At 34.3% G+C, this 68,576-nt stretch overlaps 2 protein-coding genes and 3 long non-coding RNA genes across 11 annotated transcripts; 2 read left to right on the top strand and 3 right to left on the bottom strand.

Annotated features, from left to right (window-relative positions):
• Positions 1–16,296: 16,296 nt before the first annotated feature.
• On the bottom strand, positions 16,297–16,908 carry LOC150034156 (uncharacterized). The gene is made up of 2 exons (XR_016532475.1): positions 16,596–16,908; positions 16,297–16,493 (listed from the first exon to the last, which is right to left on the bottom strand). It is a non-coding gene; the product is annotated as an uncharacterized LOC150034156 (long non-coding RNA).
• A 4,284-nt stretch (positions 16,909–21,192) lies between these two features.
• LOC120085462 (uncharacterized) lies at positions 21,193–26,346 on the top strand. Of its 6 annotated transcripts, none has more exons than XR_016531894.1 (7): positions 21,193–22,971; positions 23,055–24,145; positions 24,230–24,357; positions 24,742–24,817; positions 24,918–25,018; positions 25,097–25,147; positions 26,019–26,346. It is a non-coding gene; the product is annotated as an uncharacterized LOC120085462 (long non-coding RNA). The 6 variants fall into 6 exon arrangements; XR_016531897.1 differs by having other exon boundaries at positions 21,193–23,418; positions 23,500–24,145; XR_016531895.1 differs by having other exon boundaries at positions 21,193–24,126.
• A 6,829-nt stretch (positions 26,347–33,175) lies between these two features.
• On the bottom strand, positions 33,176–35,246 carry LOC120084436 (uncharacterized). 2 transcript variants are annotated; one of them, XR_005483722.2, is made up of 3 exons: positions 34,701–34,900; positions 34,555–34,609; positions 33,176–33,958 (listed from the first exon to the last, which is right to left on the bottom strand). It is a non-coding gene; the product is annotated as an uncharacterized LOC120084436 (long non-coding RNA). The 2 variants fall into 2 exon arrangements; XR_016531747.1 differs by lacking the exon at positions 34,701–34,900 and adding an exon at positions 35,043–35,246 and having other exon boundaries at positions 33,562–33,958.
• Positions 35,230–37,716, top strand: CYP711A1 (cytochrome P450, family 711, subfamily A, polypeptide 1). The gene is made up of 5 exons (XM_039040213.2): positions 35,230–35,471; positions 35,916–36,068; positions 36,141–36,921; positions 37,013–37,108; positions 37,208–37,716. Exons 1-5 carry the CDS (start codon positions 35,230–35,232, stop codon positions 37,535–37,537), a joined length of 1,602 nt encoding a protein of 533 aa, XP_038896141.1. The 3' UTR covers positions 37,538–37,716.
• Positions 37,717–37,813: 97 nt separating this feature from the next.
• IQD6 (IQ-domain 6) lies at positions 37,814–40,036 on the bottom strand. The gene is made up of 5 exons (XM_039040214.2): positions 39,813–40,036; positions 39,463–39,711; positions 39,076–39,303; positions 38,890–39,003; positions 37,814–38,790 (listed from the first exon to the last, which is right to left on the bottom strand). The coding sequence occupies exons 1-5, from the start codon at positions 39,876–39,878 to the stop codon at positions 38,110–38,112; spliced, it is 1,338 nt and encodes a 445-aa protein (XP_038896142.1). The 5' UTR covers positions 39,879–40,036; the 3' UTR covers positions 37,814–38,109.
• Between the last annotated feature and the right edge of the window lie 28,540 nt (positions 40,037–68,576).

The raw sequence follows: 68,576 nt of genomic DNA, 5'->3' as shown, positions 1-68,576 counted from the left end.
TCCATTTCTGATATTTGAGGGCGTAGATGGCAGGTGACTTCATTGATCGTGTCGCTTTTCCACATTTTTGTCCGTCTCCACTTCGTATTCCCCCTTTAAAATACAACTAATATTTATAATTCCTTCATCTTCTTCACATTTTCTCCCCAACATCCGACAGGCCCCCTTTTCTTTTACCATCTCCTTCATATTTTCTCCCCCAAACAACCATCTTTTTATCATTTTCTTCATATTTCTCCCCTCATATTCGACATTCATCTCAAGTTTCACCATCTTTTTCATCTTTTTCATACTACTCTGTTTTAGTCACTAAAAAATTTCGGTGCAAACATTTTTCTTTTGGTAAGTTAAATTTTTTTGTTATTTAATGGAAGATTAAGTTTCTTATGATTTTGTACTTATTTTTTAATTATTATTTTGTTTACAATGGATATTAAAATATTGCTTGGTTGTGAAAAGCTTTGGGGATTATTTTGTTAGAATAAGTTGTAGATCTAACTAGAAGTTTAACTAAAGTTGTACTATTCATCATAATACTTAAAATTTTATAATGATTAAGAAACGAAGTTGCATGTCTATATAAGAGAATCCTTATCCATGATTTTTAGAAATATTGAAGGTTTGAATATCAAGTTCATTTTGGATTTTTTTATAACATTTACTTTGTGCTATATGCACTCTTATATTAGAATAAGTTGTAAATATAACTAAAAGTTTAACTAAAATTGTGCTATTCATCATAATATTTAAAATTTTATGATGATTAAAAAATGAAGTTGCATATCTATATAAGAGAATACCTATCATTGATTTTTAGAAATATTGAATGTTTGAATATCAAATTTATTTTGAATTTTTTGATAAGATTTACTTCATGTTATATACACTCTTATGTTAGAATAAGTTGTAAATATATTCATAATTTTAATGAAGGACTAAGTTTAATTTTTTTTAAGTAATAAAACAATATTTTAATATTTCATTTATGTTTTAAAAAGTATAAAATAAAAAATAATCACATAATCCCAAACTTTTTTCATTTGGAAATTTTACATCTTGTAAAAATTTAATTATGAAACGTGATTTGTTTTAAAAAAGTAATTTTAGTTTACGTACAAAAATTCGACATATATGAAATAATAAGGGATGAAAAATATTTTAACACTTAAATAAAATAACTAAGATTTTTTTTTTTTTTTGAGTATGCAACAAAAATGAAATAAGATTCAAGCTATACGTAATAAAATAAGATTTTAACGATGACGAGAGGTTGTTTGTGAAGACGAGCATATTGATATTATACATTATTGACGATGAAAGGTTGTTATTCGAAGATAGAAAGACCCAAACCCTCGTATCTTGAATTATCTATGAGCCGCATGATTTTATGGATTCTCATGTATGAAATTTATACAATTAGTTTGGTATCATATAACAGTATTAGTAGAACGATGATGACAGGAGACACACACTTTCTATATATTGCATAGAGAGTGTATGATTACACTACGGGATGTAGCCATCCAATTTGGATTTCTAATTAATGGAAGACCATTGATGGGGTCACTAAACTACAATTGGAAACAGGTATGTGTTGTCCTCTCAAGCGTAACAACGAATGACATCGTTCTTTGGGGATGTTGTCTTAGCCTGCCATGGCTAGGTGGTCAATTCAGTAATTTCACCCATCTACCAAATAATACAAATGAAGATTAACTCCAACATTCTGCTCGAGCATATATTTTCACATTGATTGGAGGATTTCTATTTCTCGATAAATCAAACAACATAGTGCACCTAATGTATCTTTCCCCGTTAGTAGATTTTTATGTTGTTTGGATGTATAGTTAGGGGGCTATATGTCTTGCATGGTTATATAAATAACTACGCAAGGGTGCAATTATAGATGATAAAGATATTATAGGCTCACTTTTATTGTTGTAGATTTGGTCTTCTGACCAATTTTCTCTTTTAGCATCTCGACGACTACACCGATACGAGAACAACTTGGGTGACAGACTACTTACAGTATGGTAAGCATTTTTACCTCATTACTGTTTCGTCTCCATTATGAAATACTAATAATTAATATTCAACTTGTGATTGTTGTGAATAGAATGACAATTTTTCTGTCATTGGAGCACCGACACATGTTCTACTGCAGTATATATATATATATATATATCTTGGATACGCTTATGTTTAACCAAGAAATATTGTATTCATTTATGTATTATATATTAATAATGTTTCAATCTTTTGGTTCACTCATATTTTGACGCATATATATGCAGATTACTCGGGAGTCATATAATCATCTCATCCAATTATTACCGCCATATTGTCTCGATGGTAGTGAGATATGGACATGTAGATGTCCATTCATATGCTCTCTTGTTGTGGAGTGGCATCGTGTTGAGGTAAATCAAAATGCTCCTATCTCCAAGCTCAGCCCACCCTCCTGTCAAAGACAAAACAAACAAAATCCACAGTTAGAAACGGTTAAGAGCTACAACAAAGTAGCTTCAACTGAACATCTTGTTATTTCTGTTACTGCAATAAACTAGTACAAATAACTAAAGCCCTATGTGATAAATGTGTGTAACAACAGAAAATATAACACTATAGAGGAAGTAAAGTTTGAGATGAAGTTTGAAATATATACTCATCTTTGTAGTCTGAAACTTGTAATCTTGAAGAGTTGAATGAAGTCTTGAAGATCCTTTCACAGTGGATGTAGGTGGATTATAAACATCGAACCACTTAATTCTCTGGGTGTATTCTTTCTTCCTCTTCATCATTTCAGGTGTGCATGCTTAAATCTTCTTGTTTCTAGCCATGAATCTTCACTGATTTACCTGCAAAACGAAAGAGACAGAGAGAGGGTAAAGAGAATTCGTATAACCCTATTTTTCTTTTTTGTTGAATGAGAAAGAAATGATAAACAACAAAAAGTTTTCTTACCATCTGGTTCACATTTCTTGAAACGTGGCACAACAATGTCATTTAAGAACAACTAGTTCTTATCTTCTCTTTTGGGTTGATCAGAAAGGTAAAGAAGATAGAAGACTTTTGAGCCTTGTTTTGTTGTTTTGTTGCTAGGCCCAATTAATAATATTTCTCAGCTTTATGATACAGATGCTTGAATCCATTCAAACGATCTACGAGGCAGGCATAAGCATGACTGGATTGCATATTTGGCTTCTCAAATTTCAATTTGAAAAAATCGACAAAAATTGGTTATTAATGGACCTCTTATTAACCAGGTGTATGGATGAATGAAATATCATGCAACGGAAGACTACAAAGTCAATAAGCACTTAAACTACATTTAATTTGAGTTTTGAGCATGCTTTACATATGATATTCAAAAGAGGGCTTGAAACACATATTACCTTTGAAGATTCCTCCACAAAATCAGCTGAAAAACACCAAGGTCTCGCTTAAATCACCGAAAAGACTACCACCGAGACCTTCTCTATTATGCTCAAGCTGGAATGTGTGGTGGAACACTTGAACATTTTCAGTTGATGAGGAACGAGAGTAGGATTATCAATTCAGAACTTTTCTATTTTTCAATCTCTCGCTGGTCTTCATGCATGAAGCTTCTATATATAGGTAAAAACCATGCAAATGTATCAGGTTGCATGTTGGACATCCCCAGCTTGAAGACTAGTAATGGATCTTTGTGATATTCCATAATACATGTTAGTGAATTTTTCCTAAAATTGGAAAACCCCATTAACATAAAATGATTTCATAAAACCATTTTATTTAAAATAATTTTATAAAATTAATTAAAAACAATTAATTCAAATAAAACTAATTTTAATTGATTTTTAAATAATATTAATTTAATATCTCAATATTAAATTAATAAAATATTAATATCACCAATAAATCAATTTTATATTAAAATCAAAATTTAAATATTGATTGATTTTCCAATTTCGTTTAATTTCAATTAAAATAAACGTTTATAATTGTATCATATACAATCAATTGAAAACCTTAAATTCATACATCTATACTCAATTTGTTATTCCAATTTAATGAGATAATAGAGGGACCTCATGGACCTACAGATCATGAGCTCCAATAATTTATAATTACTCGTTAATCGAAATAATTATTATTCGTTAATTATCAAGACGCAACACTATAACTCGATAATTGCACTCTTCTCACTGTTATATATTTCTGTTCATATAAACCATAATCAGTAAGTCGATCATTCACAAATCGTTCGTAATCACAGCTAAGTCAAGATTACCGTTTTACCACTATGAATATATTTTGTTCCTTAAGTTTTCATTGACCCTCTAATGAACAATTTGATTCATAATACTTATGAATCAAGTCCTTTCTCTATCATGAGAAGGCGGGGCCCCGATTGTTCAAGACCTGGAATTGATACTGAAGAGAACAACCTATCTGCTAACCCTAAAACGAGTAGGAGTGAATTCCCATCTTGCAGGGCTATGTCCCCAGCTATTCATCTGGTCTTATCCCAAAATGGAAGGCTTATTGAGCAGTGTTGTTGGACTACTCTCACCCATGCAGATCAAAAGATAATCCCGAATAAATAGGAGTTCATAGTTAGCTCAGGATTAAGATCGAGTTATCCTAGGTTACTTAAGTATGAAATAGTCAGTTTTAACAGTAAACAGTTGTTGTAAAGAAAAGTGACTATTTCGTGGTCCAGTTTATATGCAAACTCATTGCATAGGATGCTCCCACTCACATGTCTCTACATGAATGATCTATGTATCACATCATTTGTATTACCTATACAAAATGGGCCGCATCCAATAGTGTTACCAGGATGAGATACTCAATTTCATCTATATACTAATAGACCATTTAGGTTATATACTATTAAATTGATCTTGTTTATGTCACTATATAAAGTTAAAGTATTCATACTATATCCATGGATATGTTTATTGGATTTTCATAATAGAATGCAAAATCAACAACTTTATTGAATAAAATACTCAATAATATTTTATTGATAAATATAATGTTTAACACGAATTGCGAGTTCTAGGACATTCCCAATAGTGTAAATATTGAGCTTGGATATATTGAATGATATTCAACTATGAGTAGGCAATATACAACGAATGTAGAAGCATCATATCACTTGTTGGTATGAGTTTATTATTTACTAGGAATGTTTAATTTCATTGCTTAATTGCATATCAACATAATTTTGTAAGTAATTAACTTGTTTTTCCTTTATTTTTCAGTCTAATTTATCAAATATGACATTATCTGCTACAAGGGCCTTATGTAGATTCACCTTTATATATTGAGTGCAATACTCGATGGTAATGTTCCAATTGAAGAACAAGATGATCCAGCAAGACATCGGGATGTTCCCAATCGGCCTAATGTTTAGAATGAATATCCAACAATCATACTCGATCATTCTATATATAGTTCCATGATATCATCCCCCTCGACATTTTAATTTTTTCCAACAACCCTTAGTACGTTGAGTATGGAAGAAGGGTAAACTTCACATGTTTGTCAAGACCGATTTAGGCGTAATAGAGGATCTTCTTCTGGTCATGAATAAGAACATTGTACTTGTAATCAAATTTAGATATTACTATGTGTCTCAACAAGATCAATTTAGGCGTAATAAATGATTTTCTTCTGGTCATTAATAAGAATATTGTAGTTGTAATCAAATTTATTGATCAAATTTAGGTATAAAAAATGTAATTTTAGTCTACAACTCAAGCACCTCAGCATCCTAAAGAACTTTGAAAAAAAATTATTAATAAACTGTTGAAAGTTAATATCCATGTTTTACATAAGTTCCCAACCATTAAAAAAATGTTGGTGAATGTATCTTTGATATATATATATATATATATGATTGATATAAAGGTATTAATGGAGATTTTAAAATTTTTAAGATTTTTTTTTGGAACAAAGTAGAATTTCATAGATGGTGTACGTATATGGAAAATATATTTTTAAAACAAAGTATAACTTTGTAAATATTGAACATTATTTTTCATATATATAAAACACAATAACAATAGTTTGGAATTAAACGAATTTAACATTATTAAGATTAATATAGAGTATATCAAATTAATAAAAAAATAATTTTTTTTAATCAAAATAAAATTATTGTGTATATCAAATTAAATTGTAACATTATTACCGCTATAAAAAGCGAGAGTTGATTAATTTTATGTTAAAAAAATTAAAAATCCTATTATTAATTTTAAGGTTGAAAGAATTAAAAAAAATTATTTAAAAAAAGGAAAAAAGAAAAGTCCCGTCTTATCAATTTTCTTTTCTTTTTATAATAAATGCATGCATTCATGTCGTTTTTTTAAAAGAGACGTATGTAGTTTAATCGGTAAAAAAAAATCTTTAAAAAAAAAATACATTCTAATAAAAACAAAAAATTCACATTTTTTTAAAATACTTCGAAATCCACCCTTTTCCATAATTAGCTTAAAAACAAACGACTTTATTACTCCAGTAAACCCGTTTAGAAAGCTTAAGGAGTAAAGGGGTAGTTTTAAGGTAATACAATATTGCGATTAGAGGATGAGCGTGAATAACACGAGGGGAGGAGGAGCGTGGAAGATTTGGGGTATACAACGGTGGTTTGGAAGCAGCAGATATTTGCCCGTGCATTAGCGTGGGGAAGAAGGATCACATGGCAGTAAATGACCATGACGTCACTTTGACTTAGACGTCGAACGGTAAAGATTGCACCTTGACGTAACCAAAACATGAAACCCGCCCCAGAACTGCCACTCCAGTAATTTTTTTAAATTATAAAATTATAATTTTTTTTTAAAAAAATATTGATAATTAAAAAAAGAAAAAAGTCATCTGACGTGGACTACATGCGAACCAGTGGCACCGGGTCCCACCCCCACTCTCTCATGACATAATCATCGGAGAGAAGCTTCACTTTCTTCGTCACCATGACGTTACTTCTCTTACACGTGGCCTCCCCCATTTACTTCCCTCTCCTCATGGAGCAATCGTGGGGCTGACCGCAGACCCTCACGCGCTCACCATGAAATTCAATTATTTTAATAATCCCCATTCCCATCTATCCGCGCCCACGTGGATTCCCAGCATGGTAAGTAAAATGTTTTAATGAGGCTGGCGTGGGCCCTACCCATAATCTCCACCCTTCAAAATCCACCGTCCATGGTGGCAACTAGTGTGTCTGCCATATGTCCATCTGATGATCGATCCATTACGTCATTTTGGGCCCCCACCCCCAATCAAAAACTTCTTCAGTTTTTCCTTTTCCTTTTTTTAAATTCCATTTTTTTTAATTCCTAAATAATTCGATACATTGCATACTATATATATCTTTCTCAATTCCATTAAATTATCTCATTTTAATTTATTTACTACAACATTTTTTTCTTAACTCTGTGTCACGAGAGTGATATGAACGAAGTATTACTCTTTTTTAATTCTCGCTTAGATTTAATTTTTTTTAAATTGGCTTTTTTTTTTAACACATTTTGTAAATAATAATTACAAAATTGTAATAAAATATATAGAAAATGGTACAAATCAACCATCAATTATGCAGTATGATACAATTACACTTTCTAGATTTTAATTTGATCAATTAGATAAAAGATGTCATTTGTTACACTTACATTCATTAACTTTTGATTCGATAAATTAACTCCATGTAAGTTGTTATTTGTTGTAGGCAATTTTTGTGTTAAAATTGATAGTTATATATTTATAAAATTAAAATTTTAATATAATAACAACATCATTATTTTAATGACTGATCTCAAATGCTGCTAGTAATAGTTAACATTTAACAAAAGGTTGAAGAAAAGGAAAGAAACAGAGGAAGCAGAGACTGCAGAAGGAGGCAATTGATAGACCTTCCGTCTAGCGGCTGTTGTATTATGAAAGGCAATATATCTTCACATTATTCAGTGGCTATTCACTAACATCCTATTTAATATACAAACCCTAGAATCAAAAGGCAAAATAATAAATTGAATACATGGATAATAGAGTTCAAATGTCATAAAGTTATAGGTGAATTAATCTATTCACATAACAGAAATGGTTGGCCAAATCATCTGTTGAATGTCCTTCCAAGTAGGTTGATTTCTCCATCTATTTTGCTGACGTGTACATTTCTATCTTTGTCCTCAATATCCCCCCTCAAACGAGGCAGTAGTTCAACTACTCCGAGTTTGCGTTGTAGAGTAAAGAATTGACTACGTGTAAGAGTTTTAGTAAGGCAGTAAGCTATTTGATCTATAGAAAGAACATACCGAACATCTAGGAGACCTTGGAGAACTCTATCACATACAAAGTGGATGTCAATCTCAATATGCTTCGTTCTGGCGTGGAAAACAGGATTAACCGCTAGAGCACCTGCACTCAAGTTATCACACCACAATATTGGTTTGCTACGTTGGAGAATTCCAGTCTCCCCAAGAAGTTGTTGAATCCATATTATCTTCGCTGAAGCATGAGCAAGTGCCCTATACTCCGATTCAGTGTTAGAATGGGCCACAACTGACTGCTTTTTCGACGACCAAGATACGAGTGTGCCGCTACACAGTAAGCAGTGATGGACTTTCGGTCGTCTATGTTTGCTGCCCAATCAGCATAAAAAAAGGCTGAAATGGACAGATCAGAGGTTGGTTGTATACAAATGCCATTGTGCTTGGTGCCGCTAAGATACCGAAGAATCGTTTAATAGCAGTCCAATGGGTGTCAGTAGGACATTTCAGAAATTGACTAAGTTGGTTTACCATGAATGTGATGTTTGGCCGAGTGTTTGTGAGATATTGAAAGGCCTCGATGGTACTACGGTATAAGAAAGGATCGGTAAGGGGAGTGCCACTGCTGAGAGACAATTGTTTGTTCATTATGCTTGGTGAAGGGGCAGCCTTGAGGTCGAACATGTTAAGCTTGTGTAAAAGATCTCTAACATATTTTTCTTGGCTAAGTATGATTCCTTGTTCTAAATACTTAATCTGTACACCAAGGAAATAGTGAAGAGGACTGAGGTCTTTAAGAGCAAAACGACTATCGAGCAGAGTGACCAGCCGGTGTATAAGAGCAGTATCATTTCCAGTTAGAATCACATCATCCATATATACTAACAATAAAATGACGGTAGGTCCTTGGTTAAAAATAAAAAGGGAAGTATCTGACCTTGCATTCTTGAAGCCCCAAGGCAAGAGCTCGTCTTTAAGAGTGTTGTTCCAAGCCCTAGGGGCTTGTTTGAGGCCATAAATAGCCCTATTTAGTTTGCACACATGTTGAGGATATTGAGGGTCAATATACCCGGGTGGTTAGCTCATGTATACATCCTTTTGTAACTTGCCATTTAGAAAAGCGTTGTTGAAATCAAGATGTCTCATTTTCCATCCATAAGCAATCACAAGAGTGAGCACTACATGAATGGTTGAAGGTTTGACAACTGGACTAAACGTTTCAAAGAAATCCACACCTGAAGTCTAATGGAATCCTTTAGCTACCAATTGTGCCTTATAACGTTGGATCATGCCATCAGGATGTCTCTTTATTTTGAAGACCTACCTGGCACCTATAACATTCAAAGATGGAGAATAGGGAACAAAACTCTACGTACCATTTTTCATTAGGGCTGCATGCTCTTCATCCATTGCACCTTTCCACTGTGGTGTATTGAGTGCATCATTTACCCGTGTAGGCTCGGTAATTGACCAATCTTTCTTTGATTGAGTGTTTAGTATCCGAGGTTTGAAAATCCCAGCCTTCCCTCTTGTTATCATAGGATGAGTGGGGAGAGGAATTGAAGGTGGTGGATGAGTAGTATCGGGTGAGGGGTCAGCTGTAGAAGGCAGGGATGGGCTAGTTGTATCAGATACAACAGGGGACAGTAGGGATGGAGATGGTGATGTTTGTTCATTTAGCTGGTTGGAAGGCAAGATGTACTGTTGATAAGAAAGATGGGCAGTCGTAGGAGTTGCCGGCGAGGAGATGTTTGTGGCTAGGACACAGGTCAATATAATGGGAGGAATTGGTGTGCATACTGATGTAAGAACACTGGCACATGGGTGAGGAGATATAGAGGCAGTAGGCGATGGAGCATGGACAATAGGCGATGAAAACAGGGACTGTGAGCGATGGATCAGGGACAGTGGGCGGTTGAGTAGGGGCAGTAGGTAGCCAAAGCATAGTGGCAGCAGGCAAGAGGGAAGGAGTAGTCGGTTGTGTTGTTGTTGCTGTTGTACCTGTAAAATGATACTGAAAAAGGAAGTCATCTTCATTAAAAATCACATTTCTAGAAACAAATATCCTCCCAGACATGTTAAGACATTTGTACCCTTTATGCTGAAGACTCGGCCCAAGATAGACATACTTATCCGTACGATAGCTATATTTATGGTTGTTATACGATCTTAAACAGGGAAAATAGGCACACACAAATACTTTCAACTCTTCAAATGCTAAACGTGTACCAGTCAATACCTCAACGGGAGACTTACCTTGTAGAACCGAAGTTGGCATACGATTTATGAGATAAATAGCATATGCAAAGGCTTCCCACCAATAAGTAAGTGGAATGAAAGCTTGAGCTAGCATAGTCAGCCCCTTTTCAACAATATATCTATGTTTCCTTTCAGCCCTGACATTTTGTGTCGATGTATAGGGGCACAAGAATCTTGAGAGAGTACCTTCTTTTCCACATAACTGATGCACTTTTACAAACTCACTCCCATTATCTGATTGAAGTACTTTAACAGCTCTATTATACTGTTGTTTAATCATGTTGGTGAAGTGTTGATAGGCTGCCACAGTGTCACGTTTTAACCGCAAAGGGTAAATCCAAATGTACCTACTATAGTTATCTACAAATATAGTATAAAAGTGATATCTTTCAAAAGATAAGATAGGTGCAGGCCCCTATAGATCAGTGTGAACTAAATCAAACATGGCATTGGATCTTGATTCTGGAAATGCAAGTGCATGAGATTTTCCATATTGACAAAATTCACAAAATTGAATTTTATCATTAATAGTAGTAGGAAGGTTACATTGTTTAATGAAAAGTTCTAAAGTTCTCAAGGAAGGATGACCAAGCCGTTTGTGCCATACATTTTTGGATACTCTCATCCTAGGGGACTAACTCAACTTCGACAAATTCAAAACAGACAGATGATTATTTATGTGCATTGTATGCTTTCGACCAGACTCTTCAGTGGAACTTCCTCTCGAACAAACTTGAATATCCTCAAGTTCGTACAGACCATCTCTAAACTGCCCCTTCAGCATGACTAGCCCCGTGTCCTTGTACTTAATCAGATAGAAACCATTGTGAAACTAAATAAGTATATTGTTATCCTCAGTAAGTTTGGACACACTCACAAGATTCTTGGTAATGTTAGGTACACACAACACATCTTTCAAGTTCAGCTTAATATGTTCATTCACAAGAGATGTATCACCTATATGAGAGCTCTTAAGACTGTCACCATTTGTAACTATAACTAATTCCTTACCTCCATATTCATTCAGGTTCCTCAGGTTAGTGTAGTCGGTTGTTACATGGCTTGATGCACCACTATCTGCATACCAGCTTGGATCAGTAAGAATTTCGAGACCAGCTTTGTATGGTTGAGGAGCATGGGAGGTCACAAGAGGAGATTGATTTTGTTGAGGGGACACTTTGTTTTGCTGCTGGTTGACATGACCTCCCCAATTCTGAGAGAAGTTTGGTGGTGCAAGTTCTTTGTTGTAGCGACCGTAACAATAATAGGTTGTGTGACTGACTCAACCGCACACTTGGCAGGTTGGTTTATTTCCTCTTCCCTTGCCTTAACCTCTGTTGCCTCCATTCCCTCTCTGATTTCCCCCAGTATTGTTATTGGTTTTTCTTTGAGGTCTTTGAGCTGAGTTAAAAGGAGAGTCTCTTGTGTTTGTTAGATTAACGGAGGCATTGTGATTGAACCCAGTTGTCACTTTGTGCATAGCTTGATGATCCAACCTTTTCTCAAACAGAAACAACTCTGATTGCATATCTAACCATGACACATCTTCTTTGCTCTAAATGGTTGCTTCAATAGCATTGTATTCCTCATCCAATCCAAGGAGAACCTGTGACACCAAAGCCCTAGTAGGAACGAGACTACCCGCTTGTTCGAGGTTATCAGAATTTCTTTTCATGATTCTTAGATATTCCTCCATTTTTAAACTTCCTTTTCGAGTAGATTGAAACACTTGCCTGAGATAATCTTCTTCTGCACGTGATTGGACACCGAAAAGCTTGTTGATGCTATCCCATAACATTCTAGCACTCTCACATCCCATGACTTGAACCACAACTTCAGGGGTCATGGAATTATATAGCCACCCAAGTAGCAGCTGGTCGACTGCCATCCAGGCTTGAAACTGAGGGTTGCCTTCAGTAACCAAGGTCGAGCTCGAACCTCCTGCACTTCCACTTGAGCATCCATCAGACGTGGAGACTCCGATAGCAGCTTCACCAGAAAAAGCAACACCTTGAAGATACATTGGTGGACACGGTATTTGGCCAGTGAGATGACCTTTAAGACGGTAGCTTCTTAAGATCGGTAGAGCCAGATTCTTCCATAGCAAGAAACTGCTCCGGCCAAGCTTGATAGAGGTGATTTGGTTAAGGTGTTGATTTAGTGGTGGGTTGCTGAAGACGGTATTCGAAGGATTAAAGGAGAGGCTTATATTGGAATTAGCGTTGGCCATAATGTAGGCTCTGATACCAAGTTAACATTTAATAAAAGGTTGAAGAAAAGGAAAGAAATAGAGGAAGCAGAGACTGTAGAAGGAGGCAATCGATAGACCTTCCGTCCAGCGGTTGTTGTATTATGAAAGGCAATATATCTTCACATTATCTAGTGGTTATTCACTAACATCCTATTTAATATACAAACCCTTGAATCAAAGGGCAAAATAATAAATTGAATACATGGATAATAGAGTACAAATGTCATAAAGTAATAGGTGAATTAATCTATTCACATAACAGAAATGGTTGGTCAAATCATCTGCTGACTGTCCTTCCAGATAGGCTGATTTTTCCATTTGTTTTGCTGACGTGTACATTTCTATCTTTGTCCTCAATGGTAATGATGTCAAATTCGTCAATTTATATTATTTTATTGTTTCAATTCTCAAATCTGCATAAATGGTTGATATTTATTTCATATTTAATTCTTAAACTATTTTAAAATATTATTTAATTGTGAAATTTTAAATTTACTTCAATTCATTATGCCAAAGTTATTTTTAAACTTTAAATTCCAACGAAAAAACTCACGGACGGGGTAGATGTTAATTTCTATTTTAATTTCTAAATGGTTTTTAAATTGTTATTTAATTTGATATTTGCAATTTTATTGTTCTTCCATTCTAGTTCAATCGTCTTGATTAATTTTGTTTCTAAATTTATATTTCATCGAGTGTAACTTCAATAATAGAAAATGTAACATTTTAACCGATTTCATGGGCTAATAGATGAAATTTCAAAATTCTTATCTTTTTGATTCGGGCCCACGAGAGTTGTTTGTTGCAATCTCTATCCTTATACTGTCAATTCAATTCGTGACAATCATAAGTAGAAAGTTCATATTCTTCATTCATTGATAAACAATTTATTGGACAATATTCAACGAAGTTACCACAAAATATACGAGCGACTTGTCTTAGGACGACTTGCTTCCTTCTTACTTCTTCCTTCTAGTAAGATTCTGTCTTTCCTTCTTTCTTTAGGGACCTCAAGTGCTACCTATTTCTCGGTTATCTTTTGATTCATTCATTCCTTCTTTCAGGCCTGGTTTTGAAGAAATCGAATAAGGGATAAGACTGTGACTTAGCGTCAAGGCCAATAGCCGTACCAGAAAGCTGTCCCCGGAACAACCAGACCCACCACCACTCACTGCATTGGTCCCAAACTGATTTTTTGATTCAGGAAGCATTTCTTGGTCCACACCTTGGAATTTGAGACTGGATATTTTAGTAAATTGAAGAAGATCCCATGTGCTATCCTCCAGTCTTCTTAATCTTTGTTCTCAGACCCGATGTGATAGAATTTGCCGCTATTGAATCAGCAACTTTTGAATCAAAGCAATAGACCCCAAATCTAGACATAGTTTACTCGAAATTTGAGTAACCTAAATAGGTCTTGAGAAACTTAAGACCATTGATTGAATTCCATTAGTGCCAAAAACACAAGACCTTCGTGTTTATAATTTATAAATCCACAGAAAAAAATATATAATTTAAGCATATAATTGCAACAGATCTTATATTTCATAGATAGTTTGTATAATTTTTTCAAAAAAAAAAATGATGGAAATACATTTCTATAATTTATAGCGTAAATACTAATAGATAGTAATTTTTATTTGAAAAATAACAATAAACTAGTAGTATGACCTATTTAGAAGTATATTGATTAAATTTTACCAGCATCAAAATATAAGGACTAAAATGATATTTTGAACATATTTACTCATTAATTAAATAACAATAATAATAAGGTTAAAATATTATTTGGTCCATATATTTTTGAGTTTTGAACTTATTTAATTTTAGTTTATATACTTTTCAAATATCCAAACTTAACTGTCAAAGAAAATTTAACTCAACGGTAATTGACACGATATTTCATTTTAGAAGTGGGAAATTTAATCTTCATCTCTAAAAAAAAAAAAACATACTTAAATTTAGGTAATGTATTTTCAATAAATCTTAGATTTCTTCTCTTTTGGTGTGTGTATTAGTTCCCCCCAAAGAAAAACTTTGTTTTATCTAAACAAAGTTCATATATTGCAGTTGCTGATTACATAAAGTACAGAAATTAAAAGTGAAGAAACTGTAAACTCCATGAAGGAAATTAGTATTTAAACCTAATAATAATAATGAAACGAGAATTTGTGTAGGTAAGCTAGCATCATTAATTACGTTTCTGTATACATAATTTCTTGGCCAGTTTGATTAAATTTCTCGGACCTCCCTTTTGTTCTGTCTAATCATGTTCCAACCCCCAGTACATTTCACTATTTCATTAATGGTACCCCACAATTGTTTTTAAAATAATTTGTACATCACCATCGCCCATTGTTATTTATGACTTTATGAAGAGAGCATTAATTATTGTAATATTGTAGTTTTATATATATTTTTAGGTAAAGACCGTAGATGGAACTCCCAAAACCGAAGGCTAGCCGTGTTTTCTATATGTTTGTGTGTGTGTGTGTGGCGTCATGCACCCAAACAGGTGTCAAATCCCACACCCATATATTAATATTATATATACTCTAAACCATTCTCATTCGTCACACTCTACATCATGTCCTATTTATTGCAAGATCCTATTCTCCTTCTTATTCATTAATGCTTCTCACACATTAAACCTCCATCCTCACCCCTTCCATAACTATTGTCAATCGTAGATTCTGGATTTTTAAATTATATACTATCGTATTCTCTTTAATTACTATCGATAATCTAAACTAACCGATTATAAAGGTAATATAACACGTAAATTGTTTTAATCTACAAGGTATGGAGTAAGTGAAAAATAGTTCCAAAACCTAATAACTAAAAATATATTATTTTTCTTAGAAAGGTAAGTTGAGTGCAAGTGGGAAAATAGAATGGGTGAGAAAGAGTGAAGTGCTTTTATTTTTGGGAGTGGAAGATGATCGTTGATTATATAGAGTGAGAGAGAGAAAGAGGGAAGTTTAATTTTGCTATTTACAAGTTTGTCCCTCGAGAGAAAAAAAGAAAAAAAGAAAAATACTAATGCCGACCAAGTACCACGTAGTATTACTTTATAGGATTCCCCTACCTACATCACACTTGTCTCCCTCTCGCTTCAAAACAATTTTTCAATCATTATTGCCATATAAAATAATTTGATATGCCATTCATTTATGCATAAATCTACTCTACGTGCTAGCTAATTTCATATCGATATTCAGCGACCTAGATACTCGGAAGATCAAGATTTCACATCGGTGTGATGTTTAACACATTCTGATACTTAATTTAATTATCGAAAAGAGATGTAGTATCAAATGAGCATAGTCATACTTTTGATATTGTTACCAAACATGTACTTGGGCGAGTTCGTCAGCGATCTCGAGATCTTGTTCCTTTATTGGATGGTCAGTTTAGACCTCGGCTCGATATTGTGGTCAATCGACATGCACCACTCAATGAACTTTGGCACACAACGCGCAGAAAAGCAAAACAAATAGCTGAATCGGGGCATTAGGTATAATATTGGATAATATAGCATATGGTATAATTGATAATAAGTAATGACAAATACAATACAGCCCCCACGTGGGTAGACCGTCACACGTCACGCTCAACCCGGGTCGGGTCACATGATCCGGCCCATTACAAGAAAGATCGGCAAAAATGCGCGTGAAGGGAGTGTTCCTGAGTGGTTGCTTTCATTTCATTTCTCCTTAAATCTGTCGGCGCCGTTGGACATGGCCCGATAAATATAAATATATATTTTTATATATAAAAATTATACACCATCGATTTAACGAGTATTAAAATTCGTTGACTACCTTATCGTGACACATGGGTGACGCAACTGACATGACAGTCACAGGTCACCGCTTGTTCCCGCTTACGCCATTATCTGAAATCTCTGTCGGCCTTCCCTTCTCGTCATCCACGTAGCCGGTAGCCCCCTCCCCCCCGTTCCACCGGAGCTCCGATCTCCTCCCACCTTCTCCACCGTACACGTGTCCCAAAATGAAATTTTAGGTAACGTGGGAGTGTCGCGAGCCGAGGGGCTTTTATTTTCATTTTTATTTTTGGATTAAATTGTGTGTAGTGTAAAGTCGTGACTTTACGTAAACGATTTTAATTTTTATTGGGATGGAGATTTGTCGTATTCACACCAGTAAAAGACATGGAAATTTGTGTACTATTTATTATTTACTCCTTCGAAATTGCTTGCTCTTCAATTACGGGACCATAAACAAATATATTTATTTTTCACATTAATTCAAATAACCAAATACAATCCCCGTCAAATCATAATACATTAAAATATAGGCAATAATATGAATACTTTGAAATGAATAATTAAAATTAAAGTAATTGAAGAAAACAGGGAATGAAATTTGGGAGCGAGGAGAAAGCGACAAGCAAAGAAGGAGGGACTCTTCATATTCGGAAAGGTTATTGAAATGCATGTGATGAGTTTAAGGTATTTTGTCTGTGTGTGTTTTTGAGTTATTAATAATAAATAAAGTAAGTATCAGATTATTGCATTTGGATTTTATAAAACAAGTGGGACATATTTTTGGGTTTTCTGGTGTCACATTTTTGCACTCACGTCCCTCCTCCTTTTTTGCTTACAAATCTAATATTATGTTTTTTTAAAATTAATCACTAACCAACAAAAACCCTCCTTCAATTACCCACTGTTTATTTTAAATCCCTCTAGTTTTTCCTTTCCCCACTAAAACCCATCCCTATTATTAATTATTTATGTTGAATGATTCATGAGTTGTTTATTGCGTAATATAATTTGCTTGGCGCAATTAAACACTTCCCTATTAAATATTAGCTTTTCTTTAAACAAAACAATGTGAAAATAACTAGTTTGGTTTATGTTAGGTAACTTCTAAGGGTGAGAATAAATCAGACACAAGGTTAAAATCAACCAGGTTGTCTCATCAATTGAGTTCTTAGGTCTTGAGGCAAGGGCAAACCAATTGGGCCGCTCAAACCAATTGGTCACCCTCAACTCTAGAGTCCGAGTCTGAAGCCAACACGTCCATTTCCTTTGGACAAATGTCAGAGAAAGATAGGACAGAACAATTGGCCCAATTGGCTGGCCCAGCCAACTTTGTCCCATTCTTGGAGTTTGTTCATATTAGGCTCCTATATGCTGCCACAATATGAAAATGGTCACAAATAGTTTTCATTTTATAAAACCATCACTTTTTTCTAAAACTCGTTCAACTAGTTTTTCTCACTACATTTCGGATGAGATCGACCACCAAGATTTAGTTACAAATTTTACCTTTTTATTTTTTTATTTTTCAATCCAATTGTTATAGATTGTTTAGGGCCATTCTCCGTGCATTTTAGACTACACAGATATTCTATTATTTTTTTTAAATATTATTTAATCTTTCCAAATTTTATAACAAATTTTATATATTTGATTTTTTTTTTCAAATCTTATTTCAAATATGTTTTCTTTTTTTTCCAACGGATTGCATTTTGATTTTTAAAGTTAGGGAAATATTAAATTTTAAAAAAATCTCGATATTAATTTTGAATAGATTAATACCGAAATTAGTGAATTCTCAAACAATTAATATTGATATTTTATATATTTTTCATATTTTATCTTTTTTTTTAAATTTTTTTTTAATTTTTCTCAAAATTTAAAAATAAAAATGCAATAATAGTCTGAAAAATCTAATCGATTAATTCGTTTGGAATTTAGAAATTCGTATAATCGTGGAAACAAAAATTGGCCTAAAATTTTTTTAAAAAATAAATAAAAATACAATATATATTAGGTAAAAAAGACCAGATTTGAAGAAAATTTGAAAATATATAAGATTTAATATAAGATTTAGGAAAATTACATAATATTTGGAAAAAATTGTAGAATCTTGATGTAATCTGCGAAATGTACCCAAATGACCCAAAACAACCAATAAATTAGAAAAAATATTTTGTTTTTTTAACTAAATCTCGATAGTCGATCTCGTCCAAGATTGATTGTGAAAAACTAGTTTAACGAGTTTTCAAAAAGCGTGCTAGTTTTGAAAAGTGAAAACTTGAAAGAGTTAATTCCGACAATTTCTCCACCGCTACATGACATAATTCAGTATAAATAGAGCATAATAGTTCCATATCAAGTAAGTGCACTTTCTTCACTAATTTGTCTACTATGACCCATGTTAAGTATTCACGAGAAACAAAATTGAAAGTTTAGAAACTAAATAAATGTAAACCTTGAGGTACACATTTATTCTTTTGACGAAATATGCATTCTAGAAATTAGGGGCTAAATAATTTTTTTTACAAGACAAACAACAAAACAAAATCAAGTAGATTTGACCCTGAATAGATTTGGGTCTATTTGGTAGATAGTTTGAAAACAAGAGGTTCAATGAAAATAGAATTATATTTCATGTTTTCATATATGAGTTGGATAGCAAATTTAGAAATTGAATTATAATTAATTTTTTTTTTTTTTAAAATGTGTTTGATACTATATATTTTTAAATCATAAAACTAATCGTCATTACTCACTAATATTTAGTAACCAAATTATTATTATGTAATTTTTTTTATATGATTTATGTTTAATGAAATAATTATTATTTTGTAACATTATATAATATATATTATATTTTTTTAAAACATGAATTGAGTTTATAACATGATATATTATATGTTTAAATATTTTTATCTTTATTTAATATAATATTATATTTTAAAATTTAAAATTTTAAATCTAAAAATAATGAAAACATAAAAGTAGTTTTTTAAAAATAGATTTCAAATTATCTACCAAAAACATATTTTTATTAAGCTCTATGAATATGAAAATATAAAATAGAATTCGGATTTCAGCCACATTCCGTAGACAAAGCCAATTCATTTTAAAATCCATAAATCAAAGAAACGATGAGGCAAATTCCATCGGACTTGGCTGATTTTTACGGGTAGTTGGATTATGACGGTAAGTATCTGTGCATGTACAGTTTATAGATAAAACTTTTTGTCGTTTCACACTTTTACAATCTATTTGTCGTTTTTCATTTCAGTTTCAGTTTTTTTTTTTTTTTAAAAAAAAAAATTTTTAATCCTAAACTTTCATATATGTAATAATTTAATCTCTAAATTTTTAATTTTTTAATAATTTAGTTCTCAAACTTTACCGTGCGACAATTTAATCATTGTATTTTAAAATTTGTAACAAGTTAATCTTTATTGTAACCATTGGTTTTAAAATTTAGCGAGTTTTCTTGAATAAATAAACCAATAAATTAATTAGAGACTCAATATTTTTATAAAATACAAAGTCTACAATATAAAATAATTAAAAATGATATCTAATTTTGATAAATTTTTTTACGTTAGAGATTAAATTGTTACAAATTTAAAAATAGAAGGACTAAATTATTATAAAATTAAAAATATAGAGACTAAATCATTATAAATTAAGGTTCAGAGACTAAATCATTATAAAATAAAGTTTAGGAACTAAATGATTACTTTTACGAAAGTTTAGAGACCATGGATGTTTTTTAAACTAGTTTTTTGTTTTTATTTTTCTTATCACAATTTCCCATGAACGATGTCCCGTTGGATCTTACCCAAACAAATCGGGTAATTTGGGCTTCAATTCGTTAGAAGTAAATCTGGCCCAACTAAATCTGAGGTCCAGGCCCATTTACAATTGTTACGAAGGAAAGGGCCCAGATGATTTTTTCCTTATCTTTCCAAGGATGGGGCATCTTCATCGATAAACGCGATACTGAATTGAAGTGGACTGCAAAAATAACAATGGCATTCTCTCCAATTTTCCGATCAGCCGCCGATCAGTGTTCCATCTCATGTATCCATTTTAATCCGATGCAATGTTCTAAAGTCTTGCTTCTGCAATAGTTTACGAGATTGAGTTTTACATTTAAACATTTGCCGCTACGGAAAGAAGAACATTAAAATGGCGACTGCAATGTACGGTCGGAGGTGCCTTAATGTTGTTACCTGCTCCTCTAAGACCATGGTAATTTCTCCAGCTTCATAAATATATCAATTTAGTGCTCTGATTTCGTACTTGCACAATAATATGTGAGGATTTTCGATTGTTTTGATCAGTGATTTGATAAATTTACCCTAGTTAATTACAGAAGATTGGAGAAGTCCATTTACCCGCGAGACCAGACCTTGTGGGAACCTGCCCTTGGAAGGAGAGGGATAACTTTTTCCTGTTGACCAAACGAGGACGGAGATTAAATTCTGGGGAGAACCTAATCCCCGCAAATTCTCCGATCCCCACAGGAAATTAAGAAAAAACGGAGAATGAAATGGTGTTATCTGAATCGTTGGGAAATTGCTAACTGGAAGGTTCCTGGTAGAGCAGAGGCATCTTGTACAATTCATGAGTGGAGTATGAGCACTATAGTTTATATTATTAATATTATTAATTTTCTATTATCCTATAATACTTTTTTGTTATAAGAAAATTGTGCCAATTGGCAATCCCATCAACTACTGAAGTATATGGCTGGTCCAGGGCCACTCTGGTTATATCTGCATGACAAAGTGCGCGTGCGGGTCAAGACTGTGACAATCTGAAAGCTTTCCCATTCCATCTTTGAAACTCAGAGATCCACCATTTCTATTCAATCACTCTCTTATCCTTATATCCTTCTTTACATGCCCCTGGACCTATCCTACCATTATCCATTCACTTTCTCACACTCCCCATTTTCATCCCCAGGGCGAAGCCACAACGTTTCAAATTTAGGGCAAAAAAGTCTAGATTTTCACAACCTTTGTTAGTGAAAAGAAAAAAGGGAATCCCACCTTTGTTATTTTATCATTGGAATACCTCCTCATATACCCCATCTTTACTTGTGAGTTTGGATCCCAAGGGTACCCATATTTTAGAAGAGGTGAGAAAAAAGGTAAATGTAGGTACGGTGACGTGCGACATGGGTGTGTGGAATTATTTTTTTATAAAAAGATAAATAATTTTTTTTTTCTTTCTTTTCATATGGTCTCTTTATTTATTATTTATTTAAATGGAGCGAATGATCGTCCGCGCTTTACATGGTCGGTCGCCACATTCTTCCGTTTCCGATGTTCACACGTCTTCCACTTCTGCACAGTGCAAGATTTACGATTAGGCTTTCTGCCTATAAAATGAAGTGATCTTTGACGAAGAAGTTACAACATTCATTCACTTCATTCTTCCTCCTACTACTTTCCCTTCACATTCCTAGAGCATTATCAGTTCAGAGGAGTGTTAGAATTTCGGTCGATTTCGGTGCAGTTTCGATCTAGACAATTTTTTTTGGGTTTTTTTTGGGTTTTTTTTTTTTTTTTTTTTCCATAAATAATCTTGGGGATAGTGCGCTTTTATTCCCTGTTTGCACAAAGGGCATAGCCGCAAAACATCTTAAAAGAGAGTGAGATCCGCGACCTAGCCAACTTTTCACCCTTTGTTTGTTTTACAGGTTTCGTTTTCCAACGACTGTCGTTCGAGCCGATCAATTGTTGTCCTTTTCTGTCTGCTGAGGGATCCGTTTCGAACAATATTCCACAAACACACATCTTAAAATTGTTGGAAGCGACTCTTGGAAACAGATCCTTTGACGGAAAGAAAAGGACAACAATTGATTAGCTCGAACGACAGTCATCGAAAAATGAAACCTGCAAAACAAACAAACGGTGAAAGCTAGCTGAGTCGTGGATCTCGCTCTTTTTAAGATGTTCTTCATCTGCCACAGTTCATGATGGCCCTGTCAACACAAACCAGTTTCATGTCCTCTGATCTCAACTGCCTTTTCTATTTCGAAGGGGCGCACTTCAAATGTTAAAAGTAGAAGATGTTCTTCCTCACCGTCAAGAAGGTTGCTCATGCCTGCACCACAGACAAGCTAGTTGTCCCAAAAAAAGATCCTACCGAAGAATAAATCAAAGAAGCAACTATTTGGGAAGAAAATGATTTTTTCTACAAAAACTTTATTTTAAATGGTCTAACTGATGATCTCTATGACTACTACAGTATAATGAAGACAGCAAAAGAAGTCTGGGATGCCCTACAAAAAAAAAAAAACGATACCAAGGAGGTCAGTTTGAAAAAATATGCATTAAGCTGTTACCTGAAGTTCCAAATGACGGACGAAAAATCTGTGGAGGCCCAATCCTATGAACTGCAGAAAATAGCTCGTGAGATAATAAGTGAATGTATGTCTCTTAATGTGCACTTTTAAATTGCTATTATTATTGACAAGTTACCCCTTTTGTGGAAGGATTTTAAAAATACCCTAAGGCACAAGATCTAGGAACTCTTTTTGGAAAGGCTGATAACATACCTAAGGACCGAGGAGGAAGCCTGCAAGCAAGACCAGAGGAGGAAGTAAACATCCTAACAGGAAAGTTCGCCTCTGCAATGATAAAGCCTGAACCAAAGTCAAAGGGAACTAAGAGGAAATGTCAGAATAGGGGCTCCAACAACCAAAAGAAACAAAAGAAGTAGAGACCCCCTTCAGGAGAAACGATGCAATTTCTTTGCTATAACTGCAACGAACTTGGACATATGGCCAAGAATTGTAGGAACAGACATCGTCCTATTGAGCAGGCGAACCTAACAGAAGAATTATTAATAGCTATGATGTAAAACTCGAATCCTAATTACCTTAAGTAAGTATAAGTAATGTGATGGCTTCTAATGAGTTAAATAAAGTCATGTCTTAGGAAGGATAGAAGATGGAAGCAAGAAGAAATAAACTCTTGGGTAGCTAAGTGTAAAAGTAGGGCGAAATTCGGCTAAGTGTTGGCTAAGGAAGGAGCTCACGCACAAGGGGCTTGGAGATGGAGAAATGTGTGGGTGGTAGTGTGCAATTGGGTAGTAAGCCAAACATGAGGTGGGCTGGCCGAATGTGGGATGGTCATGTTTGATGATGGAATGCATAATAAGCATATGGATGTGGCCATGCCATCCAATGAGGTGTAGTGATGAAGTAATATTGTAAGTGGAGTTAGGAAAAGAAAATTTGCTAAATCCTAGCCCTTCATCACCAATAGTGGGCAAAGTGGCACAATGAGGGTTCATGCAGGATTTTGGGTGGTGGTATAAGCAGGAAGGCCGAATTCATTGGGTCGGTTTGGACAAACTACTCGGGCTATTCATGTAATTCCGGTGGCTTACGAAAGCTCTGTGTGTCTACTTTCTATGGCCGATTGCTGGAGGAAAAACTCGACGGAATAAGGCCAGAGGAGCAAGATAAGGACGGTGGGCGCCAGCCGGTCTTTCGACCAGATCCCCCTAAAAATCGTACGTGCGGGACGAGAGTTGCTCGAGCGCCAGCGAGAGGGACAAGAGTTGGGTTGCATGCCCAAGGCAATGTTTTTTTTTTTTTTTTTTTTTTTTTTTTTTTTTTTTGTAGATTGAGATGGATTGATCTTCGCTATCGTGCATCAACAGGTAGTTGGAAGATGAAGGGATAGGCATGGTGGGGTAGGAAGGGTCCGTTTCTCGGGTGAATCTGGGCCATCAGTGAAACATTGAAGCTTCAGGATGAACCACGAAGAGTTTTGAGCTGGAAATTTGAGGTAAGATTTGTAACTCAATTCCAAACAACTTTGTAGAAGAAAATTTCTTAATATGACGTATGGAATTCGAGTTATATGTTTTTGAAGTTTAAATTGGAAATTGTTGAACATCAAACAACTGCTTGAATTGGGGCCAATGATGAAGATTTGAAACTCCAGATCAAATCACAAGTAGTTTTAAGCTGAAATTTTAAGGATCTTACCATTTTCGAAGGAACTGGAGTTATTTATTTAATGAAATTTTTTATTTATTTTGAGTATACAAAAAAATAATGTTGCTAATTCGATTCTAAACAAGTTTGTAGAAGGAAGTTTCTTGAAATGAGTTATGTATTTCGAGTTATAAATTTTTGAAGTCGAATCGGGAATTTGTTGCATAAGCAGGCAGCTGTTTGGGAAGATCAAGCTAGCAGCTCACCCAGGGAGCGAGAGCGAGACGGGTATCATGTAATTCTCGCTGGTCAGTCGAGTCTCGCTGATTTTTTGCCTAGTCTCGCTAAATTTTATGCTAAGTTTCACTAATGATGATAAGTCTCGCTAATTATGAAAGTCTTGCTTAGGAGGGTAGTCTTGCTCATGAGGATGGTTCTCGCTGGTTATGGTCTCGCTAGTGTTGATCTCGCTAGTAGTAATATTGCTAGTGATGATCTCGTTGATGAAGGTCTTGCTAGTAAAAAAACTGTTTGAAACATCTTGATGGGAATTCTAAGGAATCTAACAAGGAATTATGTTGTTTCAGGCCAAGAGGAGCTAGGAGAAGCCTACAAACTATTAAGAGCCCAGACAAGTAGTGAGTGACTATAAATGATTTATAAATGTTTTAAAAATCCATGCTTTATTGACAGTTACTTTTATGCTAGTTATTTTACAAGAAGTTCCAAGCAATGCATTTTTCTAAAGTTTATAAACGCATACTAGTTACAAAGTTTATGAAATATGCTTTGGTACAATGGTTGAACCATGGTAGTTCTCAAAAGAAGATTCTATGACATGTTTAAGTTACAAGTATTTGTATTATGGTTTAAAACATATTTTCTCTTAATGTTGTTGAGCATGCGTTAGCAAATGATATTCTTATGAAACTATGTTTTATGAGATCAAGTTTTCAAGCTTGTTTTATGAAAATGTTTTCCTATAAGGTGTTTTTAGCTCAATACTGAAGTACAAGGAGAAGGTAGCTAAGCTGTACTACCTGGTTTCAGTTATGTTATAATTTTGATACTGAAGTACTTAGAGAAGGTATCAGAATAATTCACTTAGTTCAGTAATAAGCAGTGGTATCCTGCTTCAGTTATGATCCTTGACGTCAGGATCCAGTTTGCTCTATGTGCACGTATGACAGTTAATCAGTTCAGTAGGATTGAACCACGAGGATTCTTTCCCAGCATTGGTTGAAAGGTATTAAACAAAAGGGTTCTCACCCCAACCTAGGCTTATGTTTGAGAGATGGAGCAAAAGGGTTCTCTCTCAACTGGGAATCAGTTCAACTATGTTTTCAGATACAATAGTTTTAAAAGTTTTATGTACACATTTGCTTGGCAAGTTTTTAGTTTCAATATTCAATTTTATAGCGTTCAGTTTAAGCATGAGATTTATGTTTTTATTAAGTCACTCACTGGGCTAGTAGCTCACCCTGTTTTTAAATGTTTTTCCCTCTCCAGGTAGCAGTCAATTCCCCAGAAGTTAATTTTGTTGCTGCTCTGCCACTTAAAGACTCAAAGCTAAAGGAAGACTAGGTGTTTATTCTGTAAATACTAGTACACATGTTTTGCACGTATAAGGACTAAACTTAGTGTCATAGGCTCACTGGATTTTATAGTGTATATAGTTGTGAATGTGAATAGTAGCTATGGAACCCTGTTGATGTAAAAATGTTAAGTTTTGTCAATCTATTTAGTACGTTTAGTATGTTAAGCACTGAGGTTGTAAATATTGTTGTTATCAAGTCATAAATGCATATCAGAGTTCTAAAGCAGGTTTTAAATGTAAGTTATGCAGTAAGTGCCAACAAGAGGGTCGATAACTGTTGTCGTCACATGCCTTTTTAGGTTAAAAGGGTAATCTGGGTAGAGGTGTGACACATGATCACAAAAGTAAATGTGATCAGTAGCTCTGAGAGGTAGTGGATAGACACTGATGTTACGCACCATGTCTGTCATGATTCTAGTTTATTCAAGTCTTATTCTGAAACTAAGGATAAAAATATATTGTTGGGGGATCATCACTCAACAAAAATTGTTGGAATCGGCGAGGTGAAACTAAAGTTTACCTCTGCAAAGACTCGCATTCTAAAGGAAATTCTGCACACTCTAGAGGTAAGGAAGAATCCGGTCTCGGGCTATCTCCTCAACAAGGCAGTCTTTACTCAGAACATTGGGGCCGACTTGTATATTCTTACAAAAAAGGAGCGTATTCGTGGGAAAGGGTTATGCAATTGATGGAATGTTTAAGCTTAATCTTGACATGAATAAAACTAAGTCTTCTGTTTATATGCTGTGTTTTTTTTTATATTTGGCATGTTAGGCTTTGTCATGTTAATAAACGGATAATTAGCAACATGAATAGGCTGGAAATAATTCTTAAACTATCCATGAATGACTTTGATCAATTCGAATATTGTAATCAGGCTAAAATAACTAAAACTCCGCATAAATCTGTATTTAGGGAATTTAAGCCTCGAGATTTAATTCATTCTGACTTATGTGAATTTAATGGTGTCTTGACTAGGAATAGTAAAAGATATTTTATCACGTTTATAGCTGACTGCTCTGACTTTACTTTTGTATATTTGTCGAAGAATAAAAGTGATGCTTTTGATGTGATTGAAATAGAAAACCAGTTTAATAGAAAAGTTAAAAGACTTCGTAGTGACAGAGGAACTGAATACGAGTAAGATGTTTTTAATAATTTCTATAATTCACATGGAACAATTTATGAAAAGATGACACCTTATTCTTCTGAAATGAATGGAAAAGCTGAAGGGAAAAATAGAACTCTATCTGAACTTGTAGTTGAGATTTTATTTAATTTGGAAAATGTGAAATTATCCTTACCGTGTGCTTGCTTAATAGAATACCAAAGTCTAAAAACATAACGTCATCCTACGAAGTTCTTAAGAATAAGGAAGCTTGCTAGTAGAGCCTACGAATATGTCTTCATAGGATACGCAATAAATAGTAAAGCCTATAGGTTATATGACCTAACAAATCAAGTGATTATAGAATCCAATGACACTGCCTTCTTTGAGGATAAATTTTTCTTTAAATCAAGATATAGTGGGGACTCGAGTTCTAGTAGTTTACCTTCAATTAAAATTCAAACTCCAAATGAGGAAGCATACCCAGAGCCTAGTAGAAGCAAAAGAACTCGTACTGTCAAGAACTTTAGGGATGATTTCCCAACCTTCAACATAGAAGAAGATTCTAAGAACCAAAAAGATGTCCTATCCTCAGTAGATTCCTATTTATGGAAGTAAGCTATAAAAGATGAAATAGACTTTCTTGAGTCAAATAGGACCTGACATTTGGTAGATCTGCCCTCTAGTTAGAAAGTAATAGGATACAAATGGATCCTGAGGAAGAAACTCAAACTTGATAGAACAGTTGACAAGTTTAAAGCCAGACTTGTAGCTAAGAGTTTCAAACAAAGATAAAATATAGATTTCTTTGACATATTCTCCCCTGTGACTAGGATCACTTTAATTTGTGTGTTGTTTTCTCTAGCTGCCCTAAACAACCTTGTAGTTCATCAGATAGATGTAAAGACTACATTCATGAACGGTGAATTTGAAGAAGAGATATACATGGAACAGCCTGAGGCTTCGTAGTCCATGGTCATGAGAACACGGTTTGTAAGTTAGATAAATCTCTTTAAGGCCTGAAACAAGCTCATAAGCAATGACATCAGAAATTCGATAATCTCATCACATCTAAAAGATTCAAAGTTGATGAAAGTGATAAATGTTGGGTTTTATGTCCTAAAACTCGTGGTATGTAAACAATGGAGCTTATTCTGAAAATTCAATAAAAGTATTATTGAATAGATCTATTGCTTGAATAGAAATCCAATAAACCTAAAAGTCCATTGACTATTGGATAAGTACTTGAACTTTATGTGGAGACATAAAGGTAGATCATGTTTGATTAAATAGTCAAAATGATCTATGGTACATGGATAAGGTTGGGTACCTTATTATGGTATCACTATTGGATACGGCCTATTCTGTAGTTGTTACAAGAAGTTGAAAATTGCTACAAACGAAGTGATCCTAATTCGTTCATGTTGGACATGGGGAGTGGGTGTATCTTTATGCAAAAGAATTTGTACAAGATTGGACCACGAAATGAGTCAATCTTACTTTATAACGCTGTTTACTGTTTAAGACTGACTATTTCAAAGCGATGACCTAGGTAACTTAACCTTAATCCTGAGTTAACTATGAACTTCAGTTTATCTGGGATTGCCCTTAGATTTGGATAGGTGAGGGTTGGCTCAACAGCGTCGGCTCAATATGACTGCCATTTCAAGGGTAAGACTGGATAGATAGCTGGGTTGTTCCCTTAAGTGCTGATTCTGGGGCTTGAACAAGGGATCCCGCCCTCTCATTTGGCATGAGAGGGACTCGTTTTTGTGATTGGATCACAAAAAATTGTTCATTAGGGGATTAGTGGGGACTTAAGAAATAGGAGGTAATTTCGGTGGTAAAACAGAGATTTGACCCAGCCGTTATTGCGAACAACTATGAAGGGTTACTTACTAATCATGGTTATATCGAGTGGACATAATATATCTATTGAGGGGAGTTCAACTATGGGCTTTAGTGGAGTGACCCATTAGTTAACGAATGGGGTTAGATCGGTCTAATGAGTTTAGCCGATTAATCTCGGATCGTTGGAGCCCATGATCTGTAGGTCCCCCTACTAGCTCGGAAATGGATTAGCTCTATAATAGTGTGATAAGTTAATTTGAAACGTTCAAATTAGAATCAAACGGAAATTGGAGAAAATATATTTAAATATAATTTAAATATATGAAGATGAATTTGTGTAAAAATTAATTTAATATTAGATATTAAATTAATTAGAATGATTTAAATTGTTTAAATAATTATTTATTAATTTTATTAGAAAATTAATTTTTGAAATTAATTTGTAAAATTTATAAATTTTGATTTTAGAAATAAAATATGATTTTAAAATAAAAAAGGATTTTAGAAATTGAAAATTACATAAAACTTGAAAATGGGTTTTTCAAAGTTCATCTTCAAGTAGCTTACAAGGAACCCACCTTCTCCTTTGGTTTACTCCAAGCATGAGTTGCATCTCATGCAACACATCTCTTTACATGATAGTGCAATATATTGAAGAGATTGGAGTGAAGAAAGGAGGGAGAATCGACTGAATTTTTGCTGAAAAATTTGGATGAAGAAGGTGTTCTTCAATGAGTTATGTTCAATGAGCTTTCTCCCTATTCCTTTTGATTCCAGCTTATTTTGAATCCCACAACTCAATCTAGAGCACCAAGAGGATAGTAAGGAAGATCTTATGGTGGTCTACACAAGGATTCAGAGGATTTTGCAGCTAGAAATGGAGATTTCGTTGGTTTGGCCAACCGTTTTTAGCATGTTTCTTTTCAACCAAAATTAATGAATTAGAATACTTATGGATCTTGATTTCTTCCGTTGTGTGATGGTGTTGATCCAACAATAAATGCATCTACTATAAGTTTGTAAACAATCTATGCACTAACATATGTTTGTATGTAGATGATTTGTTAATTTTGGATCAAACTTGCATGTTATGAATGATGTGAAATCCTTTTTTAGTGCAAACTTTGGTATGAAAGACTTAGGAGAAGCAAATGTAATCTTAGGCATAAAAGTAATTAGGTATGAAAAGGAAATTTTTTTAGATCAATCTCATTATATAGAAAATTCTACAGAAATATAATTACTTTAAATCTAAACCAACATGTACTCCTTGTGGCCATAGTGTTAAGTTGTTCAAGAACACTGGAGATGGTGTTAGTCAATTTGAGTATGTGAGCATCATAGGTAGTATCAGATACGCTGCTAACTGCATTAGGCCTGATAGAGCTTATGTTGTAGGATTACTTTGTAGGTTTATAAGCAGACTTAGTATAGAGCATTGGAATGGTGTAGAAAGGGTTATAAGATACTTGAAAAAAACCCAGAACCTAAGATTATATTATCAGAAGTTTTCTATCATGGAAGGGTTCGACATGCTGACTGGAACTCCCTCTCAAATGATTCAAAGGCTACTAATGGCTATATTTTTAATATAGCAGGTAGAGTTGTTTCTTGAAAGTCCAAGAAATAGGCTATTTTAGCTTAATCTAAAATGATAGCACTAACATCAGTTAGTGAAGAAGCAGATTGACTTAGAAGTCTACTATAAGAGATTCTTTCTATGGGAAAAATTGGTACCAACCATATTGATCCATTACGATAGTACTGCAACAATTGCAAAAGTTCAGAATCGTTATTACAACAGAAAGAGACAACAGATATGTCGTAAGCACAGTACCATTAGCGAGTTCCTCATTATTGGTATAGTTAGAGTGGATCACATACGGACTAATGAAACTTGGTAGATCCTTTGAGGAGAGGACTAGCTAGAGAGATGATTTTCAAAACCTCCGAAAAGATGGGATTCATGCCTAAGATGAATCACGTGTGAGGAAAACTCAACCTGTAGAGTGTAGATCCCAAGAAACAAGTTTAATGGGTAATAACTGACCACAAGTGATATGAAGTGAATCATGCTAAAATGACCACAGAGTTCCCTTCCTTTGATCTAGAGTCTGAGCATGATATCGTGAAGCATAAGAAAGGTTGAACTTAATTCTTAATGAGATCTATACTTGATGTCAAGTGAGGTACCTAGTTACTTTCACCTATGTGAATGTGGAAGTGGAGGCCGCTTCCTAGGAAATTTTAGACAAATTCTCTAGAGCGTTCACTAAATCGGAATGTAGGTGCTAGGCCTTACATCATGGGCTTTCGAACTACACCCTAATAATGTTGTGTGTGAGATGTTGTTAGAGATAGAGTTCAAAACCACGAGTTATTTTAGTATATTTTAAATCATCTTCACTATGTAAAGGTTCAAGTAGTAAGACATGTTTACTTATGCACAGTATTGTACAGACTGATATTACTTTATGAAAAAAAGTTTTCTTTTGTTTTAAATTTTTAAGTGAGGGATTGTTAATGAAAAATTATTAAAAAAAAAAAGAAAAAGAAAAGAAAAAGGGAATCCCACATTAGTTATATTATCATTGGAAAACCTCCTCATATACCCCACCTTTGCTTGTGGGTTTGGGCCCCAAGGAGTATCCATAATTTAGAGGGGGTGAGGAGATAGGAAAATGTGGATATGGTGGACATCCACACGCACACACCGTTGCTTTCCGACCGGCATGGCGAGACGAGGCGCGTGTGTGGAATTATTTTTTTAATAATAAAAATGAATAATGTTTTTCTTTCTTTTCATAACGTCTCTTTATTTATTTTATTCTTTTGTTAAATGGAGTGAATGATCGTCTACGCTTTATGTGGTTGTACGCCATGTTTTTCCATTTTTGACGTTCGCGCGCGTCCTCCACTTCTGCGTAGTGCACAATTTATAATTGAGCTCTCTGCCTATAAAATGAAGTGATCTTCGACAGAGAAGTCACAACATTCATTCACTTCATTCTTCCTCCTGCTACTTTCCCTTCACATTCCCGAGTGTTATCAGATTTTATCCTTGAGACGATGTGAACTTATTCTGAACTGCTTGCACAAAAGGGTAGAGCTGCGAAACATTTTAAAGAGCGCAAGACTCACGACTCAGCTAGCTTTCATCGTTTGTTCGTTTTGCAGGTTTTTTTTTCCGCCGATCGCCATTTAAGTTGATCAATTGCTGCCCTTTTCTGTTCGTCGAGGGATTCGTTTCCAGGAGCCATTTCCAACAACTTCCTTTTAGTTCTTAATTTAAAGGGTCATTTGTACCCTAGGTTTTGAACCTAATTTCTTTCTAGTATGTATGTTTCAGAAGGTTATAGTTTTTATTCTTGAATTTTAAGTTTTGTTTCCATTTGGTCTCTAGATTTATTGACTTTACACTCTTACTCACCTAGCAACCACTAATGTTCACTTGTCTTTAGTGTTAACTTTCAATTAATTATTTTAAAATAATTAGGGATTTTTACATTAAAAATCATCTTTGGGCCATATATTTCATAAATGTCTTTAAATTTGATTTTTTTTTCAAAGATGTCTTTTATTGTCAATTTTGGACAGTTTTACAATTTTTTCGTTTATATATATATATATATATATATATATATATATATATATATATATACACTTTTTTTTTCATTTTCGAAGTTCCCTTAATGATGGAGAGAGAAAATGACATTTAATATGGTTTTATTTTCCTTTTTTTTTTTTCATATTGATTTTTGATATTATGTAATAAATTATGTTGTTTATTTGGAAATGTTCTAACAAATATTTGAAAGATATTGGTAAATATATTTGATGTGTACTCAAATATAACTGGTTTCACGACAACTTGTTGGTTTTTCTGGTGAATTCATGGTTATTTTTAAATATAACTTAGAACATTGTATTAGATGCTTGCAAATATTCTAACAAATATATGAAATATAAATGTACTCAAATAGATTGTTGTAGTATTTGAAAGTTTCGATATAATCGTATTCATATGATAGTACAATATAAATCACAATATATACCATAAATTTCATTTATATCACAATATATATCATAAATTCAAAGTAGTCGGAAATATACAAAACTACCACGATATATAAATCACAGATGGATTTAATGTTCAACACATAACATATAAATAAGTGTAAACAAGAAATCTAAATACAAAAATCATCATCGTTTATATAAAATAAACTATTATTTATATTACAGTATATATGTACATTTATTTCTTGGTTTGTGTGTCCAAGATCCTCCCCATCTTCATCTTTTCTTCTCCTCATCTTCATTTTCATCTCGCCCAAAATCCGCTTCGTTGATCGGATCTGCTTGCCCCACACCATCGATCGAATCTTTTCGCCCCCTGTCGTTGACCGGATATACAATAGAATATTGCATACTAACTATATTTAAACAATAGTATATATTAAAACAATAATGATAGACACTATTGCAACCACATCTATATATATTTGTAAGTGAAATTGAAAAAAAAAAAATATACAAACACACTCATATCCGTTGTGCATCCATTTTCAACCTCAGACTAGATCGACCATATATATATGGATTATTTGAAATAAACCCGTCCTGCCCAACCTTAGATCCGTGCCTAGCTACGCCGTCGACCTACTAGATCTGCACGCGCTATTGTCCAGATTCGCCCACTGCAGCGTCGTTGTTCATCATCGGCAACCTCCATCAACGTCGACCATCGCGTCACCATTATTCGTCTCTCGCCATCCATTGCGCCACCATCAATTCCTCTCTCACCAACGTAACCGACTATTCATCATGCCACCATCATTCACCTGTATCAACCATCACGCCATTGTTGGCAACCACTTGCAACTCATGCCGCTGAGAAGAAGTAAAAGAGAGAAGATGAAGAAAGTAGAGAAAAGGAGGGGGGTCCAACCAAGTTTCCTTTTATATATATTTAAAGTAATATCAATGGATACATGTATACGAAACCCTAAGCTATGCATGAAGGAGAGATACACAAAAACTTAGGCTTATATATATATATATATATAGTTGAATAACTAAATTTTAAATAGTCACTAATACTAGTAAAATAGAGAGACGAATATAGTTTTTTTTTTTTTTTTTTTTTTTTTTTTTTTTTTGTATAAAAATGAAATGGGAAGATAATATAGGCTTATTTTAAATAGAAACTCCAAATAATTATATAATGAATTTTTAATTCACTAATGAAAATTGACTTAATTATAATCAAATTTAATAAATTTAGATTCATTAGTAGAAAATTAACTCACATGATTCAAAATAGTAGGCTTTAGTGAATTCTGTAAGGTATAAGTATAAAATGTTGAAGTCTATAGATTCAATTGAAAGTAAATTTGAAATTGAAAAAACGAAGAACAAATAAAAATATACTCAAAACTCAATGAAAACGATTTATCCCCAAAATTTAATTTGTCTGTTTCTGGTACCATTTACGACAAAACCGGCTTCAAGAGAATCTTCATTTTCCAGGTAGATCCACGCCTACAAGAATATTCGCGCAATGTGTTATGAAATCAACGACGTACACAGGATTTAATTCTTTGCCTTCAAAATTGGAATATTACGGACTTACTGTCTGAAAGTGCTTCTGTAAGATAAAGAATAAGGTGGGCGAATACACATCTATAATATACAATTTATACAGTATTAGATGGATTAGTTGAAACTTAAGATCATCTCTGCAAATATAATCTCTTCAGTTGTACCCTTCTTTTTCTCCGGGGTGTAGAAGAAGAAAATAGGTGCCACTAGATGAGACGATTATGAAAAAGGTGAAGTAGGCTGCAGAATATGATGAATTCTTCACCATCCAAACATTTCAACGAAGCAGAATAACGAAAGAATAAAAGGACTTCAATGGTCGTTTCATAATTTCCACTCCTCTAATCATTCGTGTACCGACAAAAGTACATACCTTAGTGAAACTCCCACTGCCACTCCCCTCCTTTCCATTTTCATTTCCCTCACCATTTGCCTTATTTAAACACAAACCAAACACCACAACCAAATTAACCCAACAGTCAACGCACTCTCTCCCTTTCCCTTTCACCTTCTCTTTCTCTTTCTCTTGCTCCCTTTTCCTCTGTTGGGTATCGTCAAAAATGGATCTTTTCTCCATTTCTCAATCAGCGATGGCGAGTGTGCCTATGGCACTGGGTGCAATATTCTTCACGACGTTGTGCGTCGTGGGAGGTGGGTTGGTCTATTTCTATGGACCGTACTGGGGAGTGAGAAGGGTACCTGGTCCACCAGCTATTCCGCTGGTCGGACACCTTCCCTTGCTGGCTAAGTACGGCCCAGATGTTTTCTCTGTTCTTGCCTCCCAATATGGTCCTATCTTCAGGTCAGTTTCCTGTCTTCGTCCTCTGACTTTTCCCTATCTCAAAAACTCCTTCCTTTTTGCTTCCTTCGAGATGGTCCTGTTCACTTGCACGCTCGAAAAAGCTTTTCTTTTCGTAAAATTCTTAATATAAAAGGCCAAATTTTTCTATATATCACCTGCAAATTTCAAACTCGATGGATGGCTGTATGATAGACAAGCGGAATTTGTTGTCTGTTGATGTGAAATGAAAAGGGAATAACAACGTGACAATATTCAATGATTGTAATAATGTGCTAGTGGCCAAAGATTTTGATGGGATTGCACTATAATTCGTTTTGCCGACATTAAAAGTTAACTCAAACATACAGTGACGGGTGGAAACCCTTGAAGCCTCTGTCTAGGGGAAGAAATGTTGCTTTTGTTTGTATTAATGAAATTCTTCCAATTATATTTTTAATCAAGCAGGTTCCATATGGGTCGACAGCCATTGATAATTATAGCAGACCCTGAGCTTTGTAAAGAAGTCGGTATCAAGAAATTCAAGGACATCCCAAATAGAAGTGTCCCTTCTCCAATATCAGCTTCCCCGCTTCATCAGAAAGGTCTTTTCTTCACAAGGTACTTTCTATCTTTTTCTTAAGAGGGCAGAAACACTTATCAACTGCTTAACGCCTCTATTTAATTTTACAGGGATGCAAGATGGTCAACAATGCGAAACACGATACTATCGGTCTATCAGCCCGCTCATTTAACGAGACTAATACCTACCATGCAGTCAATCATTGAAACTGCAACTCAAACTCTCCATTCCTCTGTCGACGAAGATATCCCTTTCTCCAATCTCTCCCTCAAATTGACCACTGATGTAATTGGAACAGCAGCCTTCGGTGTTAACTTTGGGCTCTCTAATCCACAAGCAACCAAGACTTTCGGTATCAATGACCATGACAGTAAAAATGATGAAGTTTCGGACTTCATAAATCAACATATCTACTCCACAACGCAGCTCAAGATGGATTTATCGGGTTCCTTCTCAATCATTTTGGGACTACTTGTCCCTATACTCCAAGAACCATTTAGACAAGTCCTGAAGAGAATACCATTCACCATGGACTGGAAAGTTGACCGGACAAATCAGAAGTTGAGTGGTCGGCTTAATGAGATTGTTGACAAGAGAATGAAGCGTAACGATCGAGGTTCAAAAGATTTCTTATCACTCATTTTGAGAGCAAGAGAGTCAGAGACTGTATCAAGAAATGTATTCACTCCAGACTATATCAGTGCAGTCACGTACGAACACTTACTTGCTGGGTCAGCTACCACAGCATTCACGTTATCCTCTGTTGTATATTTAGTTGCTGGACATCCAGAAGTCGAGAAGAAGTTGCTTGAAGAGATTGACAACTTTGGTCCATCAGATCAAATACCAACAGCTAATGATCTTCAGCAGAAGTTTCCATATCTTGATCAGGTTAAGTAACATAGGCTATTCTTCTCGTTTCTATGGTTTTAGACCTCTCACATGAAGGAGTTTCATTGTTTTCATAATCAAATGAGTGCAGGTGATTAAAGAATCTATGAGGTTCTACACCGTTTCCCCTTTAGTAGCTAGGGAGACATCTAAAGATGTGGAGATTGGTGGATATCTTCTTCCAAAGGTAATTCAATAGAAAAAACCATCTGATGCATCTCTGTCTTCAAGCAACTTAGTCGATCAATCTAACTAATTGAAATACACTACTTTGTGATGAGATTAGGGTACATGGGTTTGGTTAGCACTTGGAGTTCTTGCCAAGGATCCAAATAACTTTCCAGAACCAGATAAATTTAAGCCAGAGAGGTTTGATCCGAACGAGGAAGAAGAGAAACAAAGGCATCCCTATGCTTTAATTCCATTTGGAATTGGTCCTCGGGCATGCATTGGTCAAAAATTCGCACTTCAGGAATTGAAACTCTCTTTGATTCATTTGTATAGGAAGTTTGTATTTCGGCATTCCCTCTCTATGGAACAACCTCTTGAACTTGAGTATGGTGTCATTCTCAACTTCAAAAATGGTGTCAAGCTCAGAGTGATCAACCGTAAATAGATGGCACTACAATAACTTCGGTTTCACTATCAGTTTGTACAATAAGTATCAGTTATGTATGTTTCTAATCTACAAATTATCATGTTAGGATTCCAATATAATAATCATCAAGAAAACTATCTATGGTGTTAGTAACTATTTGACATTACATAAACAACATATCATCTTTTGTCGAAAAAGGACTCCTATATTTCATCCATCCGTTGCTAGTTGCCATCAAAAAAATCGGTTGCAGATAAGATCATTTTGACATTATTGCACTACACGTCTATTCCATCGCTGAACCAAGGACGTCAACGTCATCCAGATAAGATAAACTTTGGCCAAGAGTTCTAAGCAAAATTTGCAGAAGTGGGAAAAAAACAAAATAAAAACTAATGAACACCGAGAGCTATAATACAAAGAACGAGCCATTCTCCATTGGACATGAAACAAATATCAACTCTTTCGAATGATACACAATTTGGATGGCAGGAATTAAGAAATAAGGCGGTGCAGAACTCTTCTAGAATTACCAGAAACATGTTTCAATCTCAAAGCTGATTTGATTAAGCGAGCCTCTGTGTAATTGCTCATGATCTTAACTTTGTTCCATTCTTATCCAATCGTGTTGGCAGCATCAATGGCTTAAAGGGATTGACTGATGAATCAGAGCCAGCACTGCTCTTAGAATCCCCATTTGAGAAAGCTGCTGACTTCTGAAGGAATTGATACTCATCCATGGACTGCCTTTGAACTCGGTGTGATAAGTGACTATTTGTTTTTTGTTTCGCCTTTGTTGACTCTGTAAGGTTCATGTAACTCGGCCTACTGTAACTGCCATTCTCTGTTCTTTCAGCGGTTGAGAAAGCATGCCCCGACGCGGGAGTTGTCGACGTACAGATTGAAGATGAAGCAGAACTTTCATCATACCAGAAATCAGAACTTGGGCTAGAACAAGAACGAGTTTGCCCACTTGAGGGAGGTTTAGCAGAAATCCTAGTTGATACATTGTTCTTCCTGACTTTCACTAAACTTGGTTCAGAACCTTTGGAATGTTTAGACACAACAGACTCGATACAGCTCTTTGAAGGCGGAGTGACCTCAAATGATTCTGTGCGGGATTGTTCCATCAACCTCGTCTCCCATGGCTTCGCTGCCATCCATCTCTCCAACCAACTCCATCCCCAATTGTTCTTGTCGAACTCGTAACTCTTAAGGGCGTAAATTGAAGCATTTGTTCGTGAAGTTGAGTTTGGTGTTGCCTTCAATTGCTGGAGAGCAAAAGATAAACAAAAAACACCAAACTGAAATATGCTTTCTCAAAAGAAAAACCGACGAAGGATATGTGATCAAAAGTTTCTCATCTATACCTTTTGAACAAGAGAGTAAGCAATTGCTCTCTCCCTCTTAAATGCTCCATCTTGCCTCATTTGTAACTTAGATTTGATATCTTCCAATGTCCCTTTGCTATCACACCAACCTTCCTGCAAATCAACCAAATCGTTATTCTCAATACCATCTTTTAACATACATATCATAATAACATATTCTCCTACCTCAGCTTGCTTCAAGAGATCAGCCTTGCTGCGATGTACGTTAAGCAATTGCTGCACAGCCTGCCCCTCGACTGACATCCTCACACGACGTGCCCTGACTCGAGCTTGGACTCGAACCAGAGCCTGCATGCACCTCAGTGTAACAGCTGCCTGCTTCCTCACCAAACGACCCCTCACCAGAGCTTGAAGCCTCACCACTCCCTTCAAGGCCCTAAGAGCCCTCCTAGACTGCAAAAAGTTCCACTACCAACTCACTAAAGAACTTGACATAGTGTCCTAAAGCTAAGTTAGAGACTCCAAACAAACAGCCGTTTTTAAAGTGAACTTGATTCTAGTTTCATGTCAAACACTTGGAAACTGATTAGTATGAAGAGAAAAAAAGTGTACCAAGAAACCACGAAATGCAGTTTGAATCCTAATTGCAGCCCATTCTTGGCGGACAGCCTTAAAATTCCTCGGCGGAGCACGGAGGACAGTGGCGACGGCGGCCGTAAAAGAATCAGCCGCTCTAGGAGAATCAGAGCCTTCAGAAGCTGCTTTATGTCCCCCTTTATAACCTTTCCAAGCAGAGCTCAAATCCCCTGATGGGCTTCTCCATAGCCTCCATTTCTTAGTTTTAGTATTACCCAACTTCTCCTGTAAAACACAAACAAACAATCACCATTTCCAAGCTTTAAAAACAGATTGGGTAAGAACAAAAACAACATAAAAAAACAAAACCCCAGAATTTAGCTCACATTGTCTTCCTTTTCAGACTTCTTCTGTCCTATGAAAACCTTCATCCATTTCGCAGAACCCCCCATCAAATCAGAGAGGAAACAGAGCAATGAGTATTAAATGAAAGCCAAAAATGATGGAGATCAAATAGTCAAAACTTTAGAAGCAGTGGTGTCTTAAGGACAGAAAAAAAGAGAAAATTTCCAGGCTTTTTGGGTATTAGGGGGAAAATGTTGCACTCTAACAACTGAAATCCAAAAATTTAAAAACTTTGTGGGTGGTGGGGAGAGAGAGAGATGGGTTTAGTTTAGTTTTGAGGGAAAGTGGAGTATTGAAGTGAGATTCATCGATAACCAACGAACGCTTCGCATTTGAATTTCAAAAAATAACAATGGTGGTCGCTTAGTGGGGCTTCCTCCCGCTCGATTTCATCATGCCATCATGATCCCTTTTTTACCCTTGGAGTTTTACGATATTACGAAATTAGCCCCCGTAGAAAAGTTTCATTTTGACCTTCAAGCCTAACCATTTTTTTCTCTCTCCCTCGAAGCAACTTTGGAAAGTTTTTGTTGTTAAAATTTTCATATATGACAAAATTAATGTAGGAAAATTTTCACGTATAAAAAAAATGTCAAATTATTTATAAAAATAATAAAAAAAAGAAAAAAACATTGATAGATACTAATAGACTTTTATCCATTTTTATTTCAGCTTCTATCATTGATAGACACTAGTAGACTTTTACTAACATTTATTAAAGAAGATTAAAATTTTATTATTTTGTATAAATAATTTCTCTTACTTTTCTATTTTTAAAAATCTCTCATTATTGTATTCTTACTCTAAGTAAACAAAACAAATATATGAAGTAAATTTAAGAGTTAGTGTGAGAAAAAAAAAACCAGAAAGAAGAATTGAAATGAATACAACATAAGTATAAATCACAAATGTTTACATGTCTTTATTTTTTTAGGAAAAAACTTGGGTGTAGTCTACATAGCCGCCATCTTTGTGTAGTTTAGACTGCACACCAATGAATTCCACCACATAGTAGACTTTCTTTTATAAAAAAATGATTTTATCTGTATATTTGGATGGGTTGCATGACTGCAACTTGCATTTTTTTCATGTATGTGTTTAGATTTGTTCAAATAAGTAGATACAAAGTTAACAACAAAAGTTTACAAAATTTGTTTTAAAACATATATCAATAATTAAAATGAAAATTTTCAAAATTCAGAGGTAGAATTAAAACAAACTCATAACTTAGGGTTAGTTTTGGTAATTTACCGTATATTAACCAAAAGAAATATATATATATATATATATATATTTCATGAAAAGGCACGCTAGCAAGGGCACGGCTATTAGATAGAGACCAAAAGACAATCTGACAAATCTTCCTCTAAAATTTGTTGTATTAATTCTTCTCTTTATTTCATAGTTCCTCGTAGTGAAATCCCCACCGTCCGATTTCACCCTCCCTTTGGAATCCAATGCTCTATTTAAGTTCTATCGAATTTCGACTTTCTGCTTCTAAAAGTTTCAGTATTGTCCGTCTCTTGTGTTTTGTTTTTATATTTTCATCGAATTTTATCCGACCTTTTTTTTTCGTTTAGAAAAATAATAGTGGGAAGTTATTGATTGGGAGTTCATAATCCACCCTCTTCTTTTTATGACATCAAAGTTTCGACACCTACTTAAGAAAAATATCTTTTTAGTCCATAAATTTTAAAGAATTTATGCATTTTGGTAACGAAAAAGAGATGAGAATGAAGAGAAATATTGACGAAGAAGAAAGAGAAGAGAAAAAGGAAGGTTGGTACTAAAAATGTACAAATTTAGGGATAATAACACACGATACCCTATATTTCAATTATGTTTAACTTTTCTATTATTTACAACGATGTTTAAATTGACTTTAAAATTACAAAAAAAAAAAAAAAAAAAAAAAAAAACCCAATTACCATTTGGTCCTGAACCATTAATTTAGTAGGAAAAAATATTAAACCATACAATTTTTTAAAATACTTATAACTTTACATCTTCAATTTCTCTCTTAAAATTCTGTGAGATATATATGTTCTATGTCGAACATTGAACTAGTATGTGATTTATAGATTGTGGTAGATATTTTTGTTTATTTTCGATTACTTCAAATTTATGATATATATTGTGATATAAGTAAAATTTATAATATATACTATATTTAATGTTGAACATTGAATTAATCTGTGATTTATATATTGTGGTAAAATTGATAAAGAAATACTGTTAAACAATATATACTCGTAATTTATATATTATACTTTCATAGGGATATCGTATATTTAAACTTTCAAATGGTACAACTATCTATTTGAGTATATATCAAATATATTTACTAGTATATTTCATATATTGGTTTAGATCATTTGAAAAAATATAATATAATATTCTAAGGTATATTTAAAAATAACATGAATCCCCAATAAACTCAACTATTTGATATGCGAAATGCATTAAAAAAAAAAAAGAATACATTTTTTTCTCTCCAATTGAACATGGTAAGAAAATCTCAACTAATTAATATTATATAATGAATACATTTTCTTTCTCAAACATTGAATGTGTTTCGTAAATATGGAAAGATTTTTCCAACACATATTTTCTCTTCAATTGCTCATCACAAGGGGTATTTTCGTCCAAAATTTCCATTAAATTTTATATATAAAATACTAACAATTTGGACATTTATGAAAATAAATTTTGAAAATAGATTGAATCTCTAATAATCTCATATATTTTTTTTCCAACACATTACGTCATGTCACTCTTCATCATTTTTTATTTAAATTTAATAGAAGAGAGATCTTTTAAACCTATTCAAGAAAGCTCGAGGACTAAAATGATCAATTTGAAATATGGGAACTAAATATACCTATTCTCCAAAATTTAGGGACCAAAAATATATTTTTCCTTTAAAAATATTTGAACTTTATTATAAGAGAATTATTTCATTTGAATAAATATTAAACTATATGTTCGTATTGGCTATAAAAGATTGATTTTGAAGCATTGTTTAGAGTGAAGATTATAACAATATTTATTTTGGTAAATCTTGTTATGGAGTGCATGCGATATGACAAGTTAATTTTTGTTGAATTTTTCAATGACTTTGTAGCCATGAATTAACTTGTCACAATTGATAACAACATATGGTAAATTTTAATCATTATAAAACTTTAAATACGGTTGAATGAAATTGACACCAAATTTAAAGTAGGTTGACAAATGATGTAGTTTAGCTATTATTGATAATAGTTTTCACTTTCTTGAAAATTTTTTTCTTATTTGATCAAATTAACTTTAAATTTAAAGATGAAAGATATTTCCTAGATTACAATAGTCAATTCGAAGATTTTTTTTCATTAGCAAAAAATGAATAAAGAAGTCTCGAGTGAACTGACAAGTTATCAAACTTGCCTCCAACGGCCATCAACAACACTGCAAAACCAACAAACACAGATTCTTGGGATTTATCGTGAATGCTTAAGTATAGATGGAGGAACACCTCACCTCTAAAGGTAGGCAATGCTACATTGTTTTACTCAACAGTATTATTTGAAGTATAAATTAAGTTAAGTATCAAATTTATTGGACAAGACACCACATTGATGTGAGATTCTATTATGCAAGTGAGTTTAGTTCGAGTTAAGACGACCAGAGTCACCTCCAAAATCACCATTAGTTTTATAAACATAGAATCTCAATTGTATAAGCTTTCTCAAAAACATAACATGAAGAGGAACAATGCTTGAGTTAGTTGAATTATATATATGTTTTTTTGTTTTTCTTTTCTTACGAAAAAAGAAAAGGAACAATATTCTTTGCAATTTGGCTCTCTCATAAAATATATTGTAAACGTAGTTCTATTTTTTCTATGGTTGGAAAAAGCTTCTACTTCTAATATATGAATAATTTAAAAAACAATAGAGAAATTTAAAAAAAAAAACAAAAAAACACAACTAAAACACATAGAAATTTATGTGGAAAATTCCAAAATCGGATAACAACTTTGGTCCACTAAAAAGAAATTCACAATGTGAAAAATGGTTACATCACACAAAATTCTTTCCTTGATCTCAATTATAAGAGCACTCACTTGAAGTTTTTAACTAGTCACACACTTTTTTTCCAGTCTCAAATTATAGAAAACATAAAAAGAATTTAACTAGAGTAAATATGCTAAGTTAAAAGTGCGTTTTTTATTCGGATGATTTGAAGCTAAAGACAATTTTTTTTTTTTTTTCACAGTGCTTAGAGCTCATCACTTCTTTGCATCTTCCTCTTTTTCAAATGAGGAAGTTGCAATGATGCAAAAAAATAGGCTACATCATAAAAAATCCCCTTGAACTTTATACTTTCTGTCAAAGTACTCTTAAACTTTCAAAAATTTCAAAAATATCCTTAAACTTAAAAAAAAAAGTTAAAAATACTCTTGTCGTTAATCTTGGATGGAAACCGTTATTTAAAAAATACTCCTAAACTTTCAAAATTTTCAAAAATACTTTTAATTTAAAAAAAAAGGTTCAAAAACACTTTCACCGTTAGTATATGAACAAAACCCGTTAATATCTTGTTGCAAAAATAACTTTAAAATAAAAAATTAAAAAAAATACACATATTGTTAATATGATGATCAATTTGTTTGAATTTTTTTTTAAGTTAAAACAATCCAATTTTAAAACAAATTATACATATATCCTTATTTTATATATATATATATATAGATACTTTTATTTTTGTTCTTAATTTTTCAATTCTTGACTTACACCAATTTTCTCAGCAACAAAAAATTTAAGTTAAATCATAAAATCACACAAAATTCCGAAGTCAAAATCTCCCCTTAAAACATACCAAAATGATAAGTACTCAAACAAAAAAAAATGTATTTGACTATTAACAGATACTCAACTACTAACGTACAACTTTGTTGAAACATTTAAGTCTTAAGATCCGTTGGTGCTTCCTTTATTCTTTTTCTTCTTATTATAGTCCACATACCTAAACTGAAACCTGCAATTTTTTGCTAGCATGAGTGTAGTTCAATTGACATCGTGCTTGTATTACCAACTTCGAGTTAGAGGTTCGATTCTCTCGCCCCTTCTTTATTATACAATACCTTTTAAAGAAATAAAATAAAAAAAAAAAACATTTTTAAAAGTTTAAGGGTATTTTGAAAATTTTGAAAGTTTAGGAGTATTTCTCACACAAAATACTATGGGTTCCATTCAAAACTAAGGGTAAAGGTATTTTAAATTATTTTGGAAGTTGTATTTTTTAAACTTTCAAAAGCTTAAGGGTGTTTTTGACATAAAGTGCAAAGTTTGGTGGTATTTTGTATAATTTAGCAAAATTTTTAAATTACTCTTTTAATATTTTGCAAAAACTCAATATCTATTTTAGACCAGATTTAAAAATATTATTAAATATATATTTAAAAAATTCTAATAATAGAGTTTTAGGGGGAAAAAATCATACTTCTGATATACATGAACAAAAATGGTTAAAAAGAAGATAATAAGTCAATGATATCCTTTTCTTCATTTATTTTACAAATTAAAATTTACGTCAATCAACAAATTGATTTAAAAAACCAAATAATTTAAGTCTGACTTACAGATTTCGTTTGTTTTTCTTTGAAATGTCCATTTTTGTCGTTATCGAATACACCAGTAAAAGTAAAACCTTTTCCATTTCAAAATTCAAATATATTTTATACAACACAACAAAACAATTAAATATCACTATTTATTAAATTCAAATTTCAAAAAAAAAAAAAAAAGTAATAATAATAATAATTAAATATCACTATTATTAAATTCATCTGGGTTCCCCAATTGGACAGCGAGCTGGTAACATCTGTGTCGACCAATCGTCAAAATAACGCGAAATCCAACGGCACCTGTTTTTTCCCCCCCTCCAAATAAATAATGTAATTACACTTTTTAATAATAATATAATCGATTAATTAGAACTTAGAAAATACAAAAATTATAATTTGGTACACGTCGTAAGTAAATGTTTTTCTAAATATTTGGTTGTTTGTTTGTAATGTCATTCTTTTAAATGAAGGCCAATTTGTTCAAATTTGAGTTTATTTTAATACTATATTAGAATTTTTAAAAAATATTAAAAAATATTTGCAATTATTTAATTTTTAATTACTTAAATAAAACAATTCTTGTGTTAGGTTAAAAAAAATGTGTTAAACATTTTACATTGAATGATTTTTCTAAACTCAAAATTTATTTTGTTTATAACGAAATCAGAGGAAACTTGTTATAGTTTAATGTAACAATACAACATAAATGATAATTGTTATATTCTTTTTTAATAAATCAACTTATGATAAATTTTTGAAGTGAGGATTTTTGTTATCATTGTTTTTTTAGTATTTTAATTAGTAGGGATTTAGACTTGCATTTATATTTAATATATTAATGTATTAAAGTTCTATTTGGTAACTGTTTTATTTTTTGTTTTTATTTTTTGAAAATTAAGTGTATTTCCTCCAATTTTCTTAGAATTATTTGTATCTTTCTTAATTATAAAAGTTAAATTCTGAGTCAAATTTCAAAAAGAAAAATAAGTTTATAAAAATTAATTTGTTTAATTTTCAAAATTTAACTTTGGTTTATTCAGACCAATTATTTTAATCTTTAATGATTTATAATTGTATCAATGGTTTTTTTTTCCTTTTAAAAGATAATTTGAATTGAAAAACCTTGTGAGGTCATAAATGTTTCTAGTGACCTACGAAAAGATAAGCCAAAAAGCTAAGTTTGGCAGCAGGTTAATCTCAACTGGGAGTAACTTTTCCCCCTACTAGCTAGTAGCTAGCACTATTGTCATTTACATATGAAGTGCAAGTTTGATTAGTTGATCTTAGAGAAAATATATTCTAGTCACCAATCTTTTCTTTTCTTTTCTTTTCTTTTTTTTTTAAATAATTATCATGTTTAAGGGTGTATATGGATTGGGTTAAATTGAGAGTATTTTCTAGAAGTTAGTTAGATTGAAAATCCAAAAGACCCAGATAAAATCTCAAACCCAATCCAACCCAACCCTTAAAATTCGGGTTGAGTTGGGTTGGGTTATTAGGTTATAACTTTTTTTTTCTTTTTAATTTAAAATATGTAAAATAAGATATAGTTTCAATAGATGGCTAAGAAGTCAAGTATTCAATCCATGGTAGCTACCTATCTAGAAATTAATCTCCTACTAAGTTTCCTTGACACCAAATGTTGTAGGACTGGGTTGTCCTGTAATATTCATGTAAATTTATCTACAACACATGATTAATAATTAAAATCTCAAAAATTCAAATGTCAAATACCAAATATATATGATATTTGTTACAAACTTTAAACAAAGATAAATATCATAATAATTTAAAATTCACAAATTAGTCAATACAAAGTGATCAAACTTTAAACAAATATATATATATATATATATAAATTTCCGGTTGGATTGGGTCAACCCAATTTTTTAGCCCTGCCAATTTTTTTAGTCAACCTGCAACCCAACCCAACTTAATAAAATAGAAAAAGTTTAATCCAACCCAACCCAATCAACCCTTACATTTTGGATTGGATAGTCCAAGTTGTTTAGGTTGTCGGGTCATTTAAACACCCCTAGTCATTTTATTGTTTTTTCTCAATCAAGAACCATCAAATTTAATTTTGATGTCAAAGTGAATTTAGCTTAGTGGTATTGTGGAATACACTCCGATTCAAGAGGTTGGAGGTTCAATCCTCATTAATTGTTGTATAATCTATTCTTCTACCATAAAATCAACACCAAACTACCAAACAAGAAGCAAAATAATTATTCATTAAAGTTTATGAACTAAAATTTACATTTAGAAAATTCAAAGAAAAAAATAATAATAATATTCTCATGGGTAACTGACCATTGGCTAATTAGATTGAATCATAATAGTTCTAAGAAGATTAGGGTGAATAATATGTCAATATCCCTATATATACACTATTATAACTTCCTATGAGATAACAAAACTTACAACATAATCTCCATTTTACAGTTCTACATCTCTAATTTTGATATCATAGATTTTTTTCTTTGTCTTGGATATTACATCTTCCTCCAAATTATAAATTCACTATCATCATCATTATGTGCATGTCAATTTTTTCCCTATTGGAATTTTGATATCAATAAATATTATAAACTAAGTCTTAGACAAAAATGGATGCAAACTTGAAATTTAACAAAGATGTTAAACATTTGGGTTAAAACAGTAAAAACAAGGATAAATGTAATAGGTATCATTTTGAGGGTAATTAACTAAGAATATAACATTTTTTTAGAACAAATTACAAATATAGCATGTTTTCCTTAATATCCGATTCATTTTTTTTTATTTATTCCTAAAATAGCCTTAATTTTAAATGGAATTTGGCATGACTTTCTTCTCCATCCTCTCAACAGAACACTTCTCGCTCGATTTGTCAAAATTCTTTCATCTTCTCCTCGCATGATCCATCCTCTTTGGCGTCTCTCTCATCATTTCCTCATGCGATCTATCCTCTCCGGCAATTCTCTCATCCTTTCCTCGCACGATCCATCCTTTTCGACGATTCTCTAAAAAAGGGGAACAAAATCGATATTTGTCCTCTTCTCATGCAATCAATTTTAGAGAGGAACAATTTTAATTTTCTCATTCTCTCCTCGATTAGTTTCTGTGCGCAATCATTTGCGTTATTGGAAGATTCTTATTATTTTATCCATAAACCTTGTGTTGGGTTTTATGCCATAAAATTCGTAGATAGTAAATGTTATTAATTGACCATCATCAAGAAAGTGTTATAGATATTAAATCAATAAATGTTATTATTTTTATTGTTGTATATTTTGTCTTAATAACCCTAAATCCAATAAACTAACATCCAAAGTTGTGTATGTTGGGATACATAGGGATCAATATTCAAGATACTATCCAAAGGGTCTATAGTATAGAGATAAAGGTTGGGTACCTTATCCTGGTATGTTGGACATATAGGGATCAATGTTCAAGATACTGCCTAAAGGGTCTATAGTATAGAGATAGGGTTGATAGGATTGGGTACCTTATCCTGGTATGGTGGGACATATAGGGATCAATGTTCAAGATTCTGCCTAAAGGGTCTATAGTATAGAGATGAGGCTGGGTACCTTATCCTGGTAATACTATGGATACGAACTACTTTTTATTTGATACAGACATAATGATCCAACACGTTCGTGTAGGTGACATGCGAGGGGGTATCCTATGCAATGAGTTTGCATAAGATTGGACCACGAAATAGTAACCACTAGATGTAACACCGTTAACTAGTTTGGTTCCTATTTCAATAGGATGACCTAGGCGACTTAGTCTTAATCTTGAGTATATTATGAACTCCTATTCACGAGGGATTGTACTTTCATTTGCATGGGTGAGGGTGGCTAGATTGCTGACCCAATATACCTACCATTTTGGGGACAAGACTGAGTGAGGACCTGGGAGCATAATAATACCATATGGAATTCACTTCTTCCCTCCTTGAGGGTAAGTAGAAGAGTGTTCCCTTAAGTGGTGTCTCGGGGATTTGAACAAAGGGCCTTACCCTCTCATTGGCCTGAGAGGATTTCTGTTTATTGGTAGGACCACAAACAAGTTGTTCATTAGAGAAGCACTGATACTTAAGAAGCTAGAGGTAACTCAAAGATAAAATGGTAATTTGACCCACTTGGAGTTACGAACACTCTTGAAGGACTAACTTGCTGGTATTGATCTATATCCGTGGATACATAAATATATCTGTAGTGAGAAGAGTGTAGCTGTAAGTCTTTAGTGGAGTGTACCCACAATTAACGAATATTGATTAACTTGGTTAATGAGTTTAACCACTTAATCTCATGTCATTGGAGTTTTGATCTACAAGTCCACTTGGTCCCCTCATTAGCTCACTAAAGGATAATTAAGAGAGATTAATTTGAGAAAACTATATATTAATGAGATTAATATATAAATAATTATTGATATGATCTATAATAAAATTGGAGAGCAATATTTGAATAAGATTCAAATTAATTCAAATGAATTAATGAAGAGGTTTTGCATAAATACATGAGATGTATATGATAATTAAATGTATACATTAAATTGGGTTAAATTTGTAAGTAGTTATTTAATTATCGTGCAAGTAAAAAATTAAATAAGTGTTATTTGATTGTACAAATTAAATAAATGTTATTTAATTGGGTTAGTTGATTAAATACGTGTTATTTAATTAAATAAGCTAATTGATTAAATAAATGTTATTTAATTAATTATTGAAAAGGAAAGTATTGGGAAAGATGCTTGACTCTTCTATATATAAAAACCTCCCATGGTCCTTTAGAACACACACTTTGATTACAGAAAAACTCAACTCTTTAGAGGATGTTTGGGACAAGGATTATCCTAAGACCATAATAACCACCGTTTACTACAGTAAATACTATTTTCTAATCTCCAATTAGTTACAACACTATTTTAAAACCCCATTTGCTACAATTTTTTCTATTTTACATTCATCATTTTTTATTCTTTACTACAGTATTTATTATTTCATTCTCAAACTAAAATAGTTTACATCTCAAACATATTATTATAATCCAAACTAAAATAATCTATACCCCAAACACAAACTATTATAACCCAACTATAATAACCTAGGACTATAATAACCAACTCCTTACCCCAAACGTCCCCTTAGTGTTATTGTGCAAAATTTTTTCTAAGCCATAAATCCTCTCAACTCTCCAAAACACTTTTCTCCTCCCCTTTTCCCAATAGTTGGATACTACATATCTCTCTATTGGAATCCCAGAGAATAACGAGGTAACTCTCGTTGTAGTGTTCAAGATTTCTCAAAGAGTTGTTCGTGATCAAGACCGCTTGGAGATCCATTCGTTGAAACTTTGGAGAGGATTGTTTGTGGTGCTTGGGGAATCTACAAAGGTAAGAATTGTTATAACCCTTTTCCCAATAGCATGCTAATTTACGTATTTATTTATTCAGTTTAGTATAACGATTTTGTTTATTGTAAAAATTGAATCGCGGGATGCAAGACATTCTCACACGAGATGCTTCCGCTAGGGGATTCGATCCCTTCAATTGGTATTCGAGTCAATTTCTTGAATCCACGTTCTTTGTATTTTTTGAAAAAAAAAATCGTTTAGAGGTGGGTTTTCATATTCTACATTATCAAATGTTTGAATGGTTGGTTTACAAAATTAGATGTTTTCGATTTTGGCACTAGATTATTTTTTAATTTGTTTAAATTGTAAGGGCCCGTTGTATTTTTTTGAGCGTTTTAATTCATGCTTCAAGTCTGTAAATCTGTGTCGATCGATAGAGCATTGGTTGTTGAAGAGATTGGGAAGAAACGAAAGTGTTTGGGGCAAGTTCAGAGCCAAAAACGAGGAGGATTGAAGCAATCTACTGCACAGTGTCGTGACGCTGCAATCGCAGCGTTGCAACACTGCAAGGCAGAGGCGTTGGGCTACAGTCGCAGCGTTGCAACGCTCCGAAGATGGACAAACTCAAGGTGGCGCGTGCGGACATCTCGACTGCTGTTCTTTTAACCTTATTTCCTCTTTTGTAATTTTATTTTATATTAATGAATTAAATTAATATGATAGTTATATTAATTTAATAGATTAATTTTGCATTAGGCTACCAAAATCGGTCCAATTTTTACTGTTTAATTTAATTATGCATTGGATGTATGTTTTAAATTATTTTTTGAATTCATATTACATATTGTATGTCATATAGATTAAAAAATACCCACATTAGGATAAACATGTACATGCATCATAATTAAATATAAAAGGTTATATTTTTTATATGCACGATCGAATTAGCATGCTCATGCATCATAATATAAGAGTTATGTTAGTGATGTTTGATTTACCTAAGCATGTCCATGCATCATACTATATATTAAAATTGTTCTAGTGGAATGATGTATGTGAATGCCTAATGTGTTTATAGATTTAAATAATTCATTAATTTATAAAGAGTTATAGTATTAATGAGATTGATTAAAATCTATAATCTAATTTGCATGCAAACATAGGTCCAAATTATTTTAAATTATTTAAAATTGGATTATGTTATTTGTAATGGGATTAGGAATAGGTAAATCTTTTTCGTTTGTTTTAATAAGATTAAAATGAATTTCAATAAAGGATTAAATTTATAAAATAATTGCCCATAAGAGACCTTTGTCTAAGGAAGGTTCTGTCTAGGAGGGGTATTTAAGTTGACGGAAATGAAATACCTCCACCTGGGAACTGACCTGAAAGGTGAATTGGGCAAATATTTTATAGGGTAATTGCAATTGATAACATTTTTAGAAATAATAACCAAGTATATAACATCATTTTAAAAAAAATTGTAAATATAGATAAGTCTATCAACGATAGACTTCTATCATTAATAGATTCCCAAGTCTATTAGAGATAGACTTCTATCGTTGATAGATTCTTACCAGTGATTGGTCTATCACTGATAGACTCCTACCAATAATATGGTCTATCACTGATAGACTATTTAAATTTGGTCATATTTGCAATATTTTTTTTACATTATGTTATATCTGTTAATACTTTGGGTCTAATGTCTATATTTGCAACTATCCTTATTTTATAAGAATGCAATAAATCATTGATTTTATTAAAAGAGTTTAATAAATGAAATCAAGTATTGTTAAAAATTATTCAATATAAATGTTATATTAAGCAAATTTAAAGGACTTAGAAAAATTCACTAGCCGGGGTTTTAACTAAGTATAATAAAATCCTAATAAAATATTAGAATACTTTAGTGGGAGGAAGTTGATATATATGATATATCAAATTTTAGCTCTCATGTCCCCAAGAGTTTACACTGTGAAATTCATACTCAGTTTCGTGTCACCCTAGGAGCGGCCTCCCTTAGAAGATTGTTTGCATGGATCAATAATAAGGTGAATAGGGAAAGTATTCATAGTAAGTGGGAGAGGGACGTGTGTCAACATATCCCACGGTCTCCTCCATTAGGTTGCGTCGTGAGATTTCGATGGTCCGCTTGTGTGTCGTCCTAGAGCGACCATCCCTTTGGAGGGCCTCATCATAGGGGTTAGAATAATGCAAACTCCAGTAATGGATAGGGTCGTTGGGTTTTATGTCTTACTCATGGTTTGTAAACAATAAAACTTATTCTGAAAATTCAATACCTTGTTATTGAATATATGAATTGCTTATTTCGTTTTAGAAATAAATCCAATAAACTAAAAGATCCATGACTATTACATGAGTACTTAAACTTTATGTGGAGACATAAAAGTGGATCAGGTTCGAGTAAATAGTCAAAATGGTCTATAGTATATGAATAAGGTTAGGTGCCTTATTTTGATAACACTATTGGATGCGATCCACTCTGTAGTTGTTACAAGAAGTTGTAAAGTGCTACAGACGAAGTGATCATAATTCGCACATGTAATGACATGAGGAGTGGGGGTATCCTGTGCAATGAGTTTGCGCAAGATCAGACCACGAAACAAGTCACTTTTATTTTATAACATTGTTTACTGTTTAAGACTGACTATTTCAAAGCGATGACCTTGGTAACTTGACCTTAATCCTGAGCTAACTATGAACTTCTTTTTATTCGAGATTATCCTTAGATTTGCATAGGTGAGGGTTGGCTCAACAGTGTCGACTCAATAATTCTCCATTTTAAGGGTAAGATCGGTTAGATAGCTGGGGACATAGAGTGTTAGATGAAATTCACTTCTACTCGATTTTAGGGATAGTAGATAGATTGTTCCCTTAAGTGCTGATTTTGGGTCTTGAACAAGGGGCCCTATCCTCTCATTGGCCTAAGGAGGACTAAGTTTGATGATCGGATCACAAACCAATTGTTTATTAGAGGATTAGTGGGACTTAAGGAACAAGAGGTAATCTCGGGGGTAAAATAGTCATTTGACCCATCAGTTATTACGAACAACCTGTGAAGGGTTAATTTACTAATCATGGTTATATCGATTGAACATAATATATCTACAGTGAGGGGAGTGCAACTCTGGACTTTAGTGGAGTGACCTAGTAGTTAACGAATGAGGGTTAATTCGGTATAAAGAGTTTAGTCAATTAATTTCGGATTGTTGGAGCTCATGATCTGTAGGTCCATGAGGTCCCCCTACTAGCTCACAAATAGATTAGCCTTAGAGTAGCATCATAAGTTAATTTGAAACATTCGAATTAGAATTAAGGGAATTAGTAATTATATGTGATATAATTATGTGTTTAATTTTGGGATTAAATGAAATTGGAGAATTAATATTTAAATATGATTTAAATATTAAATTCATAAATAGAGATTCATGATGGTGAAATTAGTATTAAATTAATTTAATATTTGATATTACATTAATTGAATTAATTAAATTGTTTAATTAATTATTTATTAACTTTATTAGATAAATTAATTATTGAATTAATTTTGTAAAATTAATAATTTTTTTTAATAAAATTTCATTTTCAAAAAAAAAAAAAAAAAGGAAATTTATTTTGAAAATAAAAATTGAATTAAATGAAAAGAAAATTGGAAAATTGAAAAAAATCCAAAAAGTTGGATTTTTCCACTAAGTTTCCAAGGAGCTCACTCATAATTCCACCATTCTTCAGCTCAAATTTTCAAGTAGAAGGTGCAATCCATGCAACAACTGTTCTTGCATGATGATATTGCTATATATCCTGAAGAATCTGAGTGGAATTTGGCATGTAAAAGGGTTGATTTTGGCTGATAATCACTCTTGAAGAAGGGTTTTTCATATTGCTGTAAACTAGTGTTGTTTTCCTCCAAATTTCCTTAATCCAAGCTTATTTTGAGTCCTACAACTCAATCTAAGGCACCAAGAGGATAATAGGGAAGTCCTTAAGGTGGTTCACAAGCTGAATTGAAGAGGAATTGCAGCTGGAATTCAAGTTTCAAGTGTTTCTTCAAAGGTATGTCATGAAACCCATTTCATAGTTTATGGAGCATGCTTAATTCAAAGTCAAAATTAATGAATTAGAATGCTTAATGATCCATTTTTCTTTCGCTGCATGTTTTCTAACTCTAACAAGGGTTTCTTAGGTTAATCTTCAACAGTTATCTTTCCCTTTGGTAGCCTATTGAAGCGTACCTCTGGGATCCAAAAATGGGAGGGTCATACTTACAGGAGGAGTTAAGTCAGTTAATGAATCCTCAACCAAAAAATGGTAGCTAAAAATTATAGGAATAAGAGTTATTCTAGTATTAGTGATTGACTGAGATTGTCTCAATTCAGGGGAGGAGTAGCTGATTACCCTTTGACGACTGTTGCACTAAACCTCTGAAGTATTGTTGCAAAAACTGAAATCAATAGTTTAATTAGGGTTCTTTGATTAAATATATTTTTGTTAAATTGATTGAATAATTATGTAATGGGTTATGACAAAAATAACTAATAAGGTTAATTGATTATTATATATTTTAGCATGTCTTCCAAAATCATATATTTGCTTAAAAATGAGAAATTAACCGGTGAAAACAATGCGACATGATATTCTAACCTAAATACGATTCTAGATGTTGATGATCTGTAATTTGTCTTGATGGAGGAATGTCCTCCAGTCCCCGCTCGGAATGCATCTCAAGTGTTGAAGGATGCTTATGACCGTTAGACGAAGGCCAATGACAAGGCCCGAGTCTACATCTTGGCAAGTCTATCTGAGATTCTTACCAAAAAGCATGAGGCCATGATAACTACACGTCAGATCATGGAGTCCCTCTAAGAGATGTTTTGGACAACCGTCTGCTCATATCCAACACGAGGCCTTCAAGTACACTTATAATGTGTGGATAAAAGAGAGCCTATTAGTGAGAGAACATGTTCTCAATCTGATGGTCGATTTCAATGTTGAATGAACATGCAGTCACAGACGAGCAGAGTTAGGTGTTCTTATTTTAGAATATCTTTCGAAGAGTTTTCTTTAGTTCCGCAGCAATACAGTAATGAATAAAATATAGTACAATCTGACTACCCTTCTGAACGAGTTACAAACTTTCCTATCTCTTATGAAAGATAAGAGACCAGTAGTAGGAGAGGCAAATGTTGCCCATTCCAAAAAGTTCTATAAGGGTTCATCCTCTGTAACTAAGTCTGTTCCTTCGACTTTTAGTACTAAGAAGATCTAGAAAAAAAAAGGAGGGAAGGAGAAGGCTTTCATTGCTGGCAAAAGCAAGGGCAAAGTTAAGGCTGACAAGGGCAAATGCTTCCATTGTAATGTGGATAGTCATTGGAAATTCAATTGTCCTAAGTACCTTGCTGAGAAAAAGAAAGAGAAGGAAGGTAAATATGATTTACTAGTCTTGAAAACTTGTTTAGTGGCAAATGACCATGATGCCTGGATACTTGATTCAAGAGCCGCTAATCATGTTTGTTCTTCTTTACAGGGAATTAGTTCCTTTCAGCAGCTAGAAGAGGGTGAAATAACGCTCAAGGTTAGAACAGAAGACACCATTTCAGCTCGTGTAGTGGGAGTTGCTAAGTTGTCTTTTGGAAATAGATTTTTTTTGGAAAACTTGTACATTGTTCCCAAAAGGAAGAGGAACCTTGTTTCTATTTCTTGTTGAATTGAACAATCATACTCAGTTTCTTTTAATTCAAATGAGGCATTCATTATGAAAAATGGTGAGATTATTTGTTTAGTTAAACTAGAAGAAAACTTATATATGTTAAGACTAACTGAGTAAAAAACACTTCTAAATCATGAGATGTTTAAAACTACTAATACTCAAACTAAAAGGCGAAGAATTTCTCCAAGTAAATGTGTCACACCCTGCCCCGAGCCCGCATTCTTGAGCCCGAGGAGAGGCATGGGGGACTACTGATACCACTCTTTTGTGATACTTACAATCCATCCGAACCTCTTTACTCTCAGTAAACTTTAAGTCAAGGAGATAAACAACAACTGATTAAGTAGGCCCATTTTATTACAACCATGTAATGTTTATACAACTCCAAGACTTAACTACAATGTTGACTATCTATCATGTGTGTAGGTAGGATTAAGAAAAGCTTCAGGGTATGATGAAGGTTTGCATTGGGAACTCGCGATAGAATACTTATGATATGAAAAAGACTCGTACTTATGATTCCACTCACCGAGCTTTGTAAAGCTCATTGTTTGTTTTTTGTGTTTCTCTCGCAGGTAGTAGAAGAGTCCAGGTTGCGAAGTTGGTCAAGGTCTGCCACATGTTTTAGAAATAGTACTAAAAGAGATTTGCAGTCGGGGTAGTACCACACTAGTAAATGTAACATGAATTTGTAAACTAGTTTCCTAAATAAAGCATGTAAGTTTTTCCTACTGCTATAGTAAATAAGGTTTTAAAAGAAAACTAGTGGTAATGTTAATAGTGGTCATGAAGAAGTAGCATTAGTTAACATCACGCCTCTCCTCGGGCTCAAGAATGTGGGCTCGGGGGGGGGGGGTGTGGTAGATTGTCTCCAAGTAACAGTGATACATACATTTGCATTTGAGTTTAGGCCACATAAATCTCGATAGGACTGGGAGATTGGTAAAGGATGGACTTCTAAAAAAGTTAGAAGATGATTCATTACCTCTATGTGAATTCTGTCTCGAAGGAAAAATGACTGAAAGACTTTTAGTGGAAAATGTTATGGAGCCAAAGAGCCCTTAAAGCTCATATATTCAGATCTTTGTTGTCCAATGAATGTGAAGGCTAGAGAAGGGTACAAATACTTCATCTCTTTTATAAATGATTATTTGAGGTATGATTGTTTATACCTAATGGAACTTAAGTCTGAAGCATTTGAAAAGTTCAAATAGTTTAAAGCTGAAGTTAAAAACCTATTAGGTAAAACAATTAAAACACTTTGATCTGATCGGGGTGGAGAGTACATGATTTAGAGATCCAGGACTATTTGATAGAACATGGAATTCAATCCCAACTCTCAGTACCTGGAACACTTAAGCAAAATGGTGTATTAGAAAGGAGAAATGGAACATTATTAGATATGGTTCGTTTTATGATGAGCTATGCTCAATTGCCTTACTCGTTTTGAGGGTATGTAATAGAGACTACAGTTCACATCTTGAAAATTTTCCCTCGAAGGGTGTTTCTGAAACACCTTTCGAGTTATGGAGGGGGTGTCTAAAGTGATACGATGGCATCGTTGCTCTGCTCTCTCTCGTTTGTTCTTGAACCATATTCGCTTTCCTTCTAATCCTCATGGTTCTTTAGGATGTGATCAAGGATGTTTTTAGCTTCAACGTAAGTCTTGTCCAACAAACCGCTTGCTGCAACAATGTTCGTAGCTGTTTGAGATGCTAAATTTAGGCCATAATAGAAAATCTCCATTTGTAAACAATCAGGGAGTCCATTGTGTGGACAATCTCTTACTAGCTTTTTGAACCTTGCCCACAAATCGCTTAGTATTTCATTTCTTCCTATTGAAAATTTATGATCGCCTTTTCCTTTTTGTGTTTTCTGTAGGTGGAAAGTATTTCTTCATAAACTTCACCATGACTTGTTTCCATGATGTGATTTTACCAGGTTCAAGTGAATGGGCCCACTTTCTGGCTTCGTCACATAATGAAAATGGAAATAAGGTGAGCCTAACTTCTTTAGGAGTAATATTTGGGAATATAAACGTGTTGAAGATTTCGATGAAACTCCTCAAATGAGTATGAAGATCTTCACCTTGTCTTCTTCCAAATTGACTAGCTGTTTGAATCATATGGAGCATAACAGGTTTCATTTCAAATCTAGAACCATCTAGTGCTGGTCGCATGATCCCAGGTGAGAAATCATAGAAGATTGTCGAAGCATAGTCCCTGATGGGTCTATTGTGATCACTAGCTAGAAGAATGGGGCTGGCGAGAGCATCCATATTATCATTTATTACTGTATGCAGCTATTTGGATAATGTCGTTGATCAACCATCCTCTGAGCTCTATTCTTTTGTCTCATTTTTTTTTAATTTTTTCTTCTTCTTCTGCGAAAGGTCCTCTCCATCTTTGGGTTGTATACAAGCTCATGTGTAGATCCCTCACTCATAAAATGTTTGTACCTTTTTCATAAATAAGGGTACAATACGCCAAAAACCGAGACCTGCAAAATTCCGAAACAATAATCTTAGCGCATTTAGTTATCGCAATCCCCGACAATGGCGCCAAAAACTTGATGCATTTTAAATATGCGATGGAGTAAGTGCTATGTGATGTCCTATTAACACATTGCTTTACCTAGTTAAACCCAAGTATAAGTTTAACTAGAGTCTTGGTGAGTTCAAGGTCAAACTCAGGGATTGCGTTCTATATATACGATGGAAAATATTGTTTCGATCTTGACGCGAGTTGTTTACTAAATTTGCTATGATTTTGATCTTATTCTATTGTAAAATAAGGAGTGATGAATGTGATGGAAATTACACTTGAGAGTGAAACAGTTTATGCGAGAAGTACAATATTCGAATCAATGAAGATAAGGTTGAGAAAAATATTCACTAACATTCTAAGCAAAAGCATAAATCATGTGTTTAAGCAAACTACTAAAAAATTACAACCGACACTTCTCAGTGTATTTAGCCACAATATCCTATCTCTAGGATACATGCGATGAGTATTTGATGCAAAAGATGTTTCTTTATTTCTAAAGATACTCTCTTCTTGTTTTATGAGGTCTAAATCCTTGGTATTTTAAAACCTAGATTTAATCTACTTAGAATAATCTTTTTACTTATTCAAATAGTTTATAAAGCATACGTAAAACAAGTTGAATGCATGATTAAGTATTACTTAGTTCATGTTGGCTGCAATGTTTCTCAACACATAAAGAAATTAGTTGCTCATGGTAAAAGTTGGGGAGATGGATAAAAGAGAAACTATAAATGCATTCATATTGAGAAAAAGAAGTCTTTTAACGTTTACACAATACAAATAACAATTGTAGAAGAAAAGTGATAGAGATAGAAAGTCAAGTCGTAGTATGAAATTATTTGCTCCCTTCGGCTCTGTAGACGATTGCTTCACAAAGAGTGTGTTGAAGGTGAGGTTCACTTTCTACTTCCAGAGTGGAATCCTAAGCCTTCACTTAAGATTTCACAAGGGCTCGAAGAGGAAGTGTTTTTGAAGTAAGAATTTGGGTAGATTTTTTTTCCCAATGTCTTTGTGGTTCTTATGCATGGAAATCTCGTTGGGTATTTATAGGCGTCAAGGAGCAACTTTTTCTTCTCTTACTAATGATTATGCCAATAAGGTGCATTAGATTCCATACCCTGATGCGCCGCCTGCTCCATGTTAGAATTTCATTGGTTCTACGGTGAAGCTTTCTTGTCAGCTATCAACTTGGTCTCTGATTTGACTTCCACCACCCTTGTGTCATTTCATCCTTTATTGCATAAGGCTACCAACTTGTTCAACAATGCGATTCCAATGTGAGAATTCCTTGCAATCGCATAAGTAGATTTCCTACACCCAAAAGCACTTTTTTTTTATATAACTTTCGTAGATAGAGAGACTTTGTGTGTGTGTGATCGCATGATATAATTATTTTTATAATTCATTATCAAGTTGTTGCATTTTCAAAGTTTTTTTCCTAATTGTTTTAGATAAAAGAGGTAAGCTCACTTTTCACATGAATTCTTAGTATAATCGCCGCATATTCTACTTGTTAGCCCTCATAATTTTAAATAAAAAGCTACAATAACTTGCATTTCTACCAGTTATCATACCCCCAAACTTAGAATCATGTTTGTCCTCAAGCATGTCTTATACTTAGGAAATTCAAACATCACCCTATGGCTTTTCCTTTGCGATGACCGACTTTTCAAAATATAATTCACTCATACCTCTAACCTTGGTAGCAACGCTCTCCTCAACTTTAGCTACTTCTTCAAAGAGATCTTTTCTAAGTTTAAATCTGGCAAGCCTCTGCTAAAATACCTCTTTTCCCGTTTCTGGAAACTTTGCATTTATCTTTTTACAATGCATTCATTTAAAACAATTCAAAACTTTGCGATACATTATTAAAGCGGGGCGCTGAACTTGGTTACGCTCTTCGTTTTGGCATGCCCCCACGGGTGTCATGCGGGCATCCAACTTCGGTTGCGTGCCATATTCAACTCAACTCATGTCTTAGTTTGGGCTTGCACCAGACAGAGGAGTTGTTCTTATGCGTTGATTCTGGTCACCTACTTTCGTTTTGGCTTACTTGCATGGGTGTCATGCGAAGTATCCAACTACGGGTAAGTGCCTTTTACAACTTTAACTTTTATCAGCTTGGGTTTCCCCTTTGCACTGAAAGTGGAGTTTTTATTACCATTTATTTATTTATTATTATTATTTTGATTTTAACATCGCAATATGATGGATGCATTTGCCTGGAGCACTACCACCCCCAAACGTAGAAAGTGGCAGTGTCCTTGCCAAAAAGCTAAAAACAAACTTGATCAGGAATGCGGTAAAAGATGTTTGAGCAGAGGTTTGCACACGATAAAATGTAGACTGTCAAACCTTGAAGAAGCTATTAAGTGAGGTGACCCTTGTGATGTTTAGTTAGTGGATGTAGTGAATTATAAATATCATCATGGATGCTCATTTATCAACGCAAAGGTAGGCAAGCGGACAAAATAGAATTTCAGAAGGATAATGCGTAAAAGATAACAAGAAAAGAACCTTCGAGTAGAATAACACTTGCGACCATACTTTAGAACTCTTGCGGTCATAGCCATACGTTGAATGATGAAGAGGATTCTTCCGTTGAAGCTGCGCACCGAGGAGAATTATTATTGCACCTACAAGGAGTGAACGCACACCACATCCAAGAAAGCAACCGAAAATCCAAAATGACAATAATCAAGTAAACAAACTAAACTAGGAAAGCAAGGTAAAGATAGAGTAGAAGACGTCCCTGTTTGCAACTTGGTCACACAAGCTATAATACGCCCATGATAAAAAGGGTGCTTGTGAAAACACAAAACTCAACAAACTATTAGCTGCCAAGTCCCCGACAACGACGCCAAAAACTTGATGCATGGAAAATGGAGTGTAAATATGCGTGCATCTTATGATAGGCGTTGATCTCCATGCGTCGATGGTCATGCATTGGACTAAGAAATATGCAAGATGCGTTTAAGAACATATGTGATGACCATGCGTTCCTACCACAAGTTTTCTTGCTTTCTCGCCAAGTATAACGAGATCGCAAGTTTCTCGGGGTGATCCGAGGTTGATCTCAGGGACTTGTAACTAAATGTTGTGAAGTAATGTGTTTGCGACGATGAATAAAAGAATAATGAAGTTAAAGAGCTATGCGTTACTCTTACTCCTAACTAAACAGATTGAGCAATGGAGTATGACTATGAGAATTGGTAGAGACGCGACAACTGTTAACGCGTAATAAGATGCATGAAAAAATAGATAAAATGGTGGAAGGGATAAATTCAATGCATCGTTAAGCTTTATCGCAAGGGTAATCCCAGCCAGCAAAAGTTACGCAATCATGCTACACACAAATATATGCATGTGATGCATATGCGAAAATGTCGATAGAACTTATTTCTAAGTTTCTATTCTTGCTTATGCACACATAAGACAAGATGACCGCATACCACCATATCCTATTTCTAGGGCGAATGCGATGTGTAAATAGCAGATAGAACTTATGTGTAAGTTTCTACTTCTTGCTTATGCGATTCTAATCTGACTCTCTCAAGCCTAGATTCTATCTTTAGACTACTCTCTCAAGTATGTCTAAAGGGTGAATGATGCATACATAAGACAAGATGATCACATAAAGCATGGTTGACATAAGATTATTTCTATCTCTAGGAACACTGCTTACTTTGCTTAATGTGTTCCACTACTACTTACCCTCTTGGGCAGTTAGTCGCCATTGATCAGCTCATAGACAAGCGTTGCTATAGCCTCGCACTAAGCAAAGAGGATTTACTCACTATACTTGCGCAACGCACACCTATCAGTTGCTACATGCTTCATATGTCTATGCCTCATGATTGAGTATGCGATACTCTAACAATCATACTTAGTTCGTTGCGATGAAAGTAAGGAATGATAAAGAAGAAGTTAATGAAGCTGGAGTTGAAGGAAATAAAGAGATGCATTAATTACAAAATGTATTAATATCTTAAGCCAAAATGTAATACAATACAGAGATAAGAAGAGAAGTCGAGTGTGCTAAGCGTTGGTGTTGTGATAATGCGTTGGCCTTGTCCTAAGTGTTGGTATTGTGCCATGTGTTGGCCATGAACATTTGAGAGGTTATTTGGGCATTGAAAGAGGCTAAAGTGTGGCTGAGAGGAAAGGCTATGCGGGGACAAGCATGTGGCAATCAATGTCTTGAGAGGTTAGTAAAGCATGCGGTAGCCTCAAGTTGCGCGGACAGAGGCGCTGGTTGATCGTGTAGTAAATAAACAGACGATCATGTAGCAAAAGGGCAGCACTACACGATGGGGTATGCGATCGTGTAGGTGGGAGGACGATCGTATAGCAAATGTGGTAGGCAATCATGCGGGACGGTGAGGCACTAAATGATAGCGCTATACGATGGGCGATAACATTAGATGATGGGGCGTTGGCATTACACGATCGACATCAGCATTATACGATGATGTTGGACGATGGCGCTACGCGATGGGCGTATGCGCTAGACGATGGCTGTCAGTACTATATGATGAGCAAGAGGTATGCGGCAATGCTATGCTATGGTGCTATGCGGTGGCCTTGCTAAACGATGAGCTAGGCGATGAGACAAACTATGGTGAACGCATAGTGAATTGTCTTGCATTGTTAAGGCTTGCAGTACATGAGGCTTGTGACGTTAGTTGCATTGGCCTTGAACAAGAGACTAAGGACATTGACAAGCAACAAGGACATACATGCGTTGGTCATAACGGATGCGTTAGCAAGAGCCTAGGCGATGGTAAGCTATACCATGAGGTGTTGAGTTGAGAACTAGGTTGACCCAAAGGTTGTTATGCATTGGTGATGTGCTATGTGCCAAGGACATCTGAGGGCATGTGGGCGCATAGGACAAGGCTTAAGCAAATAATATGCGTTGAAGAGGGTTGGTCATAATCCTAGTTAAGCGCATAGGCCAAGGGTAAGCCATGCGGGGGAGGAAGGTATGCGGCCAAGGATGTGATGCCTTGAGTTTAGTATGACTCAAGTTATGCGTTGATGAGAAAGCCATGGATTGATGATGGCTAACCGGGACATGCAGCCAAGGATGATTCTTGCGAGAATCTAGCATATGCGACCAAGTTGCGTCAATGGGATGCACAAGGTGAGGTTGCATTAATTGGAAATGGCACAATCGAGGTTAGTAGGTCGCATATAGGGAAGGGTGCTAGGCGACAATGGCTTAAAGGGTGTTATGTTGAGATTTAAAGACACCGCAAGGGCACAAGGTAAGGTTGGATGAACACATATGAGGGATGAATGCATATGATGTTGGATGAACGCATATGAAGTTGGATGGACACATATGAAGTTGGATGAACGCATATGAGATTGGATGGACGCATTCAAGGTCGTTATCCAAACATGTGGCTTGTTGGGAAGAAATCTTAGGCCTTAAGCAAATGAGGTGGATGCACAAGAAGACATGCAAATTTGAGGGCTATGCGTTGGTAAAAAGGGAAGAAGACACCTTGGACATGCGGCCAAGTAGGAGGTGTCGGCCTTAGAGAGATTTTGGACGCCTATAAATAGGGCCAAAAACTTCCGATGATAACTCGAATTCTCTTAAAAGGACATTAGGAAGAGTGTACGAGAGTTGAGTGGAAGAAACTATGCGTTGATGGAAGAATGCATGCATTGGTAGCAAAAACCCATGCGTCGGTCTTGAAGTTCCAAGAGGAGGAGATGCTGTCGGACAGGAAGGTCTGGAAGTAGCATCAAATTGGGACGAGGAGTTCTTCTAGAATACTCGTACGTTTGGAGTGATTCCAAAGCCACCTGAAAGCTTTAACAGTCTAGTTTTCAGGGTAGGGCTGCCAGAGAAGAATCTTCAAGGAATCGGGCTGGAGAATGAGGAAAATAAAGAAGGGTCAAGCTTTCGGATAAGCTTGGGCCAGCGTTAATGTTTTGGTTATTCCGGCCAAACCACGAGAATTTCGGAGCTAAGATTTTAGGTTAAGCTTCCTAAGACATTTTGGAACATGTTTTCAGAAGGAAGTATCTTAGAATAAGTTCTAGAACTATGAGTAATCTAAGCTGATAATTGAATCTGGAATTTAGGGTTCAAAATGGAAACTAAGGAAACCTAAGGAACTTCGGAAAGGAAAGTTCCTAACCAACCAAGGTGAGTATTTATTCCATTGTTTGAATGGTTGATTTCTATGTATATGTGTGAATATATATATATATATATATATATATATATATATATATATATATATATATATAGGTTGTGTTTGAAATATTGGCATGATCGGGAAATGTGTTTTGCCTAAATTTGATTGTTGTTGTATTGTTATCATAATGTGTGTGTCATTATGTCAGAATGGGATTTGTACTTAGGATACTGTTAGCATGCCTTGTGGACGCTTGGCTGGAAATGTCAAGGTACCTGACTGGAATTGTCAACGTACTCAAGCATGACTAACAGGAACTAATAATATACTCAGCGGACTATAGGATTGTGTCCAAACTTGGTTATCGCGGGTCATTCGTGGAAAATACCCAGGGAAGATACATGATCATGCCAGGGTTTTCTAGCTAACAGGCTGGGGAGATTACATTTTGCTATGTGATTGTTGTTGATTGTGGAATTGTTTTCCCAAAGATGAATTTCTAAAATCAAACTTATGTTTGTTTAAAACTCCCACTCACTGAGATTTGTAGCTCATGTTTTCCCCCTCCCAGGTAGCGGAAGGTGGGGAGTTCCAGGGTGCTGTTAAGGTCAAGGTCTGCCACAAGTTACAATTACACATCCGAAGGGTTTGAAGAATGGTTGTTATAAACTTTGTAATTAAGTCTTGGAGTTGTATGAACATTACATTGGTGTAATATAAAATGGGCTTACTTAATTTGTTGTTGTTATTTCCTTGTCTTAAAGTTTATTGAGTGTAGTAAAAAGGTTCAGTTGGGTAGTAGGTATCGCAAAAGGGTGGTATCTGCAGTCCCTCACACCTCTCCTTGGGCTCAAGAGTGCGGGTTCGGGGCGGGGTTTGACATGGAGGGCTAGATGTAGGCAATCTTTTGCTTCCATCAGATGTGTGTCAAGGCTGCCGGTGGTGCCATGGAAGGGCGGTGGAGTAGTCTCTCTTGAGATCTATCTCTGACAAAGCTCTAGTCATCACTCGAAATGGATGAAGGAATGAAGAACACTCAAAGAATGTCTTCTCACGCTCTCATTTGTGATAACAAGGATCTGCCTTCAGGCAGAAGCTCGGATACCTTGAATTTGGGCTCCAAGGCTCTATTTATAGAGCTCAATCACCAATAACATTAATGGTCCCGCTCTGAATCACTGCCACTAACGGCGCGATGGTCCTGCTTGAACCTCTGTCACTAACGGCGTGGTAGGTGAAACGTCAACATCATCTTTTCGGTACTCCCAAGGTATGCGTTCATGCTCATTGCCAAAGTACCATCGCATTCCACCAACCTTGTGATCATCCTTTTATTATGGTTATTACTCTGTAGCCGCAACCTCCATGCGATGAACACATGCGATTAATAGCCACAACATCCATGCGATGAATGTATGCAATCACCCTTATGATGGTCTGGGATTCACCGCATGTGAGCGATTCCTGCGATAGCTACAAAAATAAACATGTTGATGCAGAATAACGCATAATATTGGGTTAGCGGAGATTTTCCATGCTGATTGATGCAAGCTCACTTTTCACATGAATTCTTAGTATAATCGCTGCATATTCTACTTGTTAGCCCTCATAATTCTAAATAAAAGGCTACAATAACTTGCAATTTCTACCAGTTATCATTAATGCATACTGAATTTATGTTTTCTTAAATCTTGCTTGATTTTGATATATATTTGTGTGTTGGATTGACACCTCTATCACGAATGTATGTTGTAGCTAGTTGATTTTGGGCTCGTGCGTTTCCTTAATGTTCGTCTATGCTTAAAATCACCCCGGTAGCAAATGGTTGAATGTGTATGCTTAGATTTATAGTCTAATCTTGGGTCTTAGGATGTATGAAGATCTAGGTTCAAGGATAAATCGGTTGATTGAGTTAGGGCTTTCCCATTAATTAATCAACACAAGGAATCCTAAAGCTTAATGTGTATGTGCTTATTCTTAATTGATCGATATCGAACCCAATTAGGATTTAATGCATGTAGTTTAACTAGGACGCTTTCTTAGTTCGGTTCTAGCTAGTTGTCTGCCTTTGTAAAGGCAAGCTTGGTTGTGTCAAGCGAATGTTTTGTACGCATAAATCGATTGCCTGTCCAATCAATGGATTTTGATGATTGAAATCACATAGAATCTCTTTTGCTCTAGAAACTAGATAATTCCTATCCATAGTTTATATTTATCCACTTTTATTTTAATTTCTTGCGCGTTTATGTTTTTCACACCAAGACCTCCCATTTACCGCTCTAGTTAGGAAATTGGCTTAACGAAACAAATTGTGCTTCCCTGTGGATCGACCCATACTTACCGTCATTGCTACATCTTTGTAGTATAGGAGTAGTTCAGTAATATAAATTTTCTTTTGAATTTTAGTCTTTTAGGGGCAACACCAAAAAGGCTGCTATCAAAATGTTATGGAGACATCCAACTACGAGCAAGAAGCTCTTTTCAGACTTAAATTATGCCTCTGGCAGCGGAGTTGTGATTAATTATTTCTTGTGTTGATCACGATTCCCATCTTCGTTTTGGCTTGCCTCCACGGGTGTCATGTGGACATCCAACTACGAGCAGGTTTTGATCTCAATGTTGTTCTTTTTTTCTTTTTTTTTTTTGGGATAAGAGTAACAAGGATATTTTAGGAGATTTTACAAAAAACTTGATTTTGCACGCATTTAGCTCAAACTTCCCACTCCCAAATTTAGAGGGTAGTAAGGTTCTCATTGCTGAAAATTGAATTATATGATGGCTTTAGAAAGATATCGCAAAAGAAGTTTGAGATAAATTTCAAGAAATGTTTCCTAAGGCAAAGTCCTAAAGCTTAGTACTAACACTATGAAGGAACTATTAAACAAGAGTATCCATGAGTGGGTTCGGATCTTTCCTATTTCATTGTGACCGAACTACCACACAACATTCTTACAGACATGTATGCATTTTAACACTAATTATAGGCATGCTTTGACAATTAAATTACAACAGATTGAGTAAATGTACCAGTTGAAGACTATCTTCACTCAAATTCAATCCAGCAGAAGCGACTCCTCTACTGTTCTTATCGCCCAGCAATTAGTCACCTAACAGCACCATGATCGTCTACACGAACGACAGTACATGAACAAGCAGCAACCGGGGATAGCACCACCACTTGAAGCCCACGTATTCTTGGAGTGAGAATCCAAAGAGTGGACTTTGATGGAATTGGTAGAGGGAGGAGGAAAGGACGATCGTGTAGAATGAACAAGCAAGTGGGAGATAGTAGATGACTATCATATAGTCGGGTGCTTATCGTTTAGGGAAAGGTACAAGATCGTGTAGGTTTTA

This window comes from Benincasa hispida, chromosome 9 (assembly GCF_027475165.1).
Source record: "Benincasa hispida cultivar pf3 chromosome 9, pf3_genome.v1.1, whole genome shotgun sequence".
Taxonomy (NCBI): domain Eukaryota; kingdom Viridiplantae; phylum Streptophyta; class Magnoliopsida; order Cucurbitales; family Cucurbitaceae; genus Benincasa; species Benincasa hispida.
The sequence above is the reverse complement of the archived record's forward strand: the minus strand, read 5'-3'. Positions and strand labels throughout refer to the sequence as shown.

Bases quoted from the DNA above. Each gene is read 5' to 3' on its own strand.
- CYP711A1 (XM_039040213.2), top strand. From the start codon at position 35,230: ATGGATCTTTTCTCCATTTCTCAATCAGCGATGGCGAGTGTGCCTATG. The intron at 35,472-35,915 runs GTCAGTTTCCTG...TTAATCAAGCAG, and splicing joins CAATATGGTCCTATCTTCAG to GTTCCATATGGGTCGACAGC. The intron at 36,922-37,012 runs GTTAAGTAACAT...AAATGAGTGCAG, and splicing joins AGTTTCCATATCTTGATCAG to GTGATTAAAGAATCTATGAG.
- IQD6 (XM_039040214.2), bottom strand. From the start codon at position 39,878: ATGGGGGGTTCTGCGAAATGGATGAAGGTTTTCATAGGACAGAAGAAG. The intron at 39,712-39,812 runs GTGAGCTAAATT...TGTGTTTTACAG, and splicing joins AGTCTGAAAAGGAAGACAAT to GAGAAGTTGGGTAATACTAA. The intron at 39,304-39,462 runs GTACACTTTTTT...AACTTTTTGCAG, and splicing joins CTGCATTTCGTGGTTTCTTG to TCTAGGAGGGCTCTTAGGGC.